The 72,089-nt window shown below is 42.8% G+C and overlaps 3 protein-coding genes across 4 annotated transcripts; all 3 read right to left on the bottom strand.

Annotated features, from left to right (window-relative positions):
* Positions 1 to 6,584: 6,584 nt before the first annotated feature.
* LOC143105616 (RLA class II histocompatibility antigen, DP alpha-1 chain-like) lies at positions 6,585 to 10,381 on the bottom strand. The gene is made up of 4 exons (XM_076269647.1): positions 10,277 to 10,381; positions 8,525 to 8,773; positions 7,574 to 7,858; positions 6,585 to 6,888 (listed from the first exon to the last, which is right to left on the bottom strand). Exons 1-4 carry the CDS (start codon positions 10,332 to 10,334, stop codon positions 6,764 to 6,766), a joined length of 717 nt encoding a protein of 238 aa, XP_076125762.1. The 5' UTR covers positions 10,335 to 10,381; the 3' UTR covers positions 6,585 to 6,763.
* Positions 10,382 to 16,196: 5,815 nt separating this feature from the next.
* On the bottom strand, positions 16,197 to 27,425 carry LOC143106933 (tripartite motif-containing protein 16-like). Its single transcript, XM_076271430.1, has 8 exons — positions 27,101 to 27,425; positions 24,217 to 24,550; positions 21,256 to 21,351; positions 20,803 to 21,036; positions 20,366 to 20,525; positions 20,182 to 20,241; positions 19,067 to 19,126; positions 16,197 to 17,063 (listed from the first exon to the last, which is right to left on the bottom strand). The coding sequence occupies exons 1-8, from the start codon at positions 27,382 to 27,384 to the stop codon at positions 16,543 to 16,545; spliced, it is 1,749 nt and encodes a 582-aa protein (XP_076127545.1). The 5' UTR covers positions 27,385 to 27,425; the 3' UTR covers positions 16,197 to 16,542.
* Positions 27,426 to 43,615: 16,190 nt separating this feature from the next.
* Positions 43,616 to 49,503, bottom strand: LOC143106932 (tripartite motif-containing protein 16-like). Of its 2 annotated transcripts, XM_076271428.1 has the most exons (7): positions 49,251 to 49,503; positions 47,964 to 48,059; positions 47,518 to 47,751; positions 47,081 to 47,240; positions 46,906 to 46,965; positions 45,888 to 45,947; positions 43,616 to 44,300 (listed from the first exon to the last, which is right to left on the bottom strand). In XM_076271428.1, the coding sequence occupies exons 1-7, from the start codon at positions 49,416 to 49,418 to the stop codon at positions 43,786 to 43,788; spliced, it is 1,293 nt and encodes a 430-aa protein (XP_076127543.1). In that variant the 5' UTR covers positions 49,419 to 49,503; the 3' UTR covers positions 43,616 to 43,785. The 2 variants fall into 2 exon arrangements, with proteins under 2 accessions (XP_076127543.1, XP_076127544.1); XM_076271429.1 differs by lacking the exon at positions 46,906 to 46,965.
* Positions 49,504 to 72,089: the final 22,586 nt, after the last annotated feature.

Consider the following 72,089-nt stretch of genomic DNA (forward strand, 5'->3'; position numbering starts at 1 on the left):
CAGAGCTTCAATGTTTCGGACTGTCTTCGCGACCTAATTGCATTTTAAAGTAGGCTATGCGTGCAGAACATATGTTATTTCAGAAGTGAAAGCATGGCTTTTGTTGTGGATTTTCTTTTAACCTTGACGAGGAGTTACTCGCTCCTCTAAAGATCCACTCATGACAACGTAACCGGCTGATTCGGCTGACTCGCACTCATAACAACAACGTAACCGGCCCGCTTGGCTGATCCGACTGGCTAGCCTACTCTCCATACAGAGCTTGCAATGTTTCGGACTGTCTTCGCGACCTAATTGCATTTTAAAGTAGGCTATGCGTGCAGAACATATGTTATTTCAGAAGTGAAAGCATGGCTTTTGTTGTGGATTTTCTTTTAACTTTGACGAGGAGTTACTCGATCCTCTAAAGATCCACTCATGACAACGTAACCGGCTGATTCGGCTGACTCGCACTCATAACAACAACGTAACCGGCCCGCTTGGCTGATCCGACTGGCTAGCCTACTCTCCATACAGAGCTTGCAATGTTTCGGACTGTCTTCGCGACCTAATTGCATTTTAAAGTAGGCTATACGTGCAGAACATATTGTAACGATTTGATAACAAACAACACAGTTGTCCAATCAAAAGGTTTATTCACTGGGAACGAGAGCAGTGACACAGACAGATTTAGACACAGAACACAATACACACGGGGCAGGTCAAGCAGACACACACTACACACATACAGGGGAGGTCGCAGCCCCCCACACAAAAGGGATCACACACGAGGGAGAACTAAAAGGGAAACATGTCACACTAAAGACGCTAACTTTACACTTAAAACTAAAGAGAATAACGACATAAACCCCCCAAATGTTCGCTCTCGTATCCCAGGATCCCCTGCGCGGGAGAACGCGAACACTGTCTTTTGCGCCGACGTTACACAGCTCCCCCAACAAGCCATTGCCGTCCTCGGCAATGCCCACGAGGTAGCCACATGCTAACGTTGGCGCGCGTCGCCCGCCACTCAGTTCAGTGCGAAAGTTCCGCCAACTCGCGTGGGGTGCACGCGCCGCAGGAGCTCACTCAACGGGGCGCCACGCTGCTAGCAATCCAGTTCGGGCGTGCTAGCAGCCACGTGGCCGACCCGCTCGTCACCAGCTCCCTCTCAGCAGCCGCCCTCAGGCTGCACTTTCCGCGGCGTGTCACCACGGCACTCCTCCTCTCCAGACGGGGCCCTAGGTGGCCTTACAACCGTCGACACTGTCCCAAGCACCGGGGTTCGGGGGGGCCAGATGAAGCTGCGCCAACGCCACTCCGCTCTGTCGAGTCGTCGACCAGGACAGACAGGCACCGACTCCGCAGCAACCGGACCGCGCTGAGCTCTCCCGCTGCAGCTACCGTCTTCGGCGTCCCTCCTCGTGTTGCCATCTCGCAGAGCCGTACTGCTCTGTTCCCGGCCCGTTCCACTCCTTCGCGGCCTCGGCGAAGGCACGACCCCCGAGATGGTCGTGCTATCGAACTCCACACAACGAACTTTTTTTTTTTTTTTTTTTCCTTTTAACGGCGCCGGCCAACAGGCCAACTAGAACTAGCGCCTAGCACTGCATGGTGCCCCTCACACGCACCCAAAAGTTGAAGCACACACGAAACAGTCACACTCTAGAGAGCCTTTCCGTCGAAGCTGCCCCACCGTCGTGAGTTCGCTGCCCTCAGCGGCTCCGCCAACCGTCCATCGTCTAAGAACCTCTTCCTCGCCGCACTCCCTCGGCTCTGCTCACGCGTCGCGGCTCGCCGTGGAGTCAGCGCCCAGGCCAGCGTCGTCTACTCCGCGACCGCTTCTTCCGGCCAGATCTCCTCCCATGGCAGCAGGCAGGTCCCGGTAACAGCTCCTCTCCTCCGGCGGCAGTCACGATAGAAGGCTTCGAGCTTTTTAGTAGCCCTGACAAGGGCTCTCTCTGGATCCTCTTGCGTGGGCCTCCACCCAGTGATGAGGTCTCCCGCTCCCAGCTTCTCCCGCTGAGTGGAGGCCATGTTCGAAAGTCGCTTCTGACACCAATGTAACGATTTGAAAGCGAACCACACAGTTGTGCAATCAAAAGGTTTATTCACTGGGAACGAGAGCAGTGACACAGACAGATTTAGACACAGAACACAATACACACGGGGCAGGTCAAGCAGACACACACTACACACATACAGGGGAGGTCGCAGCCCCCCACACAAAAGGGATCACACACGAGGGAGAACTAAAAGGGAAACATGTCACACTAAAGACGCTAACTTTACACTTAAAACTAAGGAGAATAACGACATAAACCCCCCAAATGTCTGCTCTCGTATCCCAGGATCCCCTGCGCGGGAGAACGCGAACACTGTCTTTTGCGCCGACGTTACAATATGTTATTTCAGAAGTGAAAGCATGGCTTTTGTTGTGGATTTTCTTTTAACCTTGACGAGGAGTTACTCTAAAGATCCACTCATGACAAAGTAGCCGGCTGATTCGGCTGACTCGCACTCATAACAACGTAACCGGCCCGCCCGGCTGATTAGACTGACCTGGGTAGATAGGCTACTCAAGCAGCTCCATGAGCGTGCAGTTCGGACCGTCTGCACGACCTAATTGCATTTTAATATGCTACATCTATACACCAAATCTAATTATGTCTAGGCTACATGCAGAACATTGAATGTTATTTCAGAAGTGAAAGAAATGGCTTTTGTTGTGGAATTGCTTTTCACCTCGAGGAGGAGCTACTCGCCCTCGCAGATCCACTCATGACAACGTAGCTGGCTGATTCGACTGACTCGTACTCAACGTAGCCTAACCGGCCGGCTGATCCGACTAACCCGGATCGGGACTCAGCTGCTCCAATCTGAGTCCCATGGTCTGTGAGTCTGCAATGTTTCCGGCTCTGCGGGAAGTTAACCAGTTATCTCGGACTGCCTGCTCACTCAGTCGCTTGAGTTGATTTATTAGAGTTGTGGTTGCCTACGAAATTGTTACATTTTTGCTACGATGGCTAGGGCTAGGAGACTAGCTAATGTTGCAAGAGGTTTGTGTGTGGCGCTGTTTATCGTTTTAGATTGAATTGTAGTAGGACTCAACAGATCCGAGTTAATGATACTAGAGACTCGCGACTCATGGGTTAATTTAAAGACACGGGTGAAAGATCCGAGTGAGTCACGACTCAAACACCTTTAGAAACAGTATGCTACAGCTGTGTGGTCAGCTCCCATCTCCTTGCAAAGTGCGGGGAACAGACGCGTTTTTAAGGGCCGGGTCTTGATGAAATTCACCACTCTCACAACCTTGTTCAAAATCTCATTCAGGTCGGTACTAAGCTGCCTTGACACAAGCGCTTCCCTATGAATAGCACAGTGCGTCCATTGCGCATCGGGTGCTACCTAGGCCTAGGCTACAGATAAAACAGATGTTTTCTGTATTTGCCATTCTGAAGGGATATGGGGATTTCTAAAACAAATGTTGTATTTCTCTCTCTGCTCAAGAGACAAAAAACATTTAGCAGTGGCTTCCTGTTTGAAACTAGTTTGGGGCCTCCTGAAACACTGTGATTTATGAGAAGTAGCTGCAGGAAAGGGGAACAGAGAGCAGGATGGGAAATGTAGTTTACCGGTAAATCCTTTACAGTTTTGTTCTTTGGCAAAATCAGCTTTTTCAAAACTCCATGTTCCTCTGGTGGTCATTGTATTTTGCTCTTTATGTTGTTGGCTGTAAAATACTGTATTCAGAACAGCAAATTATTTGGGACAATCACTATTTTTGGTATCAATATTGCTTACATGTTTACTGTGTATCTCGGTTAGATGACTTTCACACTTGTACATAGAAGCCCATGAAAGACAGAAGAGCTTTCGGTTTTGAGCAACAGTGTGTACATGATGTGTCCAAAATGTCATATTATGACAAAAGTGTTTGTAATGTGAGGTGAATTCTGGGGAACTTTGCTGGAGATGTGAGGCATTTTGCATGTTGTGTGAGCAACAGTGGGTTTTGTGTGGTATCAGGTCACAGCAACAACTGAGATATCCCTTATTTGGAGAATAAATAGAGTCAACTATGTCTGCTAACTACATTGGTAGGAAATTAATGTAGTGTATAGTGATAGTAAATGAATGCATAGTGTGTAGTAAATTAATGTATAGTGCCTCTGTGGTAAGGCAGGTGCTGATTGCTGAAGATCATTGGTTAAAACACTCATGTCTGAGAGATTGTGTATAACTCTGTTTTAAACCCAACCGCCTCACTGAGGCCAAATAAAGTGATTGAGTGCGTGGTTGATTGGTTGGTGGTTGGTTAATTGGTTGGTTGGATGGATGGTTGAATGGTTGATTGGTTGGTGGTTGGTTGGTTTGTTGGTTGATGGGTTGGTTGGTGGTTGGTTGGAGGTTGGTGGTTGGTTGATTGTAGGCATACATTTAAAGGAGCTCTAAGCGATGCTGGGTAACGTAACTCTCCTAAACGCGCATCTCGTCTGATTTGCTAGAACAGTTTGTTATGTTTTTATGGGCTAGGTTTGCCTAGGTTGTTTTTGTTGCCGTTTTTTAAGCCTGTGCTGTCCACAGAGATCGCATTTTTTTACAGTGTATTCAAGACACAGGCAGCTAGCGGTTGGTTAGGTGATGTTTTCAGTTAGTGACATAAAATGTTTTAGCCTAAAAAACAAGTGGCATGGCTTAGAGCACCTTTAACAAATCATCATTATATCACATCAATTAAGTTTTTTCTGTAGGCTATAGGCTACTGTGTGACATTGGTTTAGCCTACACTACAGCAAAAAAATCAACAAGTAGGCTATCAACACGTTTTCAGTACCACTGTACCACAGAGATCACATACAAGAAGGCATCCTTTTGATTTTTTATACATGTTTGCACATTCCAACATGAGGAAGCAGCATGGGAAACATTGTTTTTCTGCCTTATTCTCTAACTCAGCGGTTCCCAAACTTTTTTCCCCGCGGACCACCTTCTACATCCTGACTCGTCTCGCGTACCCCCACCATCCAACACTTAAAAAAGTAACTCATTCTATTGACGCATTCCAGGCATTGTTGTTTAATTAGCCGCCCTACATGATAACATAATCAAAATCACGTTACAAAAAACAGTGGAGAACCACATTAGAATGGTTAGGTAGCATCTCACTGCAGACCACGCACTGTGGCTTTGGGCAGTCTGTCTCCCAATCCATCATACTTTCGCTTTCTTCGCGCAGTCTTTTCTGTCTCGTTCTTTCTTTTATCCCCCTGCGCACCATCTCCACCTTCATTAGTCTGCCCGCCATCCCATTCCATCGTTACCTGTGTCCTGCTCTGTTTCTCTCGCTTCTCCTCTTCGATCGCTTTAATTAGGCCTTTTGGACAGTGTCCCTGTTTTTAGCCAGTTTTCCATGTTTACGCAGCCTTCTACCTAGCCTATACTTCAACGAAACTAACGCGCCAGATATTCTGGCTGCCCGCAGGAAATCACGTGTAGCCTATTGTGGGTAGCTTATTTTTTAATGAAAACATACCCTATTATAGAGTTTACAAATGATTTCCTTTAATTTCACGTTTCCATATCATTATAACCCGATTCGAAATTATGTATTATTTATGAATTAATTAGAGTATTAATTAATGAATCATTTTTAACTCCTTTCCGCCATTGCCCTTTTCATCTCGCGTACCCCCTAGTGGCAGCTCGCGTACCACCGGGGGTACGGGTACCACAGTTTGGGAATCCCTGCTCTAACTCTTTTTCCGAGCCTGCAGTATAGCCACAGTCCAGCTGTTTCAAGAGGGTCTGGTGTCCCTTTGTTATGACGCACTTCCTGGTCACTCGTCTCTAAATGACTTAACTCCCTCTCCCCCATCAGAGCTGGGCCCTTAGAATCGTCCTAACTTTCCCCTCCTAGCTGCGCCCCTGATTGGTTGGTTGGTTGTGAGTAGCCCTTGAGTAGTTTGTTGATAAGTGTGAGGAGCCCTTGAGTAGTTTGTTGATAAGTGTGAGTAGCCCTTGAGTAGTTTGTTGATAAGTGTGAGGAGCCCTTGAGTAGAGTTTGTTGATAAGTGTGTGTAGCTCTTGCGTAGATGGCTGATACTCACAGAGTGAGCAAACGTGGTTCAGGAGTTGCTGGTGGACATGGCAGAGTGCAAAAAAACTACTTCAACTTTCTGAAGTTAAAGAATGCAGCATAATATCTGAGGCTCTTAAGAAATCCAACTGTTGTTGTAAAACATGTGAATCCAAGTCAGAAATAGACCTTTGTGGAGAATTTCACTCAGAATTTGTACCCTATACACCGACCTTAAGAGGGAAACTCAAGAATGATTGTGTTCCATCATACTTTTTTCTTTGTAGTAAATCCACAATGTGTGAACTATGTCAGTTCCACAAATGGTACAAAGCTACAGTACAAAACATTTGATAATATACTACATTTACAGAAGGGGTGTTGTGAACGTATTCTTGATCATTTACATTTAATTTGTAAGAATTTGTTCTCATCGAGGCATCTTCCTTAGAATACTATTCACAGAGGTACAGAACTCAGCAGTGGTGCAATCAGTGTTTAAGAAAAGGGTTCTCTGGAGCGCTTGAATGTCCAATCATTATTTATTATGACACATTGAAAAAAAACAATGTCTCGATGTTCCTCCATCTTCATGAGAGTCCGACTGACTCTGCAGTGACGTCCACATAGAGATGCGGTTTGAGCTGCACTATCTTGCCTTGATGAAGAAGAACAGGCCGGTAGCCATACCCAGCATCTCCACTATTTTGCCTTGATGAAGAAGAACAGGCCGGTAGCCATACCCAGCATCTCCACGATCAGACCCACTACACAGAACACTGCTGGTAGAGTGAGACTGGACTCAGACACCTCAGACACCTCTACATCTGTGGAAGATACACACACGTACGCACCGCACACACACACACACACACACACACACACACACACACACACACACACACACACACACACAAACACACACGCACAAAGAGAGAAAGAGAACAGGTCAGATATTGGGTCTGAAAATTCTATATAGTAACATATGCTAGCTGTGCTATTGATTATACTTTGAGCCTTTTTTTGAATTGAGAACAATGCAATGACAACAGAAACAAATGCCAATTATGGTTATGGTTCTGGTTATATGACTTAGCAGTCTATTTTGTCCAAAGCGACATACAAATAAAAACAATACAATAGTTAAAAAATAACAGTGAACGGTTTTAAGATTTTGGTAAGAGTACATTAAGGAAAATAGCAATAATAAACAATAATGTCAATGCAATATCAATGATCAATAGCAAAATGAAAATAAACAAATACCATAATATACAAACCATAACTAAGAAGCACTTAATTAATTAAAAGATGAATATGTTCAATGCAGAGATCACTAAAGCCATACTGTAGTGCTGCCCCGTTATAATTGTAAGATGTGAACAACAAAATAGAACCTTCATCTAAATACATCTCAGTAACTTATGTCTTTGTCAATTATACTTATATTTTCATAATCGTACCATTTTAAGGGACTATGTGGATTTATAGAAATGTGCTTTCATCTTTTACCGAACTCTCTTGTCATGGGTCTCTCCAGTGCCTGGTGGTCCACGGTGCAGGTGTAGATGTCTCCTTTCTGAGGGGTGAACTGCAGGGTGGAGAACTGGCTGTAGGTGCCGTCGTTAACATTCACCCGCAGCTGGCTGGTGCTCACTCCCTTAGTCACCATCTTGCTGTTCCTGGTCCACGTGACGTTGAGCCGGGGCGGGTAGAACCCACCGATGAAGCAGATGAGGGAGTTCTCCTGGCCCATCTTCACCTCACCTCTGGGGTAGATGGAGCTCATGGGGGGGGCTGAAGATGGAGGGGGGGGGGGGGTGCAGGAGAACATTATAGCAACAGTGTGACAGATTGGGGGATGTCGTGGGGGGGGGGGGGTGAAAGAGTGAGAGAGAAGGGGGGGCAGGAAAATATTACTAACAAGAAAACAAATAAAACTCACTGGTCATCAGTGACCAATGACATAAACACACCATGAGGTGAACTCTCAGAAGTGCTCACACAATAAAACATTACTGACAAGAAGATGAATAAAACTCACTGATTGTCATTGGTCACTGATGACCATACACACACCATGAGGTGAACTCTAAGAACAGAAGTGCTAAAAACAAATCCACTGGACTCTGAGAAACATACAGAGAAAAGGAGTTGCTGTGTTCTCCCCACAGTGTGAAAGATGGGCTGTTAAGGGGTGTCTGTTTAGTAAATAAATGTCACAAACTGTTTTCTTATTTTATTTTTAAAAAAGGCAAAATTGTAAATGTATTCCTCCAATTGTAAATTAATTCTGTGAAGTTTTAATATGCTTTTAGTGTTTTCCTTTAAAAGAGTTACACATAGTGTATGATAATGATGTCTATGTTGCAGTTGATTACTTAAACTTGCCCCAAAATATAATATTTTTCATTTATTTAAATGCTTCATAAATCACAAATCAGTGATGTTATTACGACTCACCCTCTGCCACTGCTGGGTGTTTAGAAGCTTGTATGATTGTTGCCAAGTTCTGCCTGCAGACTTGCTGGTTAGCGACTGCCTGCTCATATGTGCCCTCCACATATTCAAATGGATCAGCAAAATCAGGCAGTGTCATCACATACTTTTGAGCCTCCCACTCTGCGTGAGCCACTTCTTCCCCATCCAGTCCATACATGTCCTCTCCCTCTGAGTTTGTGCATCCAGACACATGAATATCTATGTGTACAACTAAAACACACAACACAATTTAAAGGCACTGTATAATTCAGGGGAATGAAACATGTCTTGTTGTCTATAACCACAAACTTCGGATTGAGGAGCACTTCAATAACTCTGATCCCCGATGTAGCAAGGAATACAGGCCATCGCAGACTACAGAAGAGCAAGCGCAACTCCCCCTACCACCACTACATCCTTTGCTAACGAGCTTAAGCACTGTTATAAAGAAAATCACTTTTAATGATTGCACTACTGGTTAGATGCTAAACTGCATTTTGTTGTATTAGTTGTCCTTACTTGTGCAAAGACAATAAAGTTGACCTCTGACCTGACCACAATAGACTTTTCTACAGTGAGGGGACCTGCTGAGAAGTCAAGGCACCGAGTAAGTGCCCTGTAGCATGGCATCTAGAGAACACATCCCCCAGTCAAGGCACCGAGTAAGTGCCCTGTAGGATGGCATCTAGAGAGCACATCCCCCAGTCAAGGCACCGAGTAAGTGCCCTGTAGCATGGCATCTAGAGAGCACATCCCCCAGTCAAGGCACTGACTAAGAGATATTTAGGATGGCATCTAGAGCTACAAGTAAATATATAATATGTGTGAATATTTAATGAGTGTGACATCTTTTGTTTCAGTTTGAATTGATCCTACCATATGACCTGTAGTCTGATCATGGTAAAAGAATTGACTCTACAGTATGACCTGTAGTCTGATCATGGTAAAAGAATTGACTCTACAGTATGGCCTGTAGTCTGATCATGGTGATAGAATTGATCCTACAGAATGGCCTGTAGTCTGATCATGGTGATAGCAATCTGAAGGATCTGCACACGGCTGTGTTTTTCATTTCAAATATAAATTCATCTTAATCTTCATCTTAATTCTGATGTGAATCCGTTTTAATGACACACCTTTAATGCACCAGAGCTAAAGTAGCTGTCTGAGCTAAAAGGTATCATTTTAAGGACACTGGACGATGCAGCAGCAAATGCATGGGGCCAAGTGTAGAACCACAGGACAATGCTGCAGGAAATGCATGGGGCCGAGTGTAGAACCACAGGACAATGCTGCAGGAAATGCATGGGGCCGAGTGTAGAACCACAGGACAATGCTGCAGGAAATGCATGGGGCCGGGAGTAAAAGCCGTCATTACAGGACATTACAGTTGTAGTTGCAGTTCTCCTCTCTGCGGTCTTGCTCTTAGTTCTCTTTCCTATGCATGATTTTACTGTCTGCTCATTAAAGCCTATGTCACTCACAAAGCATTAACTTTCATCAGTAAATCTTAGTCTCTGTGTGTCAACTCACTTTTAGCCTCTGTGTGTAAATAGAGCCAGTTTACTCACTCTAGTCTGTGTGTGTCAACTCACTCTTAGCCTCTGTGTGTAAATAGAGCCAGTTTACTCACTCTAGTCTGTGTGTGTCAAATCACTCTTAGCCTCTGTGTGTAAATATAACCAGTTTACTCACTCTAGTCTCTGTGTAAATAAATTAAGGTCGTTTACTCACTCTTTGTGTCTGTGTAGATGATCCCAGTGAGGACTAGTAAAATCTCTGTTAAAGTCATCTTGTCGGCAACTCATGAGGAATGTTGAACAGAAAGTAAGATCACAAGTCTTTCACAAGAAATGCACTCATCTAACAACCAATCAGATAATGAGATTCCTCAGTGCATCATTTGTCTCTAGGCAAACACTCAAAGTGCAGAGTCTCCATCAAGTGACAATGAATATAATTTTTCACTAAATTCCGCATCTACATGAAAATGTAGGAATGACAATAACGCTTCCTTGAATTGTCAGGGAAAATTGTATGATTCTGTGATTTAACTATGTTTGACTATGAACCCTTAGCATAGCAGTAATCCTGTGGGACATCACATCGTACACTAAATCATCAGACCATTTTGTTTTGCCACTTAACAGGCTGATATGGACATGATCACCTTCTGTGCACACATAGCAGGGCTTCATCCAATGAAACTGAGGATCTTACATTTGACACTCTTCAACTCCAGTCAGGGATACAACCAATAAAAACATCTTGTCTTTGAGTTGACTTGACCAGATAAAAACTACAAGGGCCAATCCAGACCACTAACAGGATGTTTTATTCTTTATTTTTTAATTATTATTATGTATGTATGTATGTATGTATGTATGTATATATATATATATATATATATATATATACTGTATATATATATACACTACCAGTCATAAGTTTGGAGACACTTAGACATTTCCATTCCACTCAATTATAGACAGCTGAGTTTTCAGATTACATTTTGTGCTTACATAATTGCAAAAGGGTTCTCCAATATTCTCTCAGTTAGCCTTTTAAAATCAGATTAGTAAACAGAATGTGGCTTTGCAACATTGGATGAATGGTTGCTGATATTGGCCAATGTAGATATTGCATTAAAGATCAGTCAGTTCTTTCCACAACAGTCGATAACCCTTTTGCAATTATGTAAGCACATAATGTAATCTGAAAACTGCTGCCCTGATTAAAAAACAATGCAAATGATCTCAGCTGGTATTCTGTCTATAATGGAGTGGAATGGAAATTTCTAAGTGTCTCCAAACGTATAAAGAAACTTGACTTGCCTTGCCTTACTAGGTCTTGTGGCTCTCATGAGGTAAATGTAAACACAAACAGAGCAGTAACACATATTAGTATATCATTTCAATATCATTACTCTCTCCGGTAAAAAAGATCAGACATAGGAAAGACACATTTACAATTTGTATCTGTGACCTTCCGTGTTTTGATTAAACTGTACAGGAGTGGAAAGCATTTGTTGTTGAAATTAAATTAAATTCCAATTGTTACATTTAAAACTGACATTTCCACCACTCTCTTTCTCTCTGAGATACTGTGGTTACACTGAATGGCAATTATGGAAGTGACAACTGAGACGCTGGTATTGTGAGCTAAAAGAACAACAGTTTCACCCTCAAGGCCACACGCAGGGCCTGTACAACGGAGCTACGAAACCAACAGCCTCAAACGCAGGGCCTGCTTGCAGCGTTAACAACAGAGCTACGAAACCAACAGTCTCACACGCAGGCCTTGTGTGCAACGTTAACAACAGAGCTACGAAACCAACAGTCTCACACTCAGGCCTTGTGTGCAACGTTAACAACAGAGCTACGAAACCAACAGTCTCACACGCAGGGCTTGCTTGCAGCGTTAACAACGCAGCTACGAAACCAACAGTCTCACACGCAGGGCTTGTGTGCAGCGTTAACAACGGAGCTACGAAACCAACAGTCTCACACGCAGGGCTTGTGTGCAGCGTTAACAACGGAGCTACGAAACCAACAGTCTCACACGCAGGGCTTGTGTGCAGCGTTAACAACGGAGCTACGAAACCAACAGCCTTGATTCCCTGATTAGGAACTAAAGGTTGTGGGGTCAAAGGTATAGTGAAGGCAGAGGCATACTGACATGCTTTACACTGGGCAGAGGCATACTCAACAGTGGGCAGAGGCATACTGAAATGCTTTACACTGGGCAGAGGCATACTCAAATGCCTTGTGTTGGGTGAGCAGAGGTATATTCAAACACTTAATGTTGGGCAGAGGTATACTCAAACCTATGTATACAAAGGTACTCAAACACTTTATGCATACAAATGTATACTCAAACACTTTATGTTGGGCAGAGGTATATTCAAACACTTTATGATGGGCAGAGGTATACTCAAACACTTTATGTTGGACAAAGGTATACTCAAACACTTTGCGTGGGGCAGAGGCATACTCAAACACTTTGCGTTGGTTGGGCAGAGGTATACTCAAACACTTTGCGTTGGGCAGAGGTATACTCAAACACTATGTTTGGCAGAGGTATACTCAAACGCTTTGCGTTGGTTGGGCAGAGGCATACTCAAACGCTTGAAACACCTGAAGACACCCTCAAAAAAATGTTTTGTAATTGTCGAGAATGAGGTTTCCACTCGTTTATGTGGGATTGCGCCTTATTAGGCACTGGCAAGGTCCAGCCACAACACCGCCCAGTCCCCCTCTCCCTCGTGCCCCTCTGATCAGCTGGGTTACCACCCCAGTGTGTTCCACCCCTCTCCCTCGTGCCCCTCTGATCAGCTGGGTTACCACCCCAGTGTGTTCCCACAGTCAGACACTCCTGGAATCCCTCCCTTCTGTACTAACGTATCTATATAGAAGTTCTTCAAGAGGAAAGAGGTGCACTTTGAGAAGTCTTTGAGAAGTTTAACACTCACATAAAGCATGTAAGAAAGCGATGATATAGAAAGCAAATAAGATAGTGATATGATATGGTATAACAACCAAAACGCAAGTTGGAGGGATAGAGAGCAGCTTTACTGCTTGGCCCCCAGTAAACACAATGGGTGCACTAACAGCTGCTTGGCCCCCAGTAAAAAGGTTCTGAAAATATAGAAACACAATGATTGCCTATGCAGCATTCTGCTTGGCCCCCACTAAAGGTGATAAATGAGGCCAAAACACAATGGATGCCAAAGAAACTGCAAAAAGAGTCAAGGTTCTGTCCCTAGTAAATATGTTACTATGTTAAATACTGTGGTAGTTACCCTTCATTTGGTTGCAACTCAGAACACAGATACAATTTCACTAAATCTGATTTATTACATTTGTGGGAAGTTTTCTTACATACCTTATTTTAACATTCCCACAAACGTAATAACTTCCTTTTGTAAATAAATCAGGTTTCTAGGCCTAGTATACTTAGGAATTTGGTCTCTGCATTTATCCCATCCGTGAATTAGTGAACACACAGAGCACACAGTGAACACACAGTGAGGTGAAGCACACACTAACCCGGAGCAGTGAGCTGCCTTGCTACAGCAGCGCTCGGGGAGCAGTGAGGGGTTAGGTGCCGTGCTCAAGGGCACTTCAGCCATTCCCACTGGTCGTGGATCGAATCGGCAACCCTTCGGTTACAAGCCCTGAAGCCCTAACCAGTAGGCCATGACTGCCCCAAATGCAAATGTTATAATTATTACATTGGTGGAAAATTAGTTTATTATGTTGGCAGTAGGCAGTGCAGTGGCAGTGGTGGGAAATTATTATGTTTACATGATAATTATGTTTAAAACGTGCAGATTTTTATTACGTTGGTGGTTTATCACATAGGTGGGGTTATTATATTGGTGGATGCTACAGTGGTAGTTCCCCATTTTGGTCGCAGCTAAGAAGTGAAAGTGAAATTAGCAGTTACTCAAACATCCCTTTTCGGAAAACACCCCAGAACGTCCCAAACGAGGACTAGTCAACTTTTTCCAGATAACTATGAAATGAATCATGAGGAATTGAAAACACGAACATGATGCACAGCAACAGGACAGAGGCTTGTCTCGGTTGTGAAGAGGAACCTGAGCTCAGGAGCACACAAGACTTTATGGCACAAAGCCCTGCTTATCGCACCCTGGGACACACCATAGTGGCAAAGTCCACCTCGGAAGCGAGACTTGTCACAATAAAGTAGTTTGATACAGGCCATGTCGATAATAAAATGGTCATACTGAGGTGTTTACTGTAGTTATAACTGCTATATAAAAATAATACAGATATGTGTTATCACACCATAAAATGGCAAATGAAGACACATTATGTCAATGTGGACCTCTTAGGCTCCATAAAACTATGAACACCCAGACAATTTAAACAAAGTGGGGCTCATAAAACTACTTATACTTAAATACCAACGTGGCCTTGATCTTGGGTCAACAGAGATGGACATTCATCAGAAGACAATGGGCTAATAGAAGCCATCTGCCTCTGACTAAATTAGGTGGCTCCCTCTAGTGGTTTAACCACAACACTACCTCAACCTGTTTACTAATTACAACATACAGGCCTGCAGGATACTCATGAGACTGGACATAGGTTTGAATATTTCAATGAATTTGAATTTAATTAATGCCAGCTAAGCTAGTAACAAGATGATGTGAGCTTCTGTCAAAAGCTAAACAATATTTGGTTGCAAAACTAGATGTACCGCAGAGCGGTACAAAATATGACCGCCGCTCAGTCCTGCACATTCTCTCTGCAAAAATAAATCATGCTTGTCAATTTGTCTCCATCTCCTACTCCATCCCCTACTTTTGTGTATGTAAATGAGTGTGTGCATAGTGTGTGTTTATCTGTGTGTGTGTGTTGATGTGTGTGTGTGTGTGCATGTGCGTGCGTGCATTTGTGTGTGAATGTGTGCATGCCTGTATGTGTGTGTGTGTGTGTGAGAGAGAGAGAGAGAGAGAGAGAGAGTATGTGTGTCTGTCTGTGAGACAGAGAGAGAATGTGTGTGTGTGTGTGTGTGTTGGCTATCAGTGTGTGAGTATGGCGGATGTCTGATCTGTCTGGAGCTGCTGAGGGACCTGGTGGCCATTCCCTGTGGACACAACTCCTGCATGGGCTGCATCAGCAGCTACTGGGACCAGGACGAGCAGAGAGGCTGCTACAGTGGTGACCTGTGGTCAACAGTAGCCCCCTGATGGCTCAGCTGGTAGAGAGGGTGAGGGCCAGACTGACGCACAGGGAGCCCCCACTCACACATATAGAGGAATCCAACATGCACTAATCCCTGAGCCAATATACAAAGTCAAATAAGCATACAAGCGCACACACACACACACACACAAGCTATCATCTACCATACTCACAGGCTGATACAACACACACGTACACACACACACACACACACACAAACACACACACAAACTATCATCTACCATACTCACAGGCTGATACAACACACACATTCACTCAGACACAGACACACAATCTCTTCCTCTCATAAACACACTGGTGTAGGATCTGTATTCTGGAGTGGTTTCCTGAGGAAATGATTTCAGTAGACATGAGTGGGCGATGGAGTGAGCAGATGTAACCTGCGTTGTGTTGAACCGGGAGGCGAGCGTGCTGACAGTTGAGCCAATAGCCCAGGCTACTAGCTCGCATGCCAGCAGCACTCTTGAGGCGTTGGGGAGTGAGGTTTACCAACGTTCCACAAGCACAGCTAAGCTAACTGACATCCGTTACACAGAGATCAACAATGTGTTTGAAAAGTGTGTGAGCTGATTATTTTCTCCTATATTTTCTAGATCCTGTTTGTCCTTGGGCTTCTTACCTGATGTTATATTGAAAATAATAACTAATGTTTTGTGTGTGTGTGTGTGTGTGTGTATGGATGGGGGGGGGGTGGTATTATTTAAAATATCACTCAAAACAGATCAATGTATTCATGTTGTTTGTGGTAGAGGCTGTCTAGAATAGTTTTTGAAGCTTCTTTATATTCTGCTGCTTCCACACAGGATGACAATCTGCCAATCAGGGGAGACACAGTAGGACACACTATGACAAACAAACCTTTTATTTCAGAAAAAAAAAACAGGCCAATCACAAGCTGACTTTACATTCACAGCTTATTACATTCAGAGTATTTTAAATATATTCTTGGTCTGTATCAATGTAGTAAAATAAGTTACAAATGTTTGTCCAAAATATTAAGTGGGTGCAAAAGCCAACACCTGTTTGTATCAGTGAGTTGTGTGAAAGTGAAATCTTCAAACTTTTATTTTTATATTACAATACACTGACCATTCTACTGAACTTCCCATTTATATTGCACTACACTACACTACGTACCCTTCCTTCTCCTCAAGGTGTTTGTGAGGAGTCTGACCCCAGCTCCCAAAGCTGAAACACTAATGCCTCCTACTGCAGCAGGGTCCTAGCCTGGCTCATACCAGACCAATGTCCAACTGACAATACTCACAACAGCTTCACTGATGATCCACTACATATAAAAAACCCAGGGTAGAGTGTGTGAGTGAATGTGATCTGGACTCTGTGCAATAGGGTCATTGTGTCAGAGATGCTGTAGAAGGCCAGAGTTCCTGCCCTGTGATCCACATACACTGCTATTCTGGAGCTGGCCACTAGAGGGAGTTTAGTCTCTTTATATTTGTGGTAGAAAGAGCAGCCGGAGCTGCGGAGGATCAGACTCCAGGACTGATCATAACGTCCAAACACACACTCATTACCCCTTCCTTTCCTGCTGATGCTTTTATATGAGACTGCTATATTAACTCCATACTCCCCACTCCACTCCACCTCCCAGTAGCAGCGTCCAGACACACCCTCTCTACACAGCACCTGTGGCCACCAATCAAATCTCTCTGGATGATCAGGATATGACTGGAGCTCTCTTCTCCTCTCCACCCTCCTGTTCCCCTCAGACAGATGGAGGTTTCTATGAGCTGTGTTTGGATCCAGTGTGAAGTGACAGGAGTCTGATGAAGGAGAAGACAACACAAAAGACAGAATGCTTCAATATGTGTGTGTGTGTGTGTGTGTGTGTGTGTGTGTGTGTGAGAGAGAGAGAGAGAGACAGAGAGAGATTTGTGTGTGTGTGTGAGAGATTTGTGTGTGTGTGTGTGAGAGAGAGATTTGTGTGTGTGTGTGTTCTAGTTTTGTCTGTGAGTTCTCAAATCACAAACTGTTTATGAAGAACACTTCTACTTTTCACCTGGTAGCACAACCCCCAGCATACTGAAGGGCCAGACACACACATTCCTGCACCCACCTTTGCCTACACTATGCACTGCTGTTCACTCCAAACCCCATTTCAGCTCATCTACATGCTGCTCCAGGAGCACAAAGAGGTGGGTGCACATTGTTTGGCTGTTCAGTTCATATAATAACCTTTGGCCAGAATCACAGACTGAACCTTTAGTGATGCATGTAACTGGACAGGAGTGACCCATCCATATTTACTGGAGGATATCCCCAACTGCTGTCAGATAAACCCTGGCAGCATCAGAATGACTGGACTGGGCTAAATCTACAGCTCTGCTCTGCTGGTTATTAGGAGTCTCACATCTGTCATTCAAAATTCCTTCATGTTGTAATGTTCACACTCAGACTTCAGGCACTGCTAACACAACTTAAAGGAGCACTCCAGCTTTTTTCAACCTGGGTCCTAGGTTTTTACATTTTCACTAGGATTATAACATTGGTGCAGTATTGAGTTAGAATGTTGAAACCGTCAACCTAGAAAAGGCTACACAACAGAAGTGCTATTGTTCACTTGTAGAGATCACCTACACTATGCACACAGGCACAATGCTATTATTGCTTTGACACAAGCACAATGCTACTATTGCTTGTAAATAAGTACACTAACTAGGCACAATGTTATTATTGCTTGTAAATAAGTACACTAACTAGGCACAATGTTATTATTGCGTGTAAATAAGTACACTAACTAGGCACAATGTTATTATTGCTTGTAAATAACCACACTAACTAGGCACAATGTTATTATTGCTTGTAAATAAGTACACTAACTAGGCACAATGTTATTATTGCTTGTAAATAAGTACACTAACTAGCCACAATGTTATTATTGCTTGTAAATAACCACACTAACTAGGCACAATGTTATTATTGCTTGTAAATAAGTACACTAACTAGGCACAATGCTATTATTGCTTGTAAATAAGTACACTAACTAGGCACAATGCTATTATTGCTTGTAAATAAGTACACTAACTAGGCACAATGCTATTATTGCTTGTAAATAAGTACACTAACTAGGCACAATGTTATTATTGTGTCTGGTCTCCTACTGTCTGATCGGCCAATTAATCAATTTAGAGCCTGTTGTCGAGTAATCAGAAAACATGCGGCTCCCATGTGATAATCGACTAGTAGGCAGTAAATGGTATGTGAGGTTGGATACCTGAGCCTGTTCATCTTACTGCTAAGAGTACTTCTAAATAACACTTCACAATCACACACGTTTTTTATAAGTAGGTTACCACTAAATTCTTGTCACAAAGCTGCTGAGATCAACTTTTACTGAGGAAAAGAGACAACACCTAGGCTATAAGAAATGTTGATGCTGCTGATGTGAATTCTCAGATAAATAAGAAATAAAAATGACAGGCTCCAAATGAAATGAATGGAACACTTTACCCATACACATGCATCTGTATGATGACACGTTTGCTCACTGATTTTAATTTGATGTACACTAAAGAGTTTCATTCTGTTCAATAGTAAATTGTTTAAATAGAGGACTATTTGAGGACACTTGTACATTGTAGTTTTATATGGATTTTGCATTGGGGGTCAACATGGAAAAAAAAGCCAACAATACCCATGAAATGTAACACCCACAATAATATGTTGAACTGCTTAAACCTGGTCAACTATTCAGAAAAATTGATTGCAATGAAATTTGACTTTTTATTTGAAATTTGGAATGTAAAATGTGTGTGACAAAACTCACATTGTAGGAATTCCTCTCTGGTTGTTGGTTCAGAAGGCAAAATAGCCTGGACTTTAGTCACTATTGAGAAAAAATATTACTATAAACAACAGTTACTTACATAACTGGTGGAAATGTCAACATTGTACTAACCACATACATTACATCAACACATTGCTTCAGGATCACAGAGAAGAGGGGCGTCATTTGATTGGCTGGTGATCTCAAATAACAACCTTTAGCCAGAAACATGGACTGTGCCTTTAATGACCTCTGTGTCACTCATCTTGGTGAAGGCCATGGCCATCCCTTCCAAATGGACTTCATATACTGTAGCCTGACCTGCTGTCAGCTAAACCCTGGCAGCATCAGAATGACTGGACTGGGCTAAATCTACAAATCTGCATCTGCTCTGCTGGTTATTATGAGTCTCACATAGTGTTCATGGCATTCAGAACGCCTTCATCAACCCTCCAGTGTCCTCAGTCTGCAACCCAACCTCCCCTCTCCACCTCACTCTCATTTCTCATACTGGATCCACCAAGGAGAATACACTCTATGGAAATACAATGTATGTCACTTGATACATCCATTTCTGAGGGTGCTGTGTTTACCCCTATAGATTTGTTGCATTCTTCTTTTCATGCTGACTTAATCATGTATCCGTACGTCTGGTTGAACTAATGTATCCATCAAATGTAGTTCCTTTGGAATACCTGTCTTGTACTACAATGCTTTACTGTCAGATCTATAGTTAATTTCTCATCAGATTTCTTCCGTGTTGATCAAACAGATCAGACTTTCACAATCTTCCTGAATGACTCTCAATGCTAAACTATGTGGTCTAAAAGGTGGGCCCCAAAGCATGTACTGTGGCTGATTAGGAGAGTGTAAGATGTTCTAAAAGGAGGCTCAGGAAGAGATGTAACGGATTTGCTGACATGATTGTGGACTTTGCATTGGTGGGTTATACAAAACAAACGCCCAACACCTGTTACTGCTCTGACAGCATGACTGTCTGGGAAAGACATTGCTTCCTCTATCCATGCTCTGTAAACCCCATATTGAAATGTTGAACTTTTTAATGAAGCTTGACTTGTGATTTGGAATAATGTGCTGCATGTAATAAGACTCACATTGTAGGAATTCCTCTCTGGCTGTAGGTTTAGAAGGCAACATAGCCTGGACTTTAGCCACTATTGGGACAGAAAGAATCATATTATAAACAGCACTGACTTAAATAAGTGGTTTAAATGTACACAAACATTTACATCAGTATAAAAAATGTAATATGTCAGGAATGTCAGGAGTGTGACCAACCTGCTGCAGATATCTTCATGACTTCCTCTTTGCAGAAATCCTCCAGCTGCCCCTTTAGTGAGGAGACAGATTTCTTCACAGCCTCAAAAGAAAGGCTTTGGTTAACACAGGTACTGGACACGTGTTTAGTCTCAGGTGTGTTGCTCACTGACTGGAAAGTCTAAATAGAGAGAAAGACAAAGAGAGACAATATCAGTATAGTGCACATGACTAGTCAGAAAACAGATATTAGGGATGGATCATATTGACTAGATCTCAGTAGATCATAATCACAGTATGGAAATACCATTCATTGGTCTTGATAGCCAAAAAATATGAGCATTAACAAAAACACATTCTTTACAGATGTGAAAGGGCATGGGGTCTGTTAAAGTGCTGTGTAAGGTAGATTAATGCCATCAGCACATCCTGAGCCCTCATAACCTATCAGCAGTTACCTTGAGGAAATGGATGTGGTCCTCTGTGTGTGAAAGCTGCTCCAGCTCAGCATCTCTCCTCTTCAGCTCAGCAATCTCCTGCTCCAGTTGCTTCAGATGTTCTTCAGCCCGACTCACCTCAGCCTTCTCCTGAGCTCTGATCAGCTCTGTCACCTCAGAGCGCCTTCTCTCAATGGTGCGGATCATCTCAGTAAAGAGCCTCTTACTGTCCTCCACTGCTGTCTGTGCAGAACTCTGATACGAGACACAGAAAGACACGTGATCCATCTAAAGCAGCCCTCACTCAGCTCTTCCACAAAGCCTGTTACCCACAGTGTGGCTTAGAGGAACTGGAAAGTGACTGAGCATTACTCTTCTTTGGCTAACTGGACGAGAGCTCTATAGTCCCTAACTAAAGCTGTATATGGCTCGTCCAACAACCAGCTGTTGTCCTCTCCTCTGGTCAGTACTCACCTTGAGCGTCTCCACAGCCTTCCTCAGCTCCTGCAGCTCCTTCTCTCTCTCCAGGATTCTCTGCTGAAATTTCCTCTGGGTCTCTCCCAAGTGTGTCTATGTTGAACAAATGCATCACATCCACACTGCAGTTACTAATGATATCAGATTAGTAAACAGAATGTGCCTTTGGAACATTGATGAATGGTTGCTGATAATGGGCAATGTAGATATTGCATTAAAGATCAGCCATTTCTTTTCACAACAGTCATTTACAATATTAATGATGAAAACAAGGACATTTCTAAGTCACTTTTGAACGGTAGTGTATGAAGGATATGTGAACCAGATTGAGACAGGGAAAGAGAAGAAGGGAGAGAGAATGACCAATTAGAGAAAGACATGCAGAGAGAAGAAGGGCAAGAGAAAGACATGCAGAGAGAAGGGCATGAGCTGAAGAAAGAGGGAGAAAAAAGAGAGGGGGGAGGATGAGCTGCACCATCAGCATGTTCTAACAGCACACACACACACACACACACACTCACACACACACACACACACACTCACACACACACACACACACACACACACACTCACACACACACACTCACACTCCTCTGAGAGAAGCCTCTTAAATCCGTGATCTGCAACGCTCCTCATTACCAAGCACTGACCCACATCATTTAGCACGAGGAGCATCAACAAGGCTTCACCATCCTCCTGCAGCTCCAATCCTCTCAAGCCCAAACTCACCTCACCTGCACACACTGGTCACCAGCTGGGGCTGAGGACCGTAACGGCTACTGATTTGGTCACACTCCTGCTGCTTCCCCACCTAATTTGTTTGGGTGGTTGCCATCTAGTAGAGCATAGGTTCTCAAAGTGCGGCCCGGGGGCCAATGGCGGCCCGCGGAAACATTTCTGGCGCCCGCGATAACATCTGATAACATCTGATAACATCTGTAAAACTGTTAAAACTGTACAACTGTACTGTGTGCTTTGAAAAGAATGGATCTCCGTTTAGTGGTGTTTTGTGGCCGTCAGGTTTTCCTGTGGTGCTTTGGTAGCTGGAATTGGCCCTGAATAAGGCCTATGCTGATAAGAAGCAAGGCACACTGAGACTGTTTGTTCTAAATAAGTTTACTTGAAATGGACTGCAACCAGAACTGTTATATCCCAGATTTGTCTGTTGAGGGTAGAGAACCGCAGGGATTGTGTGTGCATTGCAATTCTTCTTAAGATTTTCACAAGTTTTGTCAGGTTTAGCCTCAGTTACAGTATGAATTAAAATGTGTTTAATGCAATAAATGTAAACTGTAGAGATGTAACCTGGTCATTAAAATGATTACAAATGGGATTTTTTTTCCAGTTTATTTTTTTCTTTTTCTCCCCCTGCCCCTTTGGCGTCCCTCAGTTCAATGTTGGGTTCCTGAATTGGCCCTCACCAATCAAAACTTTGAGAACCCCTGTAGTAGAGTGTCATCTATGATTTCTACTGACAGAGGATTTGAAACCATTCATAAACAGGGTTCTAATTGAACTTTAACACCCGCCAAAATTCATTTTAACCCGCATTTGACTGGTTGGCGGGTGTTAATTTAGAACCCTGATCATAAACCCGACTTTTTGCTAGCTGCCAGGAAAACGGAAGAAGCAAATAACCCCATTTTTATCTCGAGGGGTTAACTGTAATAATTAATGACCAGCTTCACTTTAACTTCTGCTGTATTTTATGTTTGCAACATCATTTCTCACTTACAAAACCCTAGAGTGCCAGTTGTATTAGACAGATAGAAGTGCATCATTAATTTGAACATTAATGCACAAGTAAAATAGCCATAAATTACAAACAAGTTGATGAGAAAAGAGAGAAAAGTGATCTGGCATTTGAGGTCGTGCTCAGTGTCCCAGCAGACAGAGGGGTGGAGGGCGTGTTGGAACAGCTGCAGGCCCGGGCTGCTCCGAGAGCTGATGGAGATTTTAATATGACGATCGATCGCACGGATTTGAGCTGTCAAGCGGGCTACGGCCTGCGTGAGACATCAGCCAAAAACCACAGAGGAAGAATGAGGAGAAACAAGGAACCGAAGCCACAGTTGGCGACTCTCAGCCGGGGCCCAGCAGGGCCCTGCCGTCACTGCACACACACAACTCTGCCAGCCTTCATAGTTTAGCCTCAAACAAACATGGCCTGTCACTGGACACACACAACTCTGCCAGCCTTCATAGTTTAGCCTCAAACAAACATGGCCTGTCACTGGACACACACAACTCTGCCAGCCTTCATAGTTTAGCCTCAAACAAACATGGCCTGTCACTGGACACACACAACTCTGCCAGCCTTCATAGTTTAGCCTCAAACAAACATGGCCTGTCTACAGCCTATGAGCTGCTGCTCATACAGTGCCTACCCATATATGAAGAGTTTAGTTCCAAATCTCTGTTTTTAAAAACATTAAAAAGTCATGTTATTTAATTGTGTATTTCAGGTAATATAAATAAAATTGCAGTTGTGTTGTTTTGATTGAGTAAAGATGAATCAAATAACAATAACCCAATTACAGGTCCACTGAAATTACTCTTATGAACTAAACTCTTAATATGTATAAACATATATATACTGTATAGAATTACTAGGCCTGTTAGACAATTCCTCAAGTGCAAACTGCTTCATCAGAGTGAGCTCATGAACAGATGACTAAGGTGTTGATATTTAATGTTACTGATGAGCCGATTCCTAAGAAGGCTGTCATTACAGACTGACCATCTAGTTATATGACTTCAATAGAGAGAAGGGATTTTATGCCGTTGTTATTCTTATTGTATGTTGCTGCTATTCGCTCTCTAACTTGCTGTCTAATAGAAGAGGATGGGGATGAGGATGAGGATGCAAAACCTCTAGAGGATGAGTCTATAGCTTCATTCCAGCTACACCATATAGCCATGTTACAGGCTCCTGTAAACTACAACACCTGCTCTTACCTGTTTCTCCTTTCTCTCTGCAGATGCTGACACAGTGTCATGGCCTTTGTGTTCATCCACCATGCAGAGAAAACAAACACAAGTTTGGTCTGTACGGCAAAATATCTCCAGAGGCTTCTCATGTTGGGTGCAGATCCTCTCCTGTAGCTGACCAGTGGCATCAACAATCTTGTGTTTTCGTCCAGGATTTACATCGTTGTGAACTTTATAGTGAGTTTCACAGTAAGACAACAGACAGTCCAGACAGGACTTCACAGCTTTGAGTTTTCTCCCAGTGCAGACGTCACACTCCACATCTCCTCCATCACACACAACAGGAGCAGGTGTTGTGCCCCTTCTGGTTTTTCCACCTACTGGTTTCCGAGCTGTTTCCGAGCCTGTCCAGATGTCATGTATACCTATCAACAGCAGCTGACGGCTACCACGTCGACAGATTCGCTACATATTCATAAACATTTTACTGGCCTTTGCATGTCGCACCTCAATAAAAACTGCACTGAACTGAACTGAATACCTGAGAACTACATTACTATAACATTTTCCAGCGAGGAAAATGCTTTTTTAAAGTAACCTAATTTCGATTCTCTGTGTCGCGCTGGATTCGAACCTTCATCAGCAAAAGTATCACCATGCTAGACTGTCTCGCTCTCCACTAAACTATCAACATCTACATAACTTCTAGAACACAACGCTGTGTTCACTCAGTAGGCCTAGGCCATGATTCACCATTTATCTGAATATTTTGAAACAACTGGTTACCTTGATTTAGGCTTTAAAAACGTAACTGTATCATGCACTCTACCTTCTGTTACACCTCTGCGCTATTCATGTGCAAGGATTTGTCATAAATTCTACCAGGCAACGCACGAGTTATGAAACAATGGGTCTAAAACAACTGGTTACCCTGGACTGAAAACGCATGATCTCGCTCTCAAACAGCTAGGTTGCAATAGCCTACGTTCCCTGGATGCATATGCCTACACATTTTACTGGCCTTTGCGTTTCGCACCTTAATATAATCCGTACACAGCTGAGCACTATAACATTCTCCAGCGAGAAAATTATTTTTTAGAAGTCGCCTAATAATGACCATGACCATGATCTAGATTCGAACTCTCTTCAGGAAAACAAATTACACGCGTGACCACACCGTTCCCCACTACCCCATCAACACTGTGTCAATGATCGTTTAACTATTTTCTATCAAGTCATACATCACTGTTTGTCTGAACATTCCGAAACAACTGGTTACCTTAATTTAGGCTTAAAACATATCGCTCTGCTACACCGCTGCGCCATCTGTGTGCAATGATTTGTCAAAAATTCTACCAGGCAGCATATGGATTCTGAAACAATGGGTCTGAAACCACTGCATGGTTACCCTGGCCTGGAAACGCATGAATTCGAGACTGTGAAAAACAGCTACAATAGCCAGTTCCTTTGGTTTAGGACAAGCAGATTTCTATGGCCATGGCGTCTCGTTTCCAAAATTATAGCCTATGCTATCCTACAACGTTATGTTTACGACGGAATATAAATATTTGCAACCCCTACAATGCTTTTCATTTCAGGTTTTTAATTTTAAAAGGTTAACCTCATATCCCTGTTATCACAAGCAGCTTGTTCTAAATTGGGATGAAACTGGTTACCTTGCCTCAATTAGGCTACAGATGATCCCCACAAGCTGCTTGCGCATATACCAACATTATGTGCTAGTTCATTTGCACCAAAAGCTCTCCAGCTCCAGCTGTTGAGTGTTTGACAGCGAGATCATGCGTTTTCAGTCCAGGGTAACCAGTTGTTTTAGGCCCAATTGTTTCATCATCCGTGCGCTGCCTGGCAGAATGTATGACAAATCCTTGCACATGAATAGCGCAGAGGTACAGAAGGTAGAGTGCATGATACAGTTACGTTTTTAAAGCCTAAATCAATTAAGGTAACCAGTTGTTTCAAAATATTCAGATGAACGGGAAATCATGGCCTACTGAGTGAAAATAACATCATGTCGAATGAGTTTTGTAGTTGTTAGTAGTGTAGTGGAGAGCGAGACAACCTAGCATGGTTTTACTTTTGCTGAGGAGGGTTCGAATCTAGCGCGACAGTTCATCGAAATTAGGTTACTTTTTAAAAATAGCATTTTTCCCGCTGGAGAATGTTATAGTGATGTAGTGCTCAGATGTTCAGTTCAGTACAGTTTATATTGAGGTGCGACACGCAAAGGCCCGTGAACTGTGTATGAATCCAAGGAACGTAGGCTATGGCAACCTAGCTGTTTGAGAGCGAGATCATGCGTTTCCAGGGCAGGGTAACCAGTTGTTTTAGACCCATTGTTTCATAACTCGTGCGTTGCCTGGTAGAATTTATGACAAATCCTTGCACATGGACAGCGCAGAGGTGTAACAGAAGGTAGAGTGCATGATACAGTTATGTTTTTAAAGCCTAAATCAAGGTAACCAGTTGTTTCAAAATACTCAGATAAACGGTGAATCATGGCCTAGGCCTACTGAGTGAACACAGCGTTATGTTCTGGAAGTTATGTAGATGTTGATAGTTTAGTGGAGAGCGAGGCGGTCTCGCATGGTGATTCTTTTGCTGATGAAGGTTCGAATCCAGCGCGACACAGAGAATCGAAATTAGGTTACTTTAAAAAAGCATTTTTCCCGCTGGAAAATGTTAAAGTAATATAGTGCTCAGGTATTCAGTTCAGTTCAGTGCAGTTTTTATTGAGGTGCGACATGCAAAGGCCAGTAAACTGTTTATGAATATGTAGCGAATCTGTCGACGTGGGTAGCAGTCAGTTGCTGTTGATAGGTATACATGACATCTGGACAGGCTTGGAAACAGCTCGGAAACCAGTAGGTGGAAAAACCAGAAGGGGCACAACACAGGAACAACAGGTTGAATTCTGGTCTTCCTGAACTGTTCCACAAGCTCTGCAACGATATTATTTCTGTTTAAAACGGGTCTTGGAGTGAACGTCTGTCTGCACTGGGGGCAGCTGTAGACTCCCTTCTGATCTTCCTGATTCCAGCAGTCCTTAATGCAGCCCGTGCAGTAATTGTGTCCACAGTAAAGAGTTACTGGATCCTTGAGTAAATCAAGACAAATAGGACATGTAAAAAGGTCCTGGTTACTTGGAGTCGCTTTTGCCATTATTTTTGAGCGCATACAAGGCCTTTACGAAGCTGCGCAAGTGACAACACCTAGTCTGCCAAACGTAAACACAGTAGTTTCGTTTCTTAGTAATGGGCGTGGATCGTGGAACCGCGGATCGGCGTGGATATCTTGCATACCTTCCTTGTTGTGTGAGTCACCGTCCAACCCACACCCAATAGGCTACTATCATTGACAAAGATTGCCACTAAGATAGCGCTATGAGTTTAGTCGTCTATTCACGATAGGCTTTATCAGTTGTTTTTGTGTGTTTGCTCTACATTAAAACAAAGCAAATAATCACAGGGTTAATGCTGGATAAACATGGATGATCTTAAAACAAAATAGTGTAGACTGGTCAAACTTAATTGCTGATGCTAATTGGCAAACACATTCCTTAAAGGTAGCCTAAACTGCCTGCTTATCTCAGAATTTAGGAATTCAAAATAGGCTACAATGACATTATGTACAATGTCATTATATCAAACCCATGTCTGTTCATGGGTTTGATATAACAAGTGATAGTGCCATCTAGTGGGCTTATTTTGTAATAACAATTACAATGGTCACAGGACTGAAACACAGCTACTACATCAATAACATCAATGCTATGGAACGTTTGGAAAAACAAGGGATTTGTTGTTATTGTTGTTGTTGACACAAATATAAACAAAGGGGGACACAAAACATATAATAAATAATAATAATATTATATAGGCTAGAAAACAAACCTCTGAATATATATTTGCATTATATGTATTTGCATATAGTAGGCTATAACATATATGTGCAATATTGACAGCTTGTTTTAAATTTAAATTGGTTTTAATTTGAAACAGGTTAAGCCCTATTTGTGATTATAACAAGTAGGCGTTGTATGGTGTTGGGTGATTTAACACATATTGTAAAGCATAATCAGACTTTGTGACTGACTGCCATTGCTAACACACTGTTCTTATGATAATATGATAATGAAATGATGATGCATATTTCAACAATTTGGCATGTAGTCACAGAATTAAGGGGTTATGGTGAAACTTTGGTAAATCAGTTTTTGTAGCTCAGTAAAATATACAACTTGTAGCAGCCATAACAGCATGAAAAACAGTCTCAAGCAAAACAGGATGCAAAACAAACAACCAGACTGAACCACTTCTATGTGTGTGTGGCCACTGTGAACGAGTTAATTAAAACATTTTAAGTGTCCTGTGAGCACCACATAATATAGGACTAATTTTAAGGTTACATGAAATGTAAAATTCCTAAATGTACAATCCAAAACACTTTTTGTCTAATTCAGTTTAGGATTGATTTCCCCTTTACAGCTGTACCTGTGTGCAAAATATAAATATGTGTGTGTGTGTGTGTGTGTGTGTGTGTGTGTGTGTGTGTGTGTGTGTGTGTGTGTGTGTGTGTGTGTGTGTGAGTGTGTGTGTGTGTGTGTGTGTGTGTGTGTGTAGGACAGGTCGTTGGACATGGACGTGTCACTTCCTGCTGATGTGTTTGTAGGAGACGGCGATGGAAACCTCCTTCCTGCTCCGCTCCACCTCTCAGTATCAGCATCCAGACACACACTCTCTGCACAGCACCTGGAGTCGGGGGATGGCTGCACAGAGGATGGTGTGTACGTCACTCAGAGGTTAACACACGCACACACACACACACACACACACACACACACACACACACGCACACACACACACACACACACAAACTCAAAGTGTAGTGTCTCTCTCTCTCTCTCTCTTTGTGTGTGTGTGTGTGTGTGTGTGTGTGTGTGTGTGTATGTGTGTGCGTGTGTGTGTGTGTGTGTGTGTGTGTGTGTGTGTGTGTGTGTACCACACATTGTAAGACCTCATCTCTGGTCTCAGGTTCAGGAGGCAGAACACTCGGAACTTTACTCACTGAGGAGAAAAAGAAAGAATTGGTGTTTACCCTCAGAGTGTAGAAGAGTCTCAAGATTCTCATTAATGAATGAATAGCATGTGTACATTCAGACATTAGCGAGGACATATCTGTCTCTTGTTGAGCACTTTAGTGAGATGGAGTGCTTGTTGCATTGATAGGCCTACTTGCAGGTTTGGGATGAGGATGACACTATAACAAGTAAACAAAATATAATATCTGGAGTGTGGGTGGAGTTCTTCCCAACAAAACATTTCAGGAAAGAGTAGAATCTCACATGAAGTGCTGCTAGTGAAAGAGGCAGAGAATAGAAGCACCAAATTTCATCAGATGAACTGAAAGCAGCACTTGATACATGCGTCACCATGTTGAGACTACCGTTCCTCTTCTGTTCATTCCAGATTTTCTTGACTGTGAAATCAGGTAAGGCTGCTTTCATATTTTTAACCAAAACAGTGTACTGGATTCTGCAGAGCCGGACAGTAACGGAGTACATTTACTTGAGTACAGTACTTGACTACAATTCTGAGGGATCTGTACTTTACTCAAGTATCATTTTTGGGGAGTACTCATGACTTTACTCAAGTACATTTGAGAGGCAAATATTGTACTCTTTACTCCACCACATTTCTATCCATAACCGTGAGTACCTGTTACTACTTCTTAAAAAAAAAAGGAAAAAAGAAAAATCTCGGAAACCCTCAATTTGTTGTTTCCCTCTCAAACGTGATTGGATTGTGCAGGCGCCACTGATTGGGACAGCCTATCAGCAATCACCTTCAGCTTTCCGCCAAAGTCAACTCCATGGTCAGATTTAGATAAGAGACGAAACCATGGACGAAACAATGGATGAAGACGCAGCAGGTCCATCCCGGGAATGTGCCAACCTCTGGCTCCACCTCGCCAGACTATTTCAATTTTCTGAACAAGTTAATGATAGTTTTCGCTTCAAGTGTTTCAATTACAAAATAGTATTTTGTATTTGACATACGTATTTTAAATACATGTATTAGAAATACTGCCCATCCCTGGCAACATGGTAAAAAGATGAAAATGACTTGATTTTACTTTCAATTCCTTTTACATTCTCCGTATATTAACATTAAAATTTTTCATAACTCCATGTAGGACGATTCTGTACATAAATGTAAGCACTGTGGCAGTAGTAATGCAATATTTAGAAAATGTACTCTTGTACTCTTGATACATACACTGCTTGTGACATTTTGGTATTTACACATGAAAATTCTACCGCCTTTGTTTGGATAAGTGTAAACTAGCGAATGTGGCATAATAACGGCTCTTCTCTTGGTTATTGCGAAATCTCAGTGACTCAGTTGAAACAGTGGAGGCAGCTGAAACAGAAGCATGACAGGAAGAGTTTCCTGGGGGGTTTTCTCGCATGTGTGGTAGTTCATTTTCAATCTCAAGGCACACAAGAAGAGGATCAAGAGGTAGAGGAGGAGCAGCCTGAGTTTGAATAAAAAATAACTTTCTTTGTAGAGATGTTTAGTCATGACTATCAGGTTTCAGATGACAAAATGATCTTATCATTCATGATATTCTTTAGCCATGCTGGTACTCTGGAGCATGTGACAAGTGAGGTGTAGGGTTTGATGCTAGTGAATGATGTGTTGATGAGCAAGTGAAGTGTAGGGTTTGATGCTAGTGAATGATGTGTTGATGAGCAAGTGAGGGGATCCTGGGTGAAAGTCTTGTGGTTAAGCGTTTCCATTTTCATGTGCAGAGTTCATGTGCAGAGTTCATGAGCAGAGTTCATGTGCAGAGTGCAGAGTTCATGAGCAGAGTTCATGTGCAGAGTGCAGAGTTCATGTGCAGAGTTCAGAGTTCATGTGCAGAGTTCATGTGCAGAGTGCAGAGTTCATGAGCAGAGTTCATGTGCAGAGTGCAGAGTTCATGTGCAGAGTGCAGAGTTCATGAGCAGAGTTCATGTGCAGAGTGCAGAGTTCATATGCAGAGTTCAGAGTTCATGTGCAGAGTTCATGTGCAGAGTGCAGAGTTCATGAGCAGAGTTCATGTGCAGAGTTCAGAGTTCATGTGCAGAGTGCAGAGTTCATGAGCAGAGTTCATGTGCAGAGTTCATGTGCAGAGTTCATGTGCACAGTTCAGAGTTCATGAGCAGAGTTCATGTGCAGAGTGCAGAGTTCATGTGCAGAGTTCATGTGCAGAGTTCAGAGTTCATGTGCAGAGTTCATGTGCAGAGTTTAGAGTTCATGTGCAGAGTTCATGTGCAGAGTTCAGAGTTCATGTGCAGAGTTCAGAGTTCATGTGCAGAGGTCAGAGTTCATGTGCAGAGTTCAGAGTTCAGAGTTCATGTGCCTCCTTCTTTTCTCAGGCGCTCATTCTCTGTGGGCTCTTTCCACCCTCATCATTGGAGACACGACGTTCCCAGAGTTCATCACAGTGGGGATGCTAGATGACATCCAAGTATTCTATTACGATTCAAATGTGAACAACTTGAGAAATCAACAGTCTAAACACACTGAATGTATTACACAAGAAGCTGCTAACCTTGCCTTTGGAGACCTGTATAGACGTGTAAAAAATATAGCCTTGTTCTCAAAACACCAGCTTAACCTGACAGGTGGTAAGTGTGTGGTGCCTCCATTGAGATTTTGTATTGCTTTGACAGAGGAATCTACCCTGTGTCTATACTCAATAGTAAATAAAAAATAAAATAAATACATTTGAATTTGAATAGTTGTGCTGAAATGTTTGACATTGTGGCATCAGCTCTTGATGAATTTGGTACCCCCTTATCGCCAAGTACCCAGTTATGTTGAAAATTGACAAAAAGTAGAATTCCAACAAAGTGGTACTTAAATCCACAAGAACCTATCCCAGTAACACTTTAAGTGTTACTCCAGACCCCAGGGTTGATTTTCTGCATTAAAACACATCAAATAAGCCGTAGACACAGTATTTTTTGTTGATCAACCACTACAGAGCTTGCCCCGGTATACGCTATAGCCCCAAATCCCAGTATCGCAAGGATTCGTTGTACTGTCACGTTTAGTTAATCTATTATTTGTGCTGGGGTTGGAGGAGCTGGTAGGGAGAGTTGGTAACCGTTCTTAACAGTCTTCTGTAATAAACTCCAGGTTTGCTAGCTACGTTGTTGGTGCTTCGTTTTATGTATAGGGACCCTGAGCAAGCTACTGACAAGGTTTGGTGCTGTTTTGAACAATATCACTGGTTAAAAATTTTTATTTGGGAAGCGTTTGGCTCACCACCCTTAGCTAATCCACTGTTTGTGATTTGGGGCTATAGCGTATAGTAGTGGGCTTGTAGTGGTTGATCAACGAAAAATACTGTCTCAATGGTTTATTTGATGTGTTTTCATGCAGAAAAACACCCTGGGGTCAGTTTTCGCCAGAGTTACACTTTAATGTAAGTTTATTCACACACACATGCACATAGTATTCCAAAGAATGTACACAAGGCTGAAATGCGGATGCATTTGGTTGTTCTTTCCCAAAGGAATACACGTCCAGCAGGAATGGTCTGGTTGTAGCTATTAGACGATGGCATCCCTGGTCCACTGCTGGTTGTAGCTATTAGACGATGGCATCCCTGGTCCACTGCTGGTTGTAGCTATTAGACGATGGCATCCCTGGTCCACTGCTGGTTGTGAGCTATTAGACGATGGCATCCCTGGTCCACTGCTGGTTGTGAGCTATTAGACGATGGCATCCCTGGTCCACTGCTGGTTGTAGCTATTAGACGATGGCATCCCTGGTCCACTGCTGGTTGTGAGCTATTAGACGATGGCATCCCTGGTCCACTGCTGGTTGTGAGCTATTAGACGGTGGCATCCCTGGTCCACTGCTATCTCCAGGTGCTTTTAATGGAGCAGATAACGCAGAGTGGCAGTTCAGTCTGCACCAGAAAACTCTACAGTCTGAAGGTGTATAACGCAGAGTGGCAGGTCAGTCTGCAGCAGAAAACTCTACGGTCTGAAGGTTTATGGTCCACAGTGTGGAATCATATTGAAACAAATACTCATGAGTTACTGTGTGCAAACGTATACGGCCCAGTTTGTATTAAAGCCCTGAAGAATTGCCTTCACATTAAGAAGAATGAGGTGATGAGAAAAGGTAAGTTGTAGTCGTCTCTTCCCCAATAGAGTTGTGGTGACCAGTGAATGGACTGACAGACTGAGGGTGTGGCATGAATGCAGAGTCATGGCTGGGTCATAATATCAGTGCAATGGAGAGCTGTGCAGAGTCATGGCTGGGTCATAATATCAGTGCAATGGAGAGCTGGCGTGGCATGGATGCAGAGTCATGGCTGGGTCATAATATCAGTGCAATGGAGAGCTGTGCAGAGTCATGGCTGGGTCATAATATCAGTGCAATGGAGAGCTGTGCAGAGTCATGGCTGGGTCATAATATCAGTGCAATGGAGAGCTGGCGTGGCATGGATGCAGAGTCATGGCTGGGTCATAATATCAGTGCAATGGAGAGCTGGCGTGTGGTGACAAATTGATGTACATGAGGTCACCCTTTTTGCAACGTTATCCCATCTTTGTGCTTTGTGCATTGTAGATGGATGGCCTGACTAATACATTGTTAAGCAAGATTTTGTTTAAACTATCTTTGTTCTCTGGTGCTGTATGCATGTGTGTGCTATCTCTGGTGCTGTATGCATGTGTGTGTTATCTCTGGTGCTGTATGCATGTGTGTGCTATGGTGCTGTATGCATGTGTGTGTTATCTCTGGTGCTGTATGCATGTGTGTGTTGTCTCTGGTTCTGTATGCATGTGTGTGTTATCTCTGGTGCTGTATGCATGTGTGTGCTATCTCTGGTCTGATTGAAGGCAGGGGCAGGGAAGTGTTCATGAGAGGTAGCCTCATGACAGTTCATGAGTCATAAGATTATTGCTTTGTGCTATTTATGAATAAGTTTCATCCTCTGCAGTGAAGCCCAGAGTCAGGCTCCTCCAGAGGACACTCCCAGACTCTGGAGGGGCCAAAGTGACCTTTCTGGCCACTGGTTTCTACCCTCGTCACATCAACCTGACCCTGCTCAGAGACGGCCAGCCTGTGTCTGACCACCAGATCACTGGGGGGGAGCTGCTACCTAATGGAGATGAGACGAATACCAGATGAGGAAGAGCCTGGAGGTCAGCGCAGAGGAACTACAGCATCACCACTACACCTGCACAGCTGAACACCTCAGCCTGGACAACAAGCTGGACATTGGCTTAGGTATTACCTGTGTTGAGTTGCTTCAGTCGGCAAGTCTGGCAGATTGAGGGGCCAAAATGTTGAATGTTTAAAACCCTCAAGCCCCTCCCCCACTACCACCCTCCCACTACCACCGAGCTGCCTCCCATCGAGTATGTGCGATATTGTAACGTGCGAGAGGGGGGAAGGGGGGATCTGTGGTGTGTGCATGAACTGTGATTGACAGTCAGATCTCACACAGCCCTGCACTGATTGTACCAGGACTGGGAGTTGTAGATTTTTCAAAACAAATAACAGGCTCTAGGTATAGGAAGCGCGTTTTTTTTCTTCTAAAACTGGCTGATGTTGTTCTGTCAGAGCATAGTGTCGGTTTCAGTGAATATAACCAAAACAATATTGCCAACATTAGCTTTAATGTTACTGTATTGTAATATTAATAATAATGTACAATAATAGTAATAAATACTGATAGAATACAAAATAATATTAGTAATATTTTTTTTACTGTTGCTGGCAGAGCGTGAGTGGGATTCAGGAACAACAACCATATTGTCATCTGTGACGGCTGTGGCAGTGCTGGTGTGTGTGGTTGGAGCCACCATTATATGGTGGTGGAGGAGATGCACAGATACAGTACACCTGTGTTATCATTATATGGTGGTGGAGGAGGAGACGCACAGGTACAGTACACCTGTGCTATCATTATATGGTGGAGGAGGAGGAGATGCACAGGTACAGCAAATCAATGGCTACTGTGGTTCTAACTGGCTATAGTGAAGATAGCCAGGTGAACCAGGTGACCCAACTAGATGAACTCATGGGTTTATAAATGTTTTTGTGGTGTTATGCTCCGTATCCTTCACCTGTTGACTTGTGATGTATCACTGTATCATAGGTCAGGCCTCCCAGGCATCACAGTCGAGTACCTACTTGTCCGCTCCAAGTAAGTAGCTCCTACAAGGTGCACACACACACCTCAGCTAAATTGTCAGTGGCTCTGACACAAAATGTCCCCAAACCTGTTATAGATTCTCTAAAGTGGTGATTTCTTGTGGCTTGTCATATCCAACATAAATCATCTTACTCTGCATCTGTATTCCAACGGAGGATTGTTTGAGAGAAAAAATAGCTCAAACCTGTTATAGATTCTCTATATAAAAAAGTGGTAATTTCTTGTGGCTTTGTTTGAGGGCAAAAATAGCTGAATGTATTTTATTGTAGTAGCAGTAACTATGCACCTGCATCCCTTCCATGCATGAGCTGCTGGATGCTGTACTGATCACTGAAGTAGACTTGTTAGGATGCTGTACTGATCACTGAAGTAGACTTGTTAGGATGCTGTTGATCACTGAAGTAGACTTGTTAGGATGCTGTACTGATCACTGAAGTAGACTTATTAGGATGCTGTACTGATCACTGAAGTAGACTTATTAGGATGCTGTACTGATCTGAAGTAGACTTATTATGACCGCCGCGCAGCGAAGGTTTAGGTTTAGTCAGATTTTTTTTTTCTTTTTTTTCGCATGGCCAAATTTCCGTCAAGGATTCCCGGGACACTGAAAGACCGGGGTACACAGAACTTGGTGGGCATGTAGCCCCACATGGATAGCATGGAACCATCGTTTTTCGTTTTGATCTGTAGCCCCCCCGCTGGACTGGACCCCCCGAAAGGAGGGTAGGGCAGACACAGTTTTCTGTGAATATCTCGAGAACCGTAGGGTTTAGGATGACCACCTTTTTTTTGTATGTTGATCTTAAGGGGCCATGTCAACCCATTCCATAACCACTCATTTCATTTATAGCGCCACCTAGTTAAAAGCAAAAAAGTAAAAATGAGGTGTTGTAATCACAGGTATCTGTGACCTAACATAGTCAAAACTGCACGAAAGTGGAAGTGTAGGATCATTATAACACCCTCTAAATGCACGCCAAGTTTCGTGGAATTCCGTTCATGGGGGGCCACACAATAAATTAATTTATGTTACTGTACACCAACTGGCCTGTAGGTGGCCGGAGACAGTTTTCTGTGAATATCTCGAGAACCGTAGGGCCTAGGAGGAACACCTTTTTTTGTATGTTGGTCTTAAGAGGCCATGTCAACCCATCCCATTACCACTTATTTCATGTATAGCGCCACCTAGTTAAAAATTAAAAAGCAAAAAATTAGGTGTTTTAATCACAATATCTCTGGCTGACATGGTCAAAACTGCACAGAATTGAAAGTGTAGGATCATTATGACACCCTCCGAATGCATGCCAAGTTTCGTGAACTTTCGTTCATGGGGGGCCATACAATAAAATAATTTATGTGTACATTTAGTGACCGTACACCAACAGTTTTCTGTGAATATCTCGAGAACCGTAGGGCCTAGGATGACCAATTTTTTGCGTATGTTTGCCTCCAGGGGTCATGTTAACCCATTCCATATGCACACATGTGCAGAAACAGATACACACGTACACATATACATTCACAGTAATCATACGTATGACACATACTCACACAGTAGGCATATGTACACATGCATGCACATGCACACACACAGGCACATACGCAGGCACACACACAAGCACATGCACGCACTCACACACACACACCCACCCACACACACATAGACATGTACACGCACACATGCACACAATTTAAGAAATTCTCAGAATTATGAACAGGCAAGATGGGGGTGGGGTTGTATAAAATGTATTTTACATGTGAAATCTATGAACTAATCATGTTTTGGTACTTGTTGTCTAGCAGATACCAGTGAGAATTGAGTGTGCATAATGCAATTCAATGAGACAGTTAGAATCATATATGCCTTTCAGCTTGACTTATTTTTGTGGAAAAAATGTGCTGGACTGGGCGGCGGTCATATTTTGTACCGCTCTGCGGTACATCTAGTTAGGATGCTGTACTGATCACTGAAGTAGACTTATTAGGATGCTGTACTGATCACTGAAGTAGACTTGTTAGGATGCTGTACTGATCACTGAAGTAGACTTATTAGGATGCTGTACTAATCACTAAAGTAGACTTATTAGGATTATTAGGATGTTGTACTGAACGCTGGCGTTTATTAGGACTTATTAGGATGCTGTTCTGATCACTGAAGTAGACTTATTAGGATGCTGTACTGATCACTGAAGTAGACTTATTAGGATGCTGTTGATCACTGAAGTAGACTTATTAGGATGCTGTTGATCACTGAAGTAGATTGATTAGGATGCTGTACTGATCACTGAAGTAGACTTATTAGGATGCTGTTGATCACTGAAGTAGACTTATTAGGATGCTGTTGATCACTGAAGTAGACTGATTAGGATGCTGTACTGATCACTGAAGTAGACTTATTAGGATGCTGTACTGATCACTGGTGCTTATTAGGATTATTAGGATGCTGTACTGATCACTGGCGTTTATTAGGACTTATTAGGATGGCTTTACTGATCACTAGTGTTTATTAGGACTTATTGGGATGGCTGTTCCCCTGCCTCTTGTTTGGGAGTTTGAGAACCACATTTGGATTTGAAGAGGGAATGTAAATCATGAAGACGACTGTTCTGTTTGAACCAAACTGACGGCCTTTTCTTCTCTTCTCCGTAGGTGCAGATCTGGACTGAAGAGAAATGATGGAGCAAAAAACACATCGTAAAGATGCTTCATGTCAAGTTCATGCAAATCATCTTTCAGAGATGCATTTACACTCTTTGAGAATTGTACCTTTTAAGCTCATCCTTGTTTTAATTCAATCTCAACCTTATTATTCATGAATAGAATGTCCAAAGTTAAGATATGTTGAGATATGTTTGTGGTAAATAAAAACACATTTGCACTGTTTTTCATGTTGGCATGTTGCTGACTATGTTCCCCTATGCATGGAAAATGGTAATTTCACTTGCACAATCAATTTCACCAATTTAGACTCTTTTGTCAAATTTTGGCGTTTGTGGTTTTTGCTGCCCTTTGATTTGTGGGATAAAAATAACCATAGAAGAGAACAAATACAATAGGATCCCAACAGAATCGTTGCTTCAACTCCTGATGGACCTGGTGGAACTCTGCTCCACGCTGTGGAGTCCTTTGACTCCGCCTCGTCCATTAATTCCATATCGGGACACCTCGGTGGCCATTATCTCTTACATAATGATCCATATGTGTAGCTTGGAAATCATGGTTGTCTGACAATCCAGCGATGCTTTTTATTATTGTGGTTAGGCACAAGGAAATGTAGATACAGTTAGGCTCATACATTTTTGAACTCATGCTAAAGTTGACTAACGGCTAACGGCTCCTGCACACAGTTGCGTTCCGTCAACATGTGCCAGTGGGTGTTCCCGGCGGCAGCTATGCAAATGACTTAAGGTATAACCTTAATTTGATTGGCTGGTGCCGTCTGTTGTTCGCTTGTTCGTAATTTGATTGGGCGGTGCTGTCCGTCAGTGCAGCAACAGCTGAACTTCTCAACGCGAGCGACGAGAGCAACGCGACGCAACGGACCCACAATTCAGTTGGGCAACGGATGACGTGAGCCCATGTAAAGTGAACGGGATGAGTCTCCAGCACTGCAACGCACGCAACTGTATACGGGAGCCGTAACAGACATAACACCATGCCAATCTCTGATTGAAGGGTATGATGCTCTTCGCATGGTAGTCTTTTCATCATTGTGGCAGAAAGAACAGCTGGAGACTCCAGAACTGATACATCCAATGAAACCCTTCTTCCCCCTCCTGTCCTGCTGATGCTTTTATATGAGACCGCTAGGAACCACCTCACTCCACTCAACCTCCCAGTAGCAGCGTCCAGACACACCCTCTCTACGCAACACCTGATAGCTCCACCAATCATCAGATCTCTCTGGATGATCAGCGTATGACTGCAGCTCAGCTCTCTCCTTCACCCTCCTGTTCCCCTCAGACAGATCAGTGAGTCTGATGAAGGAAGACACAACACAAAGGACAGAATGCTTCAGTGTGTCTGTGAGAAAGAGAGAGAGACTAGAGTATGTGTGTGTGTGTGTGTGTGTGTTGTACATCAGTGTGTGAGTATGACGGACATGTTTCTGAAGGAGCAGGACTTGTTCTGCTATCCGATCTGTTAAGGTTCAAGTTTCTTTGTCACAAACATAGTCATAGACCTACAACAAGCAGTGAAATTAACTCCTGAATCCACTCCAACTGTGCTTTCACACAGGGGATTTTTTTTTCCAATCGGTTCGTTCCGAACAGAAACGGAATTATTACGTTTCCGGTTATGAGTTCCACCAATAAATTGACGTTCCCGAACCAGTTAGAACAAAAAAATACTGTTCCCGTCAGCTGTTTAATGCTATAGAATAATGTCACATCTTTCTCATCCAGCTTAAACCAAATGTAATAATATTACAACCATTATTACATAATAATAATTATATTATTAATAATAATAATAATTAAATAGGCCTACAATTATTTCAAATGTGTAGTTTATTGTTAAAAGAGAACATTTCCACACAAACGTAACGACATTATTAAGACACGTGGTTATGCCACTCGGGCAACAACAAATTCCAACTGTCGGGGGGAAAGGCCATCCAGTAGGCCTAATGTTCGCTAGTCCATCATTAACGTGGAGTCGACAAATATAACTATTGATATTGTGTTTGGAATGAGCGTTTTAATTAACGATGGATCGTAATGTACCTCTTATTTAAGATGTGGAGTGGAGACTTTGTAATCCACCGCTCTCTCTCCATTCAGTCAGCGAATGTCTGATGTGATGTCACACAGGAAGTGAACCTCAGCTGTCATGGTAACGTGCGCAGGAAAATACTTTTTTTTTTAGTTAATTAGGCAACGAAAACTTTGAGGAACGAAATAAAACCGGTATTAACCGGTTACCATTATTTTTAAATAAGTGTTCCTGTTCCAGAACATAAAAAATAATAACGTTTCCGGTTTCGTTTCTGTTCCCTGTAAAATACAAAAAGTTCCCGGTTTTCGTTTTCGTTCCTTGAACCGGTTCAAAGCCCTGATTTCACATAGTGTAATAATAAGTTATACAATAAAAGTTAAAGTTTAAAACATGAATAAATAAGAAGCTAAAATATAGATACAAGATATACCCCCCCCCCTCCAGACTACCCCTACCCATAAATACAATAACCTTGTACTACTAAAACAGCTGGTAGAGAGGGTGAGGGCCAGACTGACGCACAGGGAGCCCCCACTCACACATATAGAGGAATCCAACATGCACTAATCCCTGAGCCAATACTGTATACAAAGTCCAATAAGCACACAAGCACACACACACACAAAAACTATCATCTACCATACTCACAGGCTGATACAACACACACGTACACACACACAGACTCAGACACATAATCTCTCCCTCTCATAAACACACTGGAGTGTGTTTGGTAGTGTTATGGATCTGTGTTCTGCAGTGGTGTCCTGAGGAAGTGATTTCAGGAGATGTGAGCGCTACAGTACAAGTGGGTGATGGAGTGAGCAGAGATCATAATGTGTTTGAAAAGTGTGTGAGCTGATTATTTGTCTGTGACCCCACCTAAGGATGAACAGTTCCACAACCACATTACAAACACCCAACACATAGATCCATGTCTGTTCATGGGCTTCTTACCTCATTGCCTTCTTACCTCATTACCTTCTTGCCTTGGTCCCCTGCTATTTTCCCTATATATGCTTCCATTGGGAAACGTCATAAGTCAGCATAATGTAAACTTCCATAGCTACGCAGATGATACCCAATTGTATATTTCTGTGGAGCCAACTAACCCAGATGGCCTTTGCTCCCTCACTGCATGCCTAACCTCCATTAATCAGTGGATGAGCAAAAATTTTCTGAAACTAAATGATGACAAAACAGAGGTACTTTTGGTGGGACCAAAACTAAAGCGAGATATTGTTCTTAGTAATCTGGGGAACTTGGCACACCAGGTCAAACCAAAAGTAACAAGCCTCGGTGTCATCTTAGATGCAGAGTTAAGTTTTAAGCCCCATATCAGTAAAGTTACTCAAACAGCCTATTTCCACTTGAGAAACATTGCCAAAGTGCGGCCCTTTTTAACTCAACAAGATGCAGAAAAACTAATTCACGCCTTTATCACTAGCAGGTTAGACTACTGCAATGCACTTTTCACTGGTCTTCCCAAAAAACATCTAAAGAAATTGGCACTCATACAGAACTCTGCGGCTAGACTTTTAACTAAGACTAAGAAGAGAGAACACATCATCCCTGTGTTGGCTGAACTGCACTGGCTCCCTATTTCCTATAGAATTGATTTTAAGGTTATGTTAATTACTTACAAAGCTCTGAATGGCATAGCACCTTCATATATCTCTGAGCTTTTAATATCTTATCAACCACAAAGGAAACTTAGATCATCCAATTCTAATCTTTTAATCATACCCAAAGTGCTCCACAAACAAAGTGGAGAAGCTGCTTTTATCCATTATGCCCCCAAACTATGGAACACCCTGCCTCTGTACATCAAGCAGGCGAGTTCAGTAAGTATTTTTAAAAAAGATCTGAAAACATACCTGTACAGGAAAGCTTTTAGTTAACTCATCTTATCCTGTAGACTACCTTTTCAGATTATTCTACATCTGCTGCTATTGGAGGGCGCAGCCAGCCAGAAGCAGATGGGCTCCCCCTATTAAGTCAGGTTCTGCTCAAGGTTTCTTCCTGGAATATGGGAGTTTTTCCTTGCCACAGTTGCCATATGGCGTGCTTGTGGGGGGTAAGAGGGTTAAGGCTGCCAGTCTTATGACAGAAATGTGATTGATAATGACTGACTGACTATTATTTTGTTACATGCTTCAAATGTAAAGCACTTTGAGCTGCATTCTGTGTATGAAAGGTGCTATACAAATAAAGCTTATTATTATTATTATTATTATTATGTTATATTGAAAATAATAACTAATGTTTGTGTGCGTGTGTGTGGATGGGGGGGGGGGTATTATTTAAAACAGTGGTCCCCAAACTACGGCCCGCCACCTCATTTAAGGTGGCCCCCCAAAACATGTCCGTGGTATATATAGGATCCGGCCCGCACGGGAGTACGACATCGTCAAACTAACCTCCGTAATTTCCCCCATTCATTCTCTATGGCGGGTCTTAACAGTACATATGTAATACTCTTTTTGTCCACTGGTGGTTGTTTTGGCGCTGTTTCGCGTTTCACAGAATGAAATGTATAGTAGGCCTACCTGCAAACAATGTAAGAGGCCTCTGCTGACTGCATCAGTGCTCAAAGTATTCTAAAAATGTATCAATTAATTGTTAATAACTAACTAACTTCTATTCAAGTCATAATTCTGGAACTTTCTGGTATAATTATTTATATTTTTTATTCACTCGTTCAAATGTTCATACAGAGTTCACAAAGTTCTCATCAGGTGAGTGAAAGTTAGAATGGTGGTCATTTCAGATGTTTCTGCCACCACTTCATAAAACTCATAGTTTGAGAACTTTAAATTATTTGTAGGATATTGCTTGTTCACTGTACACTGATATGGCATGATGGCAATATAAACACAGATAACAATGGTATTAAATTGCAATAGCCTATAGATTAAATGTAATGTAATATTCAACTAAGGTAGACTGCCTTTGTTCACAGCGCTAAGCTATTTATTGTTACTGATATACTCCGAGTCTCTGGCCCTCTCTTAGAGCCAGGCATAGTAAGCTGGCCCTCGGAAGAAAAAGTTTGGGGACCACTGATTTAAAATATCACACAAAACAGATCGATGTATTTGTGTTTGTGTCTAGAATAGTTTTTGAGGCTTCTTTATATTCTGTTTTCTGTTGCTTCCACACAGGATGACAATCTACCAATCAGGGGAGACACAGTAGGACACACTTTGCCAAACACACCTTTTATTTCTGCAGAAAGACAGACAGGCCAATCAGAAGCTGACTTTACATTCACAGCTGATTACATTCAAAGTATTCTTTAAATATATTCTTTGTCTGTATCAATGTAGTAAAATAAGATAAGTTCAAAACTTGTTGTCCAAAATATTAAGTGGGTGCAAAGGGCAACACCTATTTGTATCAGTGAGTTGTGTGAAAGCAAAATCTTCAAACTTTTATTTTAATGCTACAAAACCCTTCTGACCATTTCACTGAATTTGGACTTTTATGTTGCACTACACTACGTACCCTTCCTTCTCCTCAATGTGTTTGTGAGGAGTCTGACCCCAGTTGCCAAAGCTGAAACACTAATGCCTCCTACTGCAGCAGGGTCTTAGCCTGGCTCATACTAGACCAATGCCCAACTGAGAATACTCACAACAGCTTCACTGATGATCCAATATCTATATAAAACCCTGGGTAGAGTGTGTGAGTGAATGTGGTCTGGATTCTGTGCAGGAGGGTCATTGTGTCAGAGATGCTGTAGAAGGCCAGAGTTCCTGCCCTGTGATCCACATACACTCCTATTCTGGAGCTGGCCACTAGAGGGAGTTTAGTCGGTTTATTATTGTGCCAGAAAGAGCAGGAGCTGCGGAGGACCAGACTCCAGGACTGATCATTACCTCCAAACCATGACACAGCACCCCTTACTTTCCTGCTGATGCTTTTATATGAGACTGCTATAAAAACATCCTTTCCACTCCACTCCACCTCCCAGTAGCAGCGTCCAGACACACCCTCTCTACACAGCACCTGACTATACTCATCAAATCTCTCTGGATGATCAGGATATGACTGGAGCTCATCTCTCCTCTCCACCCTCCTGTTCCCCTCAGACAGATGGAGGTTTCCATTAGCTGTGTTTGGATCCAGTGTGAAGTGACAGGAATCTGACGAAGGCAACACAAAGGACAGAATGTTTTAATGTGTGTGTGTGTGTGTGTGTGTGTGTGTGTGTGTGTGTGTGACCTTGTATTCGCCAAGGTTGAATGAATGTCAGGTTCCTCTATGTGTGTGTGTGTGTGTGTGTGTGTGACTTTGTATTCGCCAAGGTTGAATGAATGTCAGGTTCCTCTACGTGTGTGTGCGTGCGTGCGTGCGTGCGTGTGTGTGCGTGTGTGTGTGTGTGTGTGTGTGTGCGATTTGTGTGTTATAGTTTTGTCTGTGTGTTCTCAAATCACAAACTGTTTATGAAGAAGACCTCTACTTTCACCTGGTAGCACAACCCCCAGCATACTGAAGGGCCAGACACACACATTCCTGCACCCACCTTTGCCTACACTATGCACTGCTGTTCACTCCAAACCCCATTTCAGCTCATCTACATGCTGCTCCAGGAGCACAAAGAGGCGGGTGCATATTGATTGGCTGTTCAGTTCATATAATAACCTTTGGCCAGAATCACAGACTGAACCTTTAATGATGCATGCTACTGGACAGGAGTGACCCGTCCATCTTTACTGGAGGATATCCCCAACTGCTGTCAGATAAACCCTGGCAGCATCAGAATGACTGGACTGGGCTACATCTACAGGGGAATCAGGCCTGCTTCTGCTCTGCTGGTTATTATGAGTCTCACATCTGTCATTCAAAATGCCTTCATATTGTAATGTTCACACTCCCAGTCAGACTTCAGATACTGCCAACACAACTTAAAGGTGCACTCCAGCTTTTTTCAACCTGGGTCCTATGTTTTTACATTTTCACTAGGGTTATAACATTGGTGCAGTATTGAGTTAGAATGTTGAAACTGTCAACCTAGAAAAGGCTACACAACAGAAGTGCTATTGTGCACTTGTAGAGATCACCTACACTATGCACACAGGCACAATGCTATTATTGCTTTGACACAAGCACAATGCTACTATGCAATGCTACCCGCACCTGCGAACGCACCTTTCTCATCCCGCCCGCTCCCGCAAAGAGCTTTCAAAAGTTGTCCCGCACCGCACTCTTTTGCGTCGGGACCCGCGGGTCTACCGCGGGAGTGCAGACCTCTAACCTGAGCCTGTTCATCTTACTGCTAAGAGTACTCCTAAAAACACTTCACAATCACACACGTTTTTTATAAGAAGGTTACCACTAAATTCTTGTCACAAAGCTGCTGAGATCAACTTTTACTGAGGAAAGGAGACAACACCTAGGCTTACAGTATAAGAAAGGTTGATGCTGCTGATGTCAATTCTCAGATAAATAAGAAATAAAAATGACAGGCTCCAAATGAAATGAATGGAACACTTTACCCATACACATGCATCTGTATGATGACACGTTTGCTGATGTACACTAACAAGTTACATTCAGTTCAATAGTAAATTGTTTAACAGTACAGTACCCATGAAATGTAACACCCACAATAATATGTTGAGCTGCTTAAACCTGGTCAACAATTCTGAACATTTAATTGCAATGACATTTGACTTTTATTTGAAATTTGAAAGAAATTTGGAATGTAAAATGTATGTGACAAAACTCACATTGTAAGAATTCCTCTCTGGTTGTCGGTTCAGAAGGCAAAATAGCCTGGACTTTAGTCACTATTGAGACAGAAAAAATATTACTATAAACAACAGTTACTTACATAACTGGTGGAAATGTCAACATTGTACTAACCACATACATTACATCAACACATTGCTTCAGGATTACAGAGAAGAGGGGGTCATTTGATTGGCTGGTGATCTCAAATAACAACCTTTAGCCAGAAACACGGACTGTGCCTTTAATGTGCCTTTAACTGGGCTAAATCTACAAATCTGCATCTGCTCTGCTGGTTATTATGAGTCTCACATAGTGTTCATGGCATTCAGAATGCCTTTATCAACCCTTCAGTGTCCACAGTCTGCAACCCAACCTCACCTCTCCACCTAACTCTCATTTCTCATACTGGATCCACCAAGGAGAATACACTCTATGGAAATATAATGTATGTCACTTGATACATCCATTTCTGAGGGTGCTGTGGTTACCCCTATAGATTTGTTTCATTCTTCTTTTCATGCTGACTTAATCATTTTATCCGTACGTCTGGTTGAACTAATGTATCCATCAAATGTAGTTCCTTTGGAATACCTGTCTTGTACTACAATGCATTACTGTCAGATCTATAGTTAATTCCTCATCAGATTTCTTCCGTGAAGTTGATCAAACAGATCAGACTTTCACAATCTTCCTGAATGACTCTCAATGCTAAACTATGTGGTCTAAAAGGTGGGCCCCAAAGCATGTACTGTGGCTGATTAGGAGAGTGTAAGATGTTCTAAAAGGAGGCTCAGGAAGAGATGTAATAGATTTGCTGACATGATTCTGGACTTTGCATTGGTGGGCTACACAAAACAAACGTCCAACACCTGTTACTGCTCTGCAAGGATGACTGTCTGGGAAAGACGTTGCTTCCTCTATCCATGCCCTGTAAACCCCATATTAAAATGTTGAACTTTTTAATGAAGCTTGACTTGTGATTTGGAATAATGTGCTGCATGTAATAAGACTCACATTGTAGGAATTCCTCTCTGGCTGTAGGTTCAGAAGGCAACATAGCCTGGACTTTAGCCACTATTTTCACAGAAAGAATCATATTATAAACAGCACTGACTTAAATAAGTGGTTTAAATGTACACAAACATTTACATCAGTATAAAAAATGTAATATGTCAGGAGTGTGGCCAACCTGCTGCAGATATCTTCACGAGTTCCTCTTTGCAGAAATCCTCCAGCTGCCCCTTTAGTGAGGAGACAGATTTCTTCACAGCCTCAAAAGAAAGGCTTTGGTTAACACAGGTACTGGACACGTGTTTAGTCTCAGGTGTGTTGCTCACTGACTGGAAAGTCTAAATACAGAGAAAGACAAAGAGAGACAATATCAGTATAGTGCACATGACTAGTCAGAAAACAGATATTAGGGATGGTTCATATTGACTAGATCTCAGTAGATCATAATCACAGTATGAAAATACCATTCATAGGTCTTGATAGCCAAAAAATATGAGCATTAACAAAAACACATTCTTTACAGATGTAAAAGGGCATGGGGTCTGTTAAAGTGCTGCGTAAGATAGATTGATGCCATCAGCACATCCTGAGCCCTCATAACCTATCAGCAGTTACCTTGAGGAAATGGATGTGATCCTCTGTGTGTGAAAGCTGCTCCAGCTCAGCATCTCTCCTCTTCAGCTCAGCAATCTCCTGCTCCAGTTGCTTCAGATGTTCTTCAGCCCGACTCACCTCAGCCTTCTCCTGAGCTTTGATCAGCTCTGTCACCTCAGAGCGCCTTCTCTCAATGGAGCGGATCATCTCAGTAAAGATGCTCTCACTGTCCTCCACTGCTGTCTGTGCAGAACTCTGATACGAGACACACAAAGACACGTGATCCATCTAAAGCAGCCCTCACTCTTCCACAAAGCCTGTTACCCACAGTGTGGCTTAGAGGAACTGGAGAGTGACTGAGCATTACTCTTCTTTAGCTAATTGGACAAGAGCCCTAGTCCCAAATTGAGGCTGTGTATGTCTCGTCCAACAACCAGTTGTTGTCCTCTCCTCTGGTCAGTACTCACCTTGAGAGTCTCCACAGCCTTCCTCAGCTCCTGCATCTCCTTCTCTCTCTCCAGGATTCTCTGCTGAAATCTCCTCTGGGTCTCTCCCAAGTGTGTCTATGTTGAACAAATGCATCACATCCACACTGCAGTTATCATAGAACTTCTAGGCCTGTTAGACAATTCCTCAAGCGCAAACTGCTTCATCAGGGTGAACTCATGAACATATGGCTAAGGTGTTGATATTTAATGTTACTGATGTGCCCATTACTAAGAAGGCTGTAACCATCTGGTTGTATGACTTCAATTGAAAGAAGGGATTGTATGCCGTTGTTATTGTAACAACGGACTTGTAACCGGAGGGTTGCCGTTTCGAACCCCGACCATACAGCTGAAGTGCCCTTGAGCAAGGCACCTAACCCCTCACTGCTCCCCAAGCGCCACTGTTGTTGAAGGCAGCTCACTGCACCGGGATTAGTGTGTGCTTCACCTCACTGTGTGTTCACAGTGTGCTGAGTGTGTTTCACTAATTCACAGATTGGGATAAATGCAGAGACCAAATTTCCCTCACGGGATAAAAAGAGTATACTTATCCTTTTACTTCTTATTGTATGTAGATAGATATAGATAGATAGATACTTTATTGATCCTCAAGGGGATATTCAAAGTCAAAGTCAAAGTCAAAGTCAAAGTCAGCTTTATTGTCAATTTCTTCACATGTTCCAGACATACAAAGAGATCGAAATTACGTTTCTCACTATCCCACGGTGGAGACAAGACATATTTTACCAATTCTAAGTCCACAGACAAACATAACATTCAAGTAAACAAAAAAGTAAGTAAATAAGTAAATAAGAGGGCACATATAATGAAAAAAAATAAGAGCAGCAAAATTTGGTTGAAATTGCATAGACAGTCAATAAAATAAAATACTAGTGCAAAGTCAGGCCAATAAGAGGTAGTTCTGTTTGACCTAAGTAAGAAATAAAGTGGCATAGTGGTGCAAGTTCAAGAATGTTGCTGTTATTCACTCTCTAACTTTCTGTCTAAATGAACTCTACAGGACACAAATGGCGTCACCGCCCATTTGGAGGTGCAAACAATTGGGATTTTTGGTTCCTTATATGATATCTCAATGGCAATGCAGCGTTTGTTTTCACCTCCAAAAGCATGACGTAGCCTACCTGGTTACCTCTCAAAAACGTCCTTAAACGCCCACAAATACCCGCATGTTTGTGTGAAAGAATAGCCTGCTTCATTCCAGTTACACCATATAGCCATGTTATAGGCTACTACAACTGCACTTACCTGTTTCTCCTTTCTCCCTGCAGATGCTGACACATTGTCATGGCCTTTGTGTTCATCCATCACACAGAACAAACAAACACAAGTTTGATCTGTACGGCAAAACACCTCCAGAGGCTTCTCATGTTGGGTGCAGACCCTCTCCTGTAGCTGACCAATGGCATCAACCATCTTGTGTTTTCGTCCAGGATGGAGTTCATTGTGAGCTTTGTAGTGAGTTTCACAGTAAGACACCAGACAGTCCAGACAGGACTTCACAGCTTTCAGTTTTCTCCCAGTGCAGACGTCACACTCCACATCTCCAGCACATAAAACAGGAGCAGGAACAACAGGTTGAATTCTGCTCTTCCTGAACTGTTCCACCACCTCCGCAAAAACAGTATTTTTGTTTAAAACGGGTCTTGGAGTGAACGTCTGTCTGCACTGAGGGCAGCTGTAGACTCCCTTCTGATCTTCCTGATCCCAACAGCCCTTGATGCAGCCCGTGCAGTAATTGTGTCCACAGTTAACAGTCACTGGATCCTTAAGTAAATCAAGACAGATCGGGCATGTAAAAAGGTCTTGGTTACTTGGACTTGCTTCTGCAATTCTTCTTTTGCGGTGTGTAGCCATATCGCTTTCCATGAAGGCTAGGCACTGAGTCAAATAGAACGATTTTTCAGTTGGTCCCCCCAGTACTGCGCAGACTCACACTTAACTTCGTGACGTTAGCCATAAAACTGAATCTTGTAACTCATATGATAGATACACAGAAATTCTTCTCACACTTCCTTCGCCTTCAAAGTCATCAAAGTTAAACATTTATTTATGTAGCCTATTATTATTATCATCCTCACCAAGTCGAGTTAATGTTGAAGCTACCATACATGATCATCTTCAAAAACAGTCATGCTAAAACAAAACAAAGTTATAGCCTTGCCCTTGAAGCTAATTTTCTTTCCACTTTTCCGACCTACGGTCAATCCATCGAAAACCTCTGAAATGATTAGTGCCCTTTTAAAAAAAATTAGGTTTACTTTTTTATTATTATTAGGTTCCCTCTGTGTAATGCTTTACCTTAACATACGGTCGTGTATGCTAGGTTTTGCTTATGAGTTACCGTCATAGACAGTAAGGTGGACTGAGCTTCTTATCCAAACAATACGGTTATCTCCCTACGGCGCGAAAGAGAGATTACGTCAAAGCTAGCTTCCCTCCAACCTAACAAGCTAACCGTTCTTCTTACGGGTAACCAACGTTACGGACGAGGTAGTGTAGTCTGTTTTGCCTTTGTAGTGTTTATGTGGATTACACAGAAGCTACAATATCGGCACAGGATATATGTTATATGAAGTTATGGTATTTAAAAAAAATCCTACAATGAATGGACTTCTATGGGAGTTAGCAGAGAGGTGGTCCCTCCAGCCTACGTCGATTCTTCTACTTCCGGGAATTCGCCTGCCCCCTTGAAAAGAAAGGTTCGTGTTCGTGCGAGTATGGGCGTACAGGGTTGCCAACTCTCACGCATCTGGCGTGACACTCACGCTTTCAGCACCAATCTCACGCTCTCACGCACACTCAAGAAATGTCACGCCAAATCCATTCTTTTTTTTTGCAATCCGTTCATTTTTTGTTGATGACTAGACTAGACCACAGCATTGTTTCTAAATGACAGGATACGAGTTTAAGGCATACATATGTCTAGACTAACAGTAGGTAGGTCTAATATCCGCCTACAACGTTCTCAGCGCAGTTTTCTCTGATTGTTGATTCGCTGACTAGGCTATTTTAATCCGGTGTTCCAGTTTACATGGTGAGCAGTTTAACTGGTGATATTTGCATAAAATCAGTAACTATTCAACAAGACCCTGCCTACTTCTTAATTTGCTCTGCCTCCGATAGTGCAGGTTTATATTAGGCTACATTTTCACGAAGTGTTTGCAAGTGAGACAATATAACAGATATCGCTGAAAACATCACCAGTGTATGTCTAATACATGTCCGTTTAAGCATTATCCACAAATATGACACATACTGAATGAATGGAAAAAATAAAACTAGCGATCTAGCTGGGATTCGAACCACGCATGGACAAGAAAGTTGATTGGATTAGCTTCTACATCGTCTATACCACTACACTACGAGCAGCTGAAATCAATGCCAGATTTCTATGTATATATTGAACTGTTAGTCAAAGTTAACACAGGTTAACATAAGTGAGAAATATACGCCAATGTTAACTGGTGCCATCACAATTTAACATGGGCATATGCAAACCTCAAAACAACAAAATAGGTTCATCTTTGCCTCACATACCAAAACCTAACTGATGTACAACAAACTGGCATGTCCCACTAACACTTTATTCCGTTTTGGGGGTTATTAATAATATTGTAGCGTCGGTGGATGTACATGTTTAACGTGAATGAGTGTCTCCCAGAATGCAGTGCGAGTGAATGCTAGAATGTGTAATGTCGATTATAATAGTTGTAGTTACGTTTAGCATGTTGTGTATTTGTTAGCGTGTTAGTCTCTTTGGTTGTACCTCATGTGCTTATCCTCGTGTTGATGTGTGTGGTAAACCCTTATTGTGTGTAGCATGTGCGGCTGAGACTACCCCTGTGTTGCCCTATGTAGTTGTCTGTGTGCGTCTGAGTCTTCCTGTTCCAATAAATGGCCGTCCTGGCCAAAGGTGAGTCTTGTCTGAGGGTGAGATCGCTACATTGGTGTCAGAAGTGGGATGGGCCCCTCCCGGGGCGTGAAGATCTACGCCAGATCAAGATGGAGAACAAGGCCGAAGACCAGACCAGCAAGATGGCGGCGAACCTCAGCAGATGTTCCAATGGTCCTTTTAAGGACTAGCCAGCTCGCTGAGCTCGCCACTGCGGAGGATGGAGGACCTTCCGGCCCGGCGCGGGACCTGTGCAGGCGACCAGCGGGACCAGCCCTGCACAGCCGACGAGAGCTGCCAGCGCTGGAGGAAGCGGCCCCGGCTGAGGAGTTCCCGGCTCGACGCCGATGTCGATGCTGCCGTCATCCGAGGATCTCATCCATAGAGAGCGCGAACTCTCTGACGACCTTGGAACACGACCACAGCGGCCGGGTTTACACCGCCAGCTACGGAAGAACTTCCAGAGCGTCAGCTGCCGGTCGAGAGTGTGATGGAGTCATAGCTGCTAGTTCGGGAGCTTGCTGTGCTCCAGCTAGTGACCAAGAGGGTAACGTCGACCTGTAGAGCCTTGGGAGCTATCGTGTTGTGGACTGTTTGAAGTTTGAAGTGCGCACGTTCGACACAAGTCTGCGCAATGTTTTTCACGTTTTGTGTGTGAGTTTCTGTGTGTCCCGAGCCTGCTGAGAGGGTCGGGGTCTCCATTTCCCGCCACAGTGGAGCATCGTTGTGCTCGAGAGACAGCCGACAAAAGTTCTACAAGAGGGCAGCGCGAGGAGGGACCTCGTGGACAGCTGACCGCCTGGAGATCGGCACACTGTGGACAGGTGGCAACGGCCACGAGCTGTCACAGTAGCCAGAGGGGGCTACCGAACGTCCAGGGGTTCCAGCGTATCCGGGGGTTCGGCTTGCAGTGGGACTGTTTGCTGCTGTTTCAGGTAGCGCAGCTGCACGGCGGGAAACCGAGGGCCCAAGCGACACCACGACCCACGTCTGGCCGGTTCTGGTGCTTGTTCGGGGGAGAACTGATGTGACAGAGGCAGCCGAGAGCCCTTCCAGTCGGGAGGGGTTATCGTGCAGCCGGAGGCTTTCCGGTCACTTGGACTAAGCACTTGGACTGACACCGACGCAGCCGCGAGCGGTGAGCTGAGCTGTCATTGCCGGGGACGACAATGGCTCGGGAGGGGGTTATGTAGCGTCGGTGGATGTACATGTTTAACGTTGAATGAGTGTCTCCCAGAATGCAGTGCGAGTGAATGCTAGAATGTGTAATGTCGATTATAATAGTTGTAGTTACGTTTAGCATGTTGTGTATTTGTTAGCGTGTTAGTCTCTTTGGTTGTACCTCATGTGCTTATCCTCGTGTTGATGTGTGTGGTAAACCCTTATTGTGTGTAGCATGTGCGGCTGAGACTACCCCTGTGTTGCCCTATGTAGTTGTCTGTGTGCGTCTGAGTCTTCCTGTTCCAATAAATGGCCGTCCTGGCCAAAGGTGAATCTTGTCTGAGGGTGAGATCGCTACAATATGAAATACGTCAGTCATGTGCAAAAATGATCATAACTTAGTGTCATGTCTCGGTGAAGTTATGCAGTGAGCTGTCTAATGATTTGAAGTGAACACATGAAACTTATTTTCTCCGAGTTAAATATTATTTAATTTGTTGGTCCTAATTTGACGACACAAAATGGTTATCATGGTAGCATTTATTACAAAACTTTGATGAGAGAGTTTGATGACAGATGTTGCTGTTTCAGATTTCCACGTAGCCTAAATTAGAAAATAGTTTAGCCTACTTACTGCTCGTTCAGCAGCCTGTTGCAAAACATTCACTTAGCCTAGATGTTTGCTATAATGAATATCTTGATCAATTGACAAATAAGCTGTCACAAGACAACATAGACCTACATTAATTTAATAGGAACACCATGCTATTGCATAGATACAAAATAACCAGTGGTGCAATTGGTTAGCAGGGTGGACTATTGCTGCTATTTTGCTATTTTAGTAAGCAGTTCGAGGCCTAAGTGATCTTCATAATTTTTGCTTTCTGCACAAAAAACGAGCAACGTCTGATGGGGTCATTTGTTACTGTTTGTGATGCAAAATTACTGAGGCAAAATTAATCTGCATTATTCAAGGCATGCATTCGCTGTGTTTGCTCATGTTATAGGCTATCACCAGTTAACATGGACATCAGGATAGCTAGTAAGCTAGTAGACTAGTCTAATAGACTAATAACAAGCGTTGCTCTCTGTGGCGTAGTGGTGATAGTGCTTACTGCTTAGAACATTTTGCCTCAGTGAGACTCATGTTCGAAACCCAACAAAACCTTCGCTGATTTACTTTGACACATTTCCTGTTTGCACAACATTTTGTGTGGATGCTTAAGCAGACATGCATTATACATAGCGATTCCCGCATGTTTTCGGCAAGATCTTGCTTCATATTCTGTCACGCACTGTAGGCTTGTGAAAATGTGAATCTCCAGCACTGGAAGGGCGGAGGCAGAGCAAAGCGTTGTTAACAAGTAGGCAGGGTCTTGTTGAATATTCACGGATTTTATGCAAATATCACAAGTTAACCTGCTCACCATCTAAACTGGAACACCGGTCCGCGACACCTTCCCGGAACACGCTGCTATTTAGACATGAGGCAGACCGACATAAAGTGTGGCTGCCCATTCTTCTCTAGGAACTACTCGCGAAGTACCCTCACAGACATCACATGAAATAACCTTTTCTCATCTTTTATAAGGTGCTATACCCGCTATTTGCTGCGATAAACGGTTCGCGAGAAAATTAACTTAAAAGAAATAATCATATTAGGCTACTATAGCTCTGTGCTCATTTCAATAGGAGGAATATCTTCCAAACTTTTCGTTTCACACATGACAAACCGTAAACCAGTATAAACAGCAGACCTTACCGAACACAAAGGTGTAATGCAATCCTATAGCCTACAATAAGCCATTCCAGAGTAATCCGGTTTTGAAATGGTAGCAAATTTCTATATGGTCTCCAATTTTGGGCTTTAAGTGTCTTAAAACTGAGCTGTGCTTAAATACCTACATATGTGTAAATATTAAAATCAGAGGATATACAGCTCATGGCTAAGAGTTTGTCAATGTAGCCATAATGATTTGTTTTCACAAAATGCTAAGCATGCATGTATTTAAGTGTCTTAAAAAAGTGTGCTTATATTGGTCAATGCATAATTTCACAGGCCAAATAGAAAATAAATGTTAAATGTTAAATATAGCCTAGACATAATATTAAAATCAGATGATGTAGGATAGTATAGAGTTAGATAAAGTTGGATGGCTCCAGAACTCACACCAGTGGATTGGGTCTTAAAGGAGCCACACCACTTTTATGACACTATAGCTGTTCTGTTGACCTTTAGATTTGTTGCTACTGGGCATGAAGGGCAGGCCAATTATGAGTTCTGTCCAACATTGATGGTAGGTTTAGGAAAAAAGTCAGCTCATTTTAATCATATTGCAATAATACCAATAACCGTCATCATTTTGGTCATGACTTTTCATCAAATGATCGATCATACTGTATCTCTAGTGGCTGGTAGACTTTGGAATCCACCAGCCACAATGGTATGTAGAAAAAAATATTCCATCCCTTATACATATGTACACTCATACACACATTCATAAGTCTCAATCTGTCCATTTCTTTCCACAAAACTCGCCAGAAGTCATAATTTAAGGGGTTATTTTTCAATTTTTTCTACTGAGATACTACCTTTTTCAGGTGGGCCCTTTTCATGTCTGTGCCCAGGTGCCCAGTGGCTCATAATCCTTCCATGCCACGGGGTTAAAACACTGGTCTTGTTTTCAAGTGCAATCAATAATTTAATTGTACATTTTGAAGAAACTTTTCCATTCTATTAGTTTTTTTTTTTTAAAACATAAATCAGGGATTATACTGTACATAGCAAAAAAGTCAGGGGACATTTTTAAAATTAGGTTTAGGGAAAAATTTAACGCACACGCACTATGACTTCACAAAATCTCACTCCAGCCAAACATCCAAAGTTGGCAACCCTGGGCGTATCCGTCATTAAACAAGAACTGCAACATCGACCAATCACGAAGAGCTTCTCAAGTCACTGGGTATGATGTCATTTCTTCTTCCTTTTCCTCAATTTCATCCCGTGTGTGCACAGAGAAAGTTTCTCCATATTTTCCATTAACTCATTGAATGCCAAGCTGTTTTGTCCTAGAGTGCCAGCAATCTAGAGTAGACCATTGTTGATGATTTTTGTACAGCCACAGCATATTCTGCGTTATAGCTATGAACACATACAATGGCTCGATTAAAAGGTGAGACTTTAAGCTCTCTGTGGGTGCAAACCGTGTATTTCTAAACGCCTCTGTTCCTGAGAAATCTCAAGCTAAACAGTGGCTAGTTTTCATCAAAATCGCAGTTTTTTTCTAGAAATGGAGATATAATGTCTTTTATGAAATATGAAGTGTTGCCTGTTACTTACTTGTGTAAACTTTCCGGGAAGTGATCAGCAAGACCTCGCGAGACTGCCACCTAGTGATAGACCCACGAAAATTGCCTGGTTTTGACCTGACGTGCATGCGTCACTGATTCGACTCAAAGCGGCAACCGAGTTATGATAAAATGTCCAGATTGTGCGTTTTCATGAGTTTTCGATCGTCATATATTACATTTCCATTCATCACAGAGTTCCCAAAATCACATATAAGGTGTGTTAGAGTGTCTAGTTTCGTAATTTAAAAAAAGCTAAAAACGTAATATTACATTTTTGGCACTCAACGCATGGCACTCAATGAGTTAAGAAGATAATTTCCCCGGTTGCGGTCATTCAATGACAGATGTCAGTAAGTTATCTATTGTTTGTTTTGACAACATTGAATCTGATAGTAAAAGCAACAAGTGTGGTTCGGTACTCTCATGTTATCTTTTTCATATTTAGCAGCTAGCCAGAAGAGAGCAACGTGTAAACCTGTTTGTAGTTATCGTAAACGTGCTAATTACCAACCATTTCGTTCGAAAATTCTAAAACGATGTTTTTTTAATACTTCAAAATAACATTAGCTAAATGAACCTTACATGTTTCAGTAGCCATAGCTGTGTAGATTTGAAAAAAAATCTAGTTTGGTTCTTATCAGGGCTTTTACTGCCTGAAATATTCGATTTTGTTTACCACGCTCGGAGTTTAGTGCTAGGCTGGTGGGTACTTAAATCCCAACCTTTCTCACGGCACATCAATGGTTAACCCGAGAATTCTCGTCGTCGCAATTCAAAATTCCACTGGAGCTCCAAGCGGATTTGTACACGCAGCCTTACAACATTGTTTACAGCTCTTCGAGTCACGGTAAAATGTAATTTTTGGTACATAGAGGGAGAGCAGCTTCACAGAAGAGAACTTCTGATGGCAAATTTGAGGAAAAGTTGGTAAACCACCCTTCTTACCTAATTTGAGGGTGCTGATTCAGAATATTTTGTTTACCAAGCTCAATTCTGAATTCTAAGCCGCATAATCAGCATTTTAACATAAAATAGCGATTAGTTTTGCTTATTTTTCCCTAAATTGGGTTGATTTCAAAAGTAATCACTAAAACCAAATAAAAGTGTTCTCTAAATACATGTTTGAGCATTAAAAAAGCCATACTATAGTTTATTAACATATTTAATGGGAACATGATTACAGTTAACATGTAATAAACTCGGAAATTCTAACCATATTTTTATTGCTAACATTGTCACTCGTGGTGTTTAATGCATTTCATCACAATAACAAATTGCACAGATAACCTTCAACTCAGAATATATCCTACGTACATATGAACTTAGATAGTGGGAATAAGCCTAATGCAGAACTGCATCTACCGTCAGCAACAACCGACAAGTAAAAAACATTTTACTTCTAGTAACACTGGATTTGGTATGTGTGCTTGCCTCCATACTAGAGATTGATAATGTGCTCTTCTAATATGCCATTGAGCAGCATCACTTGTTGGTGGAAAAGCCTCCGATCCTCGACATCTAGAAAACAGAGTGGCTCTGGCATAGTGTTGTCACGATACCAAAATTATGACTTTGATACAATACCTGCCATAAATATCTTGATACTCGATACTGAAGCGATATCCAAATCCTAAAATATCTGGAAAAGAAAGGACGCAGGCCTCCTCCAAGTGTATTGAGTCATTTGTGTTGAATTTGGTGCACTTTTGGTCAATTCTGGGTTTCAAACTTCCTACATAACTGCATCTGAAGTGCCCTTGAGCAAGGCACCTAACCCCTCACTGCTCCCCGAGCACCGCCGTTGTAGCAGGCAGCTCACTGCGCCGGGATTAGTGTGTGCTTCACCTCACTGTGTGTTCACTGTGTGCTGTTTGTGTTTCACTAATTCACCGATTGGGTTAAATGCAGAGACCAAATTTCCCTCACGGGATCAAATAATACTTATTATTTTTGTAGTCAGTAAAATAGTAGTTTGTGTGTGATTAAAGGACAATTCCGGCGCAAAATGAACCTAGGGGTTAATAACACATGTGTACCGAGTTCGACCGTTCGCTGGGATTTGTTTTCATGCTAGTCGAATGTGACCAGTTTTATTGCAAACCGCTTATTAGCGTTTAACGCTAGCCTTCGGGGCACACGTACAGTAGAAAGAAATCGCTATTTCTATACCACTAACAAGGCTCAAAATAGCACCACACTTACACAGTAGCATAATGAGGGTCTCTACATGTAAACCGAAGCATTGAGAACTTTGTAAGTGTACAGGCAGTTTATTAAAAAGAAACACATTACCGTTCACGTCTGGTTCACATACAGGCAGGCGCCTTGGTTAAACAGAACTCTGGGATGTGAAGTGCATCTCGGGTGAAACGTTGTTGCAGAAGGACTGTGCAAAAGAGAAGCACTGAACGCAACAGGAGACATAGAGATGGCAGGTTATTTGAACGAATTTGAAGACATCGAGGATGAACCCTTATTGGACGTCCTTATCTTTTCGAGTCGGACGAAGAGCTGCGGGAGCTCCGTGAAAGGGCTATGAGAGAGAGAGCTAGAAGCTACCTGTAGTCAATACCACACAGGCGGCGGCGATCCATACCAGAGGGACCAGATGGATCCACTAAGTAAGTAGGCCTACACTATACAAGTTATGTTACATCGGAGCTATTATTTCTGATAGGCCTATATTGAGCAAATTACGTTTGATTTTAGTTCACATCGCCTGCCTGTATGTGAACCAGACGTGAACGGTAATGTGTTTCTTTTTAATAAACTGCCTGTACACTTACAAAGTTCTCAATGCTTCGGTTTACATGTATAGACCCTCATTATGCTACTGTGTAAGTGTGGTGCTATTTTGAGCCTTGTTAGTGGTATAGATATAGGATTTTTTGATTGTCGGTGCCATTAAAGTAGAAATATATCAGTAAGAAGCACTAAGCTAACGCACGCTTCAGACGCCGCGACTCCCCCAGTCAAGGTTGCATAGCAACGGCAATGTTTCATAGTTTGTCTTCACCGAAATGGAGTTTGTGACACCAGAGCCTGTCTACAGAGGTGGCACTAACCCTGCGTGAAATCATTATGTTTGATAGGTTGTTAATACATTCTGAAAACGTTACTGTTCTGATCAAGGTCATGCAAAATAAAGCTATCGACTCAATACGATTCAGCCTCTGATTCCTAGTCTACTTATCATTATCTAAAAAAATCTCATCTCGTCATGTCTTTAGTGTCTTCGTCGCCAATTTCTTTCTTTTTCAAATATCTCAATAACAAACTCGCACAGTCAAACCAAAGTTAACCCTTTAGGCGCCAGAAGTTTTTTTTCGAAACGTTCGATTTTGACATCTTCATTTCAAAAGGCTATATCTTAAAAGTGATAAGAGATACAGACTTTCTGTAAATTAGAGAAATATTAAGGATGACCCAAAGTTTATGTAGGGATTAAATGTTTATATCTAATTTGCATATTATGACGTCATATGGTGGCGGCCATCTTGGATTATAGCATTTTCATGAAAAGTCGCATGTTTGAATGATAAAATTGCACCACTTCTTTCCCCCCAAAATGTCCCTCACCTTCTGTATGCTATATTGCACAATACTGAATGCTCAGGTAAATAGTAAGTAGTGAACAAACTGTGTAAATCATTACTAATAAATGGCAGAAACAAACCAAATGCATGTAGCGGTAGACTGGCCTTTTGCTGTAGAGATTTTCCATTTACTACATACAGTAGGCACTCTGATTCCATGTATGGGGCACATATATATGCACATATATATTATTCAGATGACACACAAACACAAGTAGACAAGACCTGTTTAGTTCAAAAGCTCATTTGCCACGGCAAGGCACAGATCAGGAGTGAGATGAGGAGACAAGACAAGAGACAATGTTAGTATTTTTTTCTTTTTGTTGTTTTTGTTGATGTTTTTTTTTTTTTTTTCTTAGCTGACAAAGACACACACATCACAAGGACATGAACACACAAAAAGGAACACATAGTGTATGTCCTAAATGATCAGGGAAATAGATAGCAAATCAACAGTGTAAATCATTACTAATAAATGGCTGACTTTTTTTTTTATGTAGCAGGCCTTTTGCTGTAGAGATAATGACTCCCTATCCCTATCCATACAGGGCCGGTATTCCCATCATCTTGTGATAGACTATGCATGACCTAATGTGTGTGTGTGTGTGTGGGAGAGGGAGAGAGCGTGTCACCACCTCCACCATGCAAGCAGCATGGCCAGATCTGCCTCGCGCGCGCCGAGTGGAGAGAATTTGCGCAGCTCGGACTAGGCCTACTGTCATTCTCATTGCGACTCCCCACACTGCCACTACGTTCCCCCCTAACTGTCCTATGAGCACTTAGACCTCGTCTTACATACCCAGTGGCATTAGACAAAGGCTCCACCACGTTACTGTCGCCGCGATTGTGGAGAGGCACACGTTCAGAAGACAGAAGCTAGCGCTATGGACATTATGCTACCTCCAGCCTCGTTCGCCACACCACTAACACACTGCTAACTTCCCGATGAACACTCCGAACCCGTGAAACATTATTCCCACCAGTGACATTGGGCAAACGATTCAACGTTTGTGCTTGGTGTAAGATAAAACTATGGAGTAAACTCTCACTTTGTCCAGCTGCATCATTGCAAGGCAGGGACGCATCTGAAGCCTCACTAAACGAATCACCGTCATTTTCCGAAGGCAGATATTCCCCTTCAGAATCAGGGTCCGCGAATAGAAGACCCAACACTTCATTTCAGGTAAATTTTTTTGATGCCATTAGACGATAATCTAATGCAAATACTCGCTGACGTTGACAATATCGCTCTGACAAAGTGGCTCACACGCACACTAGCTCCGGTATTGCACGCACTGATTCAATGCAGCTGTAGCGCGAAAGTTTTGTTTAAAGAGTGCCCTTTTTTCGACTCGGGGATGACGTATGACATGTCTGCCATCTAGTGGAGTGGAGGTCGAACGAAATATGACACCCTATTTGACTAAATCGGCCGTTTTATTCAGTACCGCATCTTGTCGACTATAGTCGACTGTGGCGCCTAGAGGGTTAAGTCATGTTGAAAAGAGGCTGAACCTTGCAAACGATTTACATGTAGACCACTGAAACCACGCATGAATCACACGTGAAAATGACCATCACGTTAGGTTGTGACTGGTTGGTTGTGAGCAAGATCTAACGCCCTCCTCCGCCCGCGTACATCGGAACTAGCTCCCGGTTAGCATTAATAATCGTTTACTACTTAAACGGCACCGACAATCAAAAAATCCAGTGGAAACTAGATGGCAGAAGTGTGTAGGCCAATCGGCCCACCAGCTTTTTCTACTTTGTCACCTACAGAGTTTGACAGGTACAATCTTTCAAAACGCCATGTTATTTCTCATAGACATTTGACGACCGGAAGTTGGATGGATACGGAAGTTACGGAGGCGGGACTTATTCTGGAGATGTCTATAGACGGGCTCTGCTTTAACCAATCACAGCCTTGTGATGTCATCAATGAGACACATCATCTGCATAGCTATGATATGAAATCATTATTTTCGATGATTTGTCCAAGTGGCTAGCCTGGAAAATCCAGACCCTGATAATCTAGAAAGATTAAGGGTCCGGCAAAGAGTAATGTAATGGCCCAACTCGAGGGGCGGCAACAAGCATGCATTTAAAAATCTCACTGCACGCAATTGGATAACACTAGACCATGTTTACTCTGAATGATTTCGGACGCAATCGGATAACAATACGACCAATGTATACTGTCCACCAACGTTGCAGCGCTGTCTTCATCAGTTTAGCTGGTTCCCCGGAATGTTGGGGTAAAAGTAACGTGCATCATTGCTCTTTGCCAGAGTGTCTCGCAGAGACAATTCCATTGTGCTCTCGCGAGAACTCTGGATTTCCAGGGTACCAAGTGGCAGCATATAGAGGTTGAATAATAGTGGCCCCAAGATCGACCCCTGGGGAATTTTGACCACCGCTTCATCCCTCGAGCTGCTCAGCTCATGCGGCCCTTGCACAACGCCTTGAAAGGTAAGCCCAAGCACCTTGCGGACTGATCAGAGAGCAGAGAAGGCTTTTGCTGCCACTAAGGCAGCCCTGGCAAATGCCACCATGCTGGCGCATCCTTCTTCAACAGCCTCCATCACCATCACCTTGGACGCCTCGGACTACGCTGTCGGTGCTGTCTACGAGCAGTGGGTAGGCGGGGGCCTGGCAGCCGCTGGCTTTCTTTAGCCGTCAGTTGCGTCCCAGCGAGCGTAAGTACAGCACTTTCGACCGGGAGCTGCTTGGTCTCTACCTCGCCATCAGACATTTTCGTTCTCTGCTGGAAGGTCGACACTTCACTGCTATTGTGGACCATAAGCCACTGACTTTTGCCATGGCCAAGGTGGCTGAGCCGTGGTCCGCCCGCCAGCAACGCCATCTGTCCTACATTTCAGAGTTCACTACGGACTTGCAACATGTTGCTGGTAAGAACAACCACGTGGCGGACTGCCTGTCACGGGCTGTGCCAGGGGCAGTCCATCTTGGCTTTGATTACAACAGCATGTCAGCAGATCAGACCACGGACCCAGACGTGCAACTCCTGAGGACCTCAACTACAGGGTTGCAGATCGAGGACGTGGTTTTTGGAGATGCTGGCACCACACTCCTGTGGCCCTCCTCATGGAGACAAGTTTTTGATGCCATCCATGGTCTCTCCCACCCAGGTTCGAAAGCGTCACAGAGACTGGTTGCAGCAAAGTTTGTCTGGCACGGCCTCAAGAAGGACATTAGGGACTGGACTAACACCTGTGTTGAGTGCCAACGGGCCAAAGTACACGTCACACTAAAGCCCCGCTAGAGTTGTTCCCAGTTTCAGAGAGACGTTTTGACCATGTGAATGTAGATCTGTTTGGCCCTCTGCCATCCTCTCACGGTTTCACACACCTGTTAACCATGGTTGACAGGACCACCCGCTGGCCTGAGGCTGTGCCACTGACGTCAGTGGCGACTGTTGAGATGACACGGGCATTTATCGGAACCTGGGTTGCTCGTTTCGGCACCCCTTCGGATATATCCTCTGACCGAGGCGTGCAGTTCACGTCTGAGCTGTGGAATGCTGTCGCACAGAGCCTCGGAGTGAATCTCCACCGCATGACTGCATATCACCCGCAGGCTAACGGACTCTGTGAACGTTTTCATAGGTCAATGAAGGCTGCCCTGCGTGCCAGCCTCAAAGACAGCAACTGGGTCGACAAACTCCCGTGGGTGATGCTGGGCATCAGGACCACGCCAAAGGAGGACCTACAGTCCTCATCCGCCGAACTTGTTTATGGACAGCCGCTGCGGGTCCCAGGGGACTTTGTCCCTAGCACCACGGTTCCTTGGTCTGCTACTCTCCAGCGGTCTACTCTATTGGACAATGCGAGGCTTTTCGCACCTGTCCCCACCCACTGGGCTTCAGACGGCTGACTATGTTTATATTCGCCACGATGCCCACAGAGGACCGCTACGCCCACCCTACGAGGGCCCATTCCGTGTTTTGGAGGCAGGAGACAAACATTTTGTGGTGGACATGGGCGGCAAACCGGAGCGACTCTCCATTGACCACCTCAAACCGGCTCACTTGGATGTGGCCAGGCCCGTTGACCTGGCCCAGCCCCCATGACGCGGACAGCCTCCAGCTCTGCCCCCACCCCCTACTCCCCTCTCTCCCAAGCCTCCCACACTCCATGCGAACATTCGGCATACTGAAAATGCGCTTCAGGTGTTTGGATAAATCAGGAGGCATTTTACAGTACAGTCTTCAAAAAGTCGCAGCATTCTTTGTGGCATGTGGCATTGTGGCATTTCCATGGATGGTGGATGTGTTGATGACATAACTGAGGAAATATTAGGACTTTAGGAGACGTGATGTTGAACTGCATGTGCTGATGCCATTTAACCCAAATACCCCAGCAGCAGCACGGAAGAGGAGAGCTTATTTGACAGAAGAGCTGCATCGTCTATAGTGAGGTAAGCAAAGTAATCTCGGTTTAATGTTAGACTACATTGCAGAAATATAAACATGCATTCATAACTTCGTGATTCAGTGAAAGTGAGCCCAAAACATCGGAAAGTATATCTTTGACACTTCTTTATTTTGTCAAAAAGAAAAATCAACAGCAAGCTGTTCGTAACTGAATTAAAGAAAATACAAACGGAAAATGAAGTTGAAAAGATGTAAACAGAAGTAATTATTTTTCCCTCTTATAGGCGCACGACGCGCACTACGGCGGGATTGGACTCGTCAAATCCGGTTTGCTGGAGCTGCAGGAACGGGTGGTCCTCCGTTCTGACGGTGCTGCTACGTCTGGGTCTGGATCGTCTGCACCTCGGTGGCTGCACTGCTCCCTCCTCAGCTCCCTCATCCCCTTGCGCACTGCTCAGCCCGTGCGTACTGCTCCCGAGGCCCTCGTCTTCGGACGTCATTGTAGCGTTTGCGACACTGGTGCGATGTCCGAGGGATGCCAGCAGTAGAAACAATGGCGGCAATTTCCTCCCACGCCTGTTTAACTATAGCTAATTTGGGTGGGTTTCTCCCATCCCCATACAATGCTACTTCTCGGTCTTTTTACAGCCCTGACAAGAACGCTGGTTTCTTCTGCTGTGAAGCGCTCCTGGCGTGCACCTGGCAAATCCGCCATTATAATAGCAATCCGCCATGGAACAAGCGCCCTGCTTTAAAAGGGAATGTGAGAATAACGATCTGATTGGTTTATTGCACGTTACGCCCAAACCACACCCATGATTAATGTAGCTACTTCAGACCACCCCATTTTAGATTTGCGTCGGGCGCAACAGTCATTAACCCGTCGGTAAAATAGAAACAGTGCCCAAGATCCGCCCACAAAGCGATTTGCGCGAAGTCAATTGCGCTAAAGTGCACAATAGAGCCTTAAGTGTGGTTCTATACACCATTCATATTAAACGCAGCACTTTGTTCTGCCTGTAGTTACTTCATGTAAGTATGACTGTTCATGGATCGCGGTCCCTTTAAATGTTATGAATGTGTGATGACGTGTAGCCCCATGCCTGTTTTGTTGTTGGACAGCGGCATTTTGGATTTCAGTGTTTTTCCTATGAAAATAAACGACACATGCATTTGTGTGCTCAACGTGAGAAATTGTCTCTTGCGATTTACTGCAATTTCCACACGTATGTCATTCAAAACCTTGATGAGAGCTGTTTCAGTGCTGTGATTGGCCCTAAAACCTGACTGAAAGTAATCAAAATACCCATTTGATGTTAGGAAGGTGGTTAGTTGATTAAAGACTACTTTTTCAAAAATGTTGCCAATAAAAGGTAGATTGGATATGGGCCTGTAATTGTTTAGCATGGAGGCGTCCAGGTTATTCTTCTTGAGAAGTGGCTTTACAACAGCTGTTTTCACTGACTTAGGGAAAATGCCAGACAGCAGTGATGAATTTACCATGCGAAGGACATCTGCTGCTATAAGGTGAAAAACAGTTTTAAATAAATTGGTTGGCAAAATGTCTAAGCCACATGTGGAAGAGCTAAAAGAAAGGATATTATTTATTCCATTGTTCAAGGTCTGGACCTGTACGTGGAAAAAGCAGCAGAAGAAGCGGATGTACAGCGTACATATCTTTTAGTACGGAATGATTGGGAAGGGCACACAGTAATTGTGGCACACACAGTGGGCATAACCCACTCTGAAGAGAATGGCCATTTTGAAACCCACTCTCTGAAAAGGATGGCCATTTTCAAACCATTCACCCTGACCTAGTCAGTCAGATTGAGAAGGGGATAAATTTAAGGGTGAAACCGGATATCATCCTTATTCAATCGAACAGCTGGTCAAAAGCACAAGGCCAAACAAATTAGCATAACCGAAAGTACTTTGTCACCCCAGAAGACATTCATAATATTCGCACCAGTATGCTTCGAAAAAGGCATTTAGATAAAGATGACTGTAAAAGTACAGAGAAACTTTTAGCTGGTGCTTTTAAAGAACATGTCATATTTTACCAGCCTCTAACCAATGACCAGGACCGTATATTAATTCTTCAAACTCAAAGCATGAGAAGAGACTTGAACAAATACGGAAAGAACATTTTATTCTTTGATGCCACACACTGTGTGAATCAGTATCCCTTTCCACTCTTCGCTTTGCTTGTTAGAGATGACCATGGTCATGGCATTCCTGTGGCATGCACAATAACAAGCAGTGAGAGATAAGAAACCCTTGTGCTTGCACTCCAGAAGCTACGACCTTTGTTTCCTAATCCACCCAGGTATTGTACTGGAATTTGATGATGAAAGAGCTATGTTTTATTAGTTCCTCAGGTTGATGCACATGATGTGGAAATGGTTAATGTGAATTATTATGTTTGACAGATGTTTCATGGTCGATAAAAACATGAGTGAAATGAATGCTTTGAAAGAGTCATTTTCTGAGTCTGATGTTCTTCTATGCTGGTATCATGTGCTCCAAGTAAGTCATTTGTTATTATTATTATTATATTATTATTGATTATAATATATGCTGACTTGATCATGTATTCTGTAACTAATGCATACATTAAAATTATTAAATGGACTCATGCTTTAAAAAAACACATATACATATAGAAAGTTTGCTTGACAAGGTTCTAATTAAGTGATGGTTAGACTCAAAAGGGTTGGCTGTAATCATACCTGGGTGTCTAGTGAAGTTGAACCAAATTATCAATTACATTTGGTTAGTTGGTTAAGGTAATATCCAAGGGAGCAATTGTGAGCAAGGGAGCAAAGTTTTTTTTCTTATAAATGAAATCATCATTTAAAATCAGCAATTCATGTTTAGTCTGGTTATTTGCCTAATATTAAAATGAGTTTGCTTGTCAGAAACATTTCAGCATTACTGGTATGCTAAAATAGAAGAAATTGGGAATGGTGCAAACAATTCTTCGCAGCACTGCATACTTTATGAAATAATGTAAGAGATGTACATTTATCTTTCATATCGCCACAGTCGCACAAAGAACCCTACTGATTTTGGTGACTCCTGAGCTTTCCTTCTGTCGGTCACCCATCAGTGTATATCTATTGTATGTAATGTTTTGTAATGTTATATCCATCAGTGTATATCTATTGTATGTAATGTTTTGTAATGTTATATCCATGTTTTCAGGGATGGAGAGCAAATCTGCCAGCTGTGGTTCGTGATCGACCTAAAAAGCTTAAAACCAAGGTCACGATATTCAGTGCCCTCAGTGAGGCAGAAGCAGAGGACCTTGCTGAAGGTGATGCAGCAGGCTGGCACAGGATGTGAAGGCAGAAGCAGAGGACCTTGCTGAAGGTGATGCAGCAGGCTGGCACAGGATGTGAAGGCAGAAGCAGAGGACCTTGCTGAAGGTGATGCAGCAAGCTGGCACAGGATGTGAAGGCCAACATGGTTGGGAAAGGAATCAGTAATGAAAGTGCTGATGTTACCAAGTAAGTAAATATAAGGCACAAGAAATCAGTCAGGTTTTTAACATTTCCAATTTATCACCCTACCCAGAAGATTAAAACTTGTCATGTCACTTGTTATTTTATTTTATTGGCAGGATTGGTTTTCATTTTTCTTAAGAATGTATAAAAATTGTATTTCACCTACAGCGTTGAATTTTGAATTGGTGAGTTGCAGTGTAAAATAGCAAAATTGGCAATACTTTTACAATCCAAATGGACAATAAATGACATGCTCAAAGAGGTCTAACGCATAACACTGAACTGGGATAAGAATATCTGAACTGGGAATTTCTGGAAAAGCTCTTGACTGGTTTGAATCTTACCTTAAAGGGCGTTCTTTCAACGTGTCTTGGCAGGGACAGGTATCTAAGTCTCATGACCTCACCACAGGTGTGCCTCAGGAATCAGTATTAGGACCCTTGCTTTTCTCTATTTACACCACTTCCTTAGGTGATACCATTCGCTCCCATGGATTTGACTATCACTGTTATGCAGACGACACTCAACTTTACCTGTCTTTCCCACCTGATGACTCTAGTGTTACCCACCGGATTTCTGCATGCCTTAAGGATATTTCAGCCTGGATGAAAGATCGGCACCTTCAGCTTAATCTCTCAAAAACAGAGTTTTTGGTGTTTCCAGCTAAAACAGCTATTCCCCAACAGATTAACATCCAGCTTGACTCAACTTCACTGACCCCAACTAGATCGGCACGAAACTTGGGCGTTGTAATTGATGACCGACTTAACTTCTCTGAGCATATAGCTTCTATTGCAAAATCATGTCGGTTTATGCTTTACAACATTAGGAAGATCAGACCTTATCTGACACAATATTCCACACAACTTCTTGTTCAGACCATGGTCATCTCTAAGCTGGACTATTGTAAATCACTATTAGCTGGCTTACCCGCTTGTGTAACAAGATCATTACAGCTGATTCAAAATGCTGGAGCATGCCTGGTCTTCAATCACCCAAAGAGGACACATGTAACTCCTCTCCTAGTTACTCTCCATTGGCTCCCTATAGCCAGAATTAAATTTAAATCTCTCACTTTGGCCTATAGGACACTAACTAGATCTGCTCCTAGTTATTTTAATTCAATAATCAAGCCTTACATCCCCAACCGCCCACTGCGGTCTTCTGGTGAGCGTATGTTGTGTCGACCAGTCATGAAAACTGGGTCTAATTCCAGACTCTTTTCTTCAGTGGTTCCATGTTGGTAGAATGAACTGCCCAGTGCTCTCCGTTCCTGTGGTAGTTTTGGGTCGTTTAAGAGGGGTCTAAAGACATTCCTATTCAACATATACTTAGTTGTTTAAGCGCTTATGTGTTATGGTTTATATAATGTTGTTTTATTTTAATTGGGCTGTTAATTAATTTGACATTATTGTTTATTATTGATATTCTCCTTAATGTAGTCTTAGCATGTCATTGTTTTTATATTATTGATTGAATTGACATTATTGTTTTATTATTGCCTTTCCCCTTTTTTACATTGCTTTTTTATTAGGCTATTGATTGAATTGATATTATTGTGTACTACAACTATTCTCCTTACTATATTTGACCTACATTTTAATCTGTTCCCTGTTCAATTTTAAATATTATTATGTTGTTTTGTATTTATGTGTCGCTTTGGACAAAGGCGTCTGCTAAATCCATAACCATAACACATTATTGCTCAACAGTCTCCCTTACCTTATGCTTACTGTGTAGAATGACCTGATGTAAAAAATATACAACATAACCCAGCTAAAGTCTTTTTTTTTATTTTTATCACAGACAGGGTCACCGGAGCAAAGTCAAAGTCAAAGTCAAAGTCAGCTTTATTGTCAATTTCTTCACATGTTCCAGACATACAAAGAGATCGAAATTACGTTTCTCACTATCCCACGGTGGAGACAAGACATATTTTACCAATTTTAAGTCCACAGACAAACATAACATTCAAGTAAACAAAAAAGTAAGTAAATAAGTAAATAAGAGGGCACATATAATGAAAAAATAAGAGCAGCAAAATTTGGTTGAAATTGTGCATAGACAGTCAATAAAATAAAATACTAGTGCAAAGTCAGGCCAATAAGAGGCTGAGGTAGTTCTGTTTGACCTAAGTAAGAAATAAAGTGGCATAGTGGTGCAAGTTATGTAAGAGCAGCAGAAGTGTTGTGTTTTCAGGACAACAGCAACAAGTTGCAAAGTGTACAAGTGTGCAAGTGGAGTGGTGCAGGCGGCCATTGTGGGTCCAATGTCCAGGATGTTATGTAGCTGAGGGTGGAGGGGGGAGAGGAGGGAGAGAGTTCAGCATCCTAACAGCTTGGTGTATGAAGCTGTTGGTGAGTCTGGTAGTGCGGGAGCGCAGGCTTCTGTACCTCTTCCCAGAGGGCAGTAGATCAAACAGATTGTGAGCGGGGTGACTTGCATCACTCACAATTTTGGTCGCCTTGCGGGTGAGGTGGGTGGTGTAAATGTCCTTCAGGGAGGGGAGTGAAGCACCAATAATCCTTCCAGCTGTGTTCACTATGCGCTGCAGGGCTTTCCTGTTGTATTCAGTGCAGCTTCCGCCCCACACAGCGATACAGCTGGAGAGGATGCTCTCAATGGTGCCTCGGTAGAATGTGGTCATGATGGCTGGTGGAGCACTTGCTCGCCTGAGTTTCCGCAGGAAGTACAGGCGGCGCTGAGCTCTCTTCACCAGTGATGCTGTGTTGGTGGTCCAGGAGAGGTCTTCACTGATGTGCACCCCCAGGAATTTGGTGCTGCTCGCTCTCTCCACCACAGCACCGTCGATGGTCAGTGGCAGGTGTTGGGTGTGACCTCTCCGGAAGTCAACAACAATCTCTTTGGTCTTGCTGACGTTCAGCAGGAGGTTGTTGTCCCTGCACCACGTGGTCAGATGGTCGACCTCCAACCTGTATTGAGTCTCGTCGCCCTTGGTGATGAGACCCACCAGAGTTGTGTCGTCAGCAGCTTAAATAGTTATGTGTATATGACCTTGTGTTTTTTTTGTTTGTTATTCTGTTCTGTATATTGCCTTTGTTTGCACCACACAAACAGGCAGTCATTTTTTGCAACTGTTCAGTTTTGCTCTAAAATAGAATCTTAGTTGTAAATAAAATAAATAGGATTGTTACTTACTTCTTGTGTTTGACTCAAGTCATTGACTTACGAAGAACCGTTTATATGTGCATAGGTTAGCCTGTGGCTATTTTGAAACAGGCTTAAAAGGTTAATTTGGAGATCTGCATCTTTTTGGTTTGGTAGAGAATGGAGCCACAGTTTTCCTAGAGATTTATCTGAATTTACCTGTATAGGTGTCACCAAGCCATATACTGTATATTCTACAATGTCAGAGAATCATGTTTATTGGTTGCAAATCGGAAAAAATAAATATCAAAATCAGTTTTGGGCCTGAGGCCGTTTTTTAAACGTTCTACTTTTGATCTGATCATGAAATCAAAAGTCTGAAAAAGAAAGCATTATTTGTTGGTTTGTATCACATTCATAAACAAATAATGAAAAAACAAGTCCTTTTTTCGTTTTTTTTTTATTTTGGATTCTCAATTGAATATCAAATGAACGAATGATACACGGACCCTACTGCAAGCCTTTCCTTCCATAGGCATGCAACGTCTATGGCATAAAAAGTGGAATATGAACCCATTTCACACCTGACAATTAAACGGAGCTGCCGCCTGTTGGCGATTTGACTGTTTCTTGAGCTCTCAGAGCAGTCCCGGCGGCATGGGGGGGCTTTGGGGGGCCAGGCCCGTCCTGGAAGTCATCTGTGCCCGCCCTGGACGAGCTTGGCTGCTCCAACCAACCCCAATCCCATATATTGATTGTGAACACTTATTAAATGTAGGCCTATATTATACGTTTGTCAATCTAGCAAGTAGCAAATAAAACTTGTAAAATCTGTATTATTCCGTAGAATCAATCAGGAACATTTGGTAAGCCCATCACCTAAATGGAGAGAAGGTTACGTGGCGCAGTCTACTTCACTTCTGCACTAACCCCTGTCATCCGATGACAAATATGCTTATCGGCTCGCAGGTAGGCTATATCTCATATCGTAGTTAGTAGAGGTAGGCCTAGTAGTTTCTCGGTTTGTTTGATAGCGTTACTGTTTTTCTTCTGAGCTAGTCTGAGAACAGGAAGCTT

Source organism: Alosa pseudoharengus, unplaced genomic scaffold (genome assembly GCF_046254945.1).
Source record: "Alosa pseudoharengus isolate Yale_2024_CS ecotype anadromous, Long Island Sound unplaced genomic scaffold, YU_APseudo_1.1 YU_APseudo_1.1_scf_6, whole genome shotgun sequence".
Taxonomy (NCBI): Eukaryota; Metazoa; Chordata; class Actinopteri; order Clupeiformes; family Clupeidae; genus Alosa; species Alosa pseudoharengus.

What these genes read in the sequence shown, in the direction of transcription:
- LOC143106932 (XM_076271428.1), bottom strand. Translation starts at nt 49,418, where the DNA reads ATGGTTGATGCCATTGGTCAGCTACAGGAGAGGGTCTGCACCCAACAT. An exon ending in CAGGGAGAAAGGAGAAACAG is followed by an intron (nt 48,060 to 49,250) that starts GTAAGTGCAGTT and finishes TGTTCAACATAG; the next exon opens with ACACACTTGGGAGAGACCCA. An exon ending in CGTGAAGATATCTGCAGCAG is followed by an intron (nt 46,966 to 47,080) that starts GTTGGCCACACT and finishes CTGTGAAAATAG; the next exon opens with TGGCTAAAGTCCAGGCTATG.
- LOC143106933 (XM_076271430.1), bottom strand. Translation starts at nt 27,384, where the DNA reads ATGCGCTCAAAAATAATGGCAAAAGCGACTCCAAGTAACCAGGACCTT. An exon ending in CATGAAGATATCTGCAGCAG is followed by an intron (nt 20,242 to 20,365) that starts GTTGGTCACACT and finishes CTGTCCCAATAG; the next exon opens with TGGCTAAAGTCCAGGCTATG. An exon ending in CAGAGAGGAATTCCTACAAT is followed by an intron (nt 19,127 to 20,181) that starts GTGAGTCTTATT and finishes TTTTCTCAATAG; the next exon opens with TGACTAAAGTCCAGGCTATT.
- LOC143105616 (XM_076269647.1), bottom strand. Translation starts at nt 10,334, where the DNA reads ATGACTTTAACAGAGATTTTACTAGTCCTCACTGGGATCATCTACACA. An exon ending in CATCTACACAGACACAAAGA is followed by an intron (nt 8,774 to 10,276) that starts GTGAGTAAACGA and finishes TGTGTGTTTTAG; the next exon opens with TTGTACACATAGATATTCAT. An exon ending in ACACCCAGCAGTGGCAGAGG is followed by an intron (nt 7,859 to 8,524) that starts GTGAGTCGTAAT and finishes CTCCATCTTCAG; the next exon opens with CCCCCCCCATGAGCTCCATC.